The sequence below is a fragment of the Bradysia coprophila genome, unplaced genomic scaffold (genome assembly GCF_014529535.1).
Source record: "Bradysia coprophila strain Holo2 unplaced genomic scaffold, BU_Bcop_v1 contig_248, whole genome shotgun sequence".
NCBI lineage: Eukaryota > Metazoa > Arthropoda > Insecta > Diptera > Sciaridae > Bradysia > Bradysia coprophila.
The window spans coordinates 647,196-719,284 of record NW_023503509.1 but is presented as its reverse complement, the minus strand read 5'-3'; the positions used below and the strand labels follow the sequence as shown (position 1 = coordinate 719,284).

The window sequence follows — 72,089 nt, the reverse complement described above, 5'->3', positions numbered from 1 at the left end:
AGTACCAGTTATACATTATCAGAATTTTATGGTTTCGAATGAATCAAATTTCATTAACGATTTTCAATCAACAAACTTTCCTATCCCTTTTCGAATCCACTCAACAACCCTTCGTGTTTACCGAAAACTTAATTTTGACACCCTGCGATATATTCGATTGTTACATCTCAATCAAATTGTCTGATGATTAGAGGTTGTAGTCCAACAAAGGCAGCTGAAATCGAATAGCGAAATAATAATCTGTTTGTAAAGAATCATTTTCACCTTAGGGTCGAAACATATACACTAATCTAACAACAGCCCAACATGTAGCCATCACATTCATGATATATATGAAATTGTAACAAAATATTATCTGAAATTGGATTTTTTCTTCTTCTTCTTCTTCTTGTTCGTTTTTAAGATGAACATTGGACATGATATCAATAAGAAATCTAGCGTTAACCCCTTGGCCACAGGCCACCTCCTCAACACATAAAATGTAGAAATTATATGTGTGCGTGTGTGGATAATAGACTGTCTATTCATGTCAATCGATATCTTCATTTCGACTTATTAAGAACTGCATTGTATGCCGAATTGTTGAGTGAATTTTTGCTAGCTCATACTTTTCTTTGTATCACTATAACTCGTGTTGCTTGACTAAACCAGCCGTCGGAACAATAATAATTGGAGTCTGACAATAATCAAAATAAAATACCCCAAGTTGTTTGGTACACAATAGGTTAAGGTTAGCTCGATTAGTATGTGTTTATAACATAGGTGGAAGCACTGGTTTTCAGTATGTTTACCAACTTGTAAAAATAAAAAAAAAATCAAAACCAGCTACTGACCGGTGGCGACTCACTTGACGAACGAATAATTCGAGAAGCAATCCCTCATTCTATCGTTTGACGAAAATTAGAAAAAGAAATGAAAAATATTTTCGATGAACGCGTTCAATCAAGTGGATGTGTCTGCTAAAGAACTGCACATGACATGACTTATATTATACGGAACAATTGTAAAGTTTTATTATTATGGAAATAAACAAATATCCGTACCGGATAATAAAAAACTTTTCTCACGTTCGTATACTAAAATGGAATTACTTTCGGAATTTTCCTTAAAATTTTACTGTACACTGGGGGTGGTGGTATGGCGGCGCCGCGTCGACATGATGATAATCGTGACGTGGTGTTTACTTTTTCTTTACAGCTTTTTTTTATGATGCGAGTAACGTTTTTGTTATAAAAATGCATATGCATGACGTATGATACTTCCAATTTATTTCATTTCACGTTTATCTGTCTCAGGAAGCTTGAGGAATAATTTTATTTTTCAGTAAAACGTTGTGAAAATTTTCGAACAATCTTTGATGTTGATCCGGATGACGATGTTTTATATCAACTTTCAATGGTTCAATATTGGATGTGGTCCGGGAATAAATTTAAATTCTGTCGATGGTGGAGATGTGTGTGTGTGTGTTCGTCGGATTTTAGCTAAAACTAAAATAAAAGAAATTTCATCTTTGATTCTGAACTCTAATTCCGAACTTTAACTATATTTGGAAAAACATTTTCTTAAATTTTCCCACATTTTCCTAGATTAAAAAAAAATTGGAAAATCGGCAAAAATTAGGAAAATGCTAGAAGTTAAGAAAAATATTGGAAAATGTTTTTCCAAAATTCGTTTCCGGCTTTAACAAACGTGTCATACGTAAAACCCAAAGCTCCTTTCATCACAATTCTATAGTGGACCTGCGTAGGCTGAAAAAAGGGCTTAATCGTGCATCTTAGAAAATCGTTATAACGATGATTGTAGGTTGTTCCGTATCGATTCCTGATTCTAAATTGATGTGGGGCCAAGACGGCGGCTCAATGGTTCTCTGGTGAGCGGCTGTTATGCCCCTTTTTTCTATGATTCATTCCTAAGCGAGAATAGATATCAATCAACTTCCAAAGGATAAGTTATAGAGAAAAGTTTAAATTTTTTTTGGTGAAATTTATTTTTTGACATTTGAATCCAAAATGGCCAAAAAAATTGGTCAAAGTCAAAAAATATTTTTTTCTCAAAGGAAAATCTCTGAAACCGATAGAAAGTCTGTAAATTCGCAAACATTTTCTTCAGAAGGTTTATAGGGAAGAGCTACGTTTTCGTTTTTTATTTATTGAAATCGGGCAGCTCGTTCCGGAGATATGTCCGTAACAGTGAAGTCACCACATGCTCTTAATGTAAAAATGCATCGAAATTATTATTTATTTAGATTAAATCACACGTATTTCCATGACAATCGCAGGGCGGCATGTGATTTTTCTTAAGAAAATAGTAAAAAAGTGATCAATTTTGAAAAAGTGATCGAATAGTGAAAAAAAACCAACTCTAAATCGTCAATTCGAAGCACTTACTTTCACCTTCTAGTAAGAAAAAGAAACGTAAACTTTAGCCCTTGTTGGAAACGTGAGGACGATTAAAAATTTGAAAGAGGAACACGAAATTCGTGTGTAATTTATTGATTACTTAGAGACAACGTCGGTAATTTTACTCGTGACTACTCCTGCAAACTGTCATTGGCTTAAAACGAGTGTTTGGGGGATATAGCGAGTAAAGATTATTTTCCCCTTTCTTTTTTGAACATGATGTCTCGAACGATTGCTTTTTAAATTGTGATTTTTAGTAGGAAACATCATTTTACACTTTTAGTTTGCTCACCCTATGGACATTTGAAATCCGTAGACATTTTTTTGGTAGAATATAAGCTTGCGATGGCAAATATTATGAAAATTTGCGAGTAACCGTAGGTATAGCTGTATTCTAGGACCAGTAGAAAAAATCCTGCAGATGCTTCTGCAAAGGTTTTATTCTGCACGCACTCTAGAGGTCGCCATTCGTCATTCAAACAATAAAAGAATTGAAAAAATGTTAAGATGTGGTTTTGGTGGGACGTCAAGTTTCTAAAAGGTCCGATTTTCCAGATTATTTGAAACGAAAAAATCTTCTCTATGGGCCTAATCAGTTCCAAAGCGTGCTTTCCAAAAATAAGGCGAAATTTCGAGAATTATTGAATATAATCTGTCCAAAAAGCTCATTTTGACTGTTTTTCGATTTTAAATGCGTTTTTCGTTACTAACAATTACATTTTGAATTTATGTCGAAAAATCGCATCAGCTTGTGGTTTCCAGAAGACGATTTTCTCCATTCCAGCATTCCAGATGGGCCATGTTTTTCTACGAGGGGGAAACCACTATTTTGTGATTAACATGGTTAAACAGTTAATATGTTAATCAGAAACATAAGTTTTGTGAATCCAAACGGTTAATCGGTGATTAACATTGATTAACCTCTATTTTTCACGTTTATTTGTAGTTTTGCGACGGTCAAATACTGGTTAATCACCAATTCGTCATCATGTTAATCACATCAATAAAGAAGAGTGATTTTCCCCTCGGCTTTCTATTACTGCAGAGGGATTTTCCTACCTTTCAAAAAATCTCGAAAATCGGACCTCGGCGAAACTTGACATCTTAACATTCATATAACATCAAACACGACATCTTTGCAAATTTTTTGACGTCTTTTTTTTAAATAAATTTTAAGTTGGAATAAGAAATTGTTCCGATTATCTATAGTTTTGTCCGAAATAGTTGGAAATAGTGAGAAAAGTAAAAAAATCAAGAAAAAGTAAGTCACTTTCGCTTCTTTCAAAAACAGTCAGAATTAGTGAGAAAAGTAAGTCGCATGCTGCCCTGCAATCGACCTAAAGTTGTATTTTCTGTAAATTTTAGTAACTCAAGGCGTAACCGAGTTTCATATTTCCACTATGAGAGACTGTCTTTTACGAACGATAAACTTGTCTCGATATAATCATCAAATCTAAATCTTTTACTTTTTAATGTCTAACACAACATCTATTGTTTGATAGACTACACAATCTTTTACTTCATTTGCTTCGACATGGAATTTTCCATCAAATTTTGCTATAATAAAAGAGGAGTTCACGGAGTTGTCAGTAACAGATGACTTGCCGTCATTATCAAGAAGGCCTCTGCAAAAACCAAGTAATCGTATCCTTGAGTACAACTCACAAAATTTGTCTAAACATTGCCAAGCTACATACAATTCAAAATTATGTTTTCCTCCTGGACTGATGAAGAAAATCAAATCAATAAATATAACGGGCAGTATGTGATGGCAACCCTTTCTTCCCTAGGCAATAAAACCACTAAAAAGGACTTGGTGAAGCGTTTTGTCTCAATGACTAACCAACAGCATGAGGCTGTCGATCAAGAATTAAGTCGAATATTAAGCAATGGAGTGAATTGTGGATTTATCAAGAAAATCGGCAAGGAGTACATACTGCCAACTTATCGAAATGGATTCGAAATTGACTCGGGTGCTGGAAGCTGTGGAAAAGTAACTGAAGACCCGTAACGCGCATCATCCCCCAGTCCAATAACATCCACAGCGTCCAATAACTTCCCATCTAATAGCGTCCAGTTCAATATCGTCCAGTCCAATAATATCCACTGTCCATTTTCATCCAGTCCAATAATATCCACGTCAATTTCATCCAGTCCAATAATATCCAGCCATCTCAGGGATATTTTCCTTATACAAAAAGATTTTCCTTATACAAAATGCGTGGATGTTATTGGACTCGATGAAAATGGACATTGGATATTGTTGGACTGGATGAAATTGAACTGGATGATGTTGGACTAGATGATATTGAAATGGAAAATATTAGATTGGAAGTTAACGGACACGCTGTGGATGCTCTTGGACTGGGGGATTATTCATGGCACCCTAAGTTGCAGAATGTTTCGGAGTAAGCTGTTGGAGAGCATTATTGATGTGGTTATGGGTCAATGTAAAGAAGCGAACTTGGAGGAACTAAAACTGGATTTTACCAATCAGATCTTTCATTTATCAACGATACCAGTGGAGCACGTTGATGCATGCACTAAGAGCAAACTAACTGAATTCCTTGGTTCCGTGTTCGAACTCATACATCATCACGATGTTCGGGTACAACTTCTTCGTTATACTGTTACGTCTGTTGATAAGTGGATCATGGAACATAATCTTTGTACATTTCAAGCAACAAAACAGCAAGCCATTAGACGATTCATCAACGAGGTCATACAACTGGAACAAGGTGACTGTGAAAAGTTTCGAACAGTTTACGTGCACCATCTACTCAACAAGGTCATTGAAGCACTGAGTGGAGGAGCACAATTTGCATCTGAGCTACTTATGCGACTGAATCTGGAAGACAGGTGTGAACACCTGAGCAGTACGATCATGAACTTGATTCATAAGGCGTTTGTGAGTGGTAAATCTGGAAACTGTCCTATTCGAGCATATTTCAAATTTCTAACAGACCGAAGGGCTAAAGCAGGCAAAGCAGCGACCACACGAAAGCGAAAGAGAAAGTAAATTTAAAACTGTAAATCAACTATTGTTTTACAATTTAGTCTCGTCTCGTCAGCATCTCGAACTAATTGTTGTTTTTTCTGAAATAAACCTTGCCAGAAGTTTACTATGTCTGTCTCTAATCCCACCAATGTAAAAAATAACCATTACGATTGAGTTTGTGTAGCCGGAGTAATCCTTTATGCTCAATTACCGATTCATCGGAACCGTTGCTGTAAGCTAAACAGCCAACAAAGATTGGAAAACAATCACATGCTTTGACACTTTCTAACATCCACAAAAGATTAAAGCCATTCGATTATGAGTTGGGCGAGATAAATAAAAACCAGTTCGTTCCTTTGTATGGATATATACCTACGATTCAACCCTTTCAGTCTACCTTATTATTAATTTATCTCTGAGTGACATAATTGTGTGAACGAATACATCTACACATTGAACACAAATACAAGAGAATGGTACACATTATCCGAGCGCGTGAAAAGGGTTGAATGTGGTTAAAAGATTAAAGTGATGTGATTAATGTAAACCTTACCGCTAGGTATGTACACCATTTGTATATATATGTATGTACGTATAACTGCTTTGTGTCAATCAATCAAGCATTTACATTTTCCTGTGTGTGAATGGAAGATAGATAGCATCAGCAACATCGGCATTAGGAGATTAAATTGAAATTAATCTTTTTCCTTGAGCGTTTTTAAATACTCTTCTGGGTATTCCAGAAAAAATTCAAAGAAAAAGGCAGAGCTCCATTCTTCCCATTCCTCCGCAACATCAGCAACAAAAAAAACGACGGGATTTTCGCAATGTTGCATTCACTCAATTTTAAGAGGAAAAAAGGCCTTCATTAAAATCACAATTTTAAATAAAATGGAAAATAATTTTTTTTTCGGGTAAAAAGCGGTGGACTAATTCTTTTTGTGTGCGCCTTTTTTTATGCCAAAACGAAATATACCAACAGCAAACCTGCTATAGGAATGCTCTGTTAATATCCAAAAAAAAGAACATTCTAAGTAAGAGTCGGAATTCTTAATTACATTTTTAACACAATAACTTCTCGGCATGCAAAAGTATCTTGGCATAAAAAATTACATTCCCTTTCAGAAATTTCATGGTGAGTTGAGGCGCTCCATTGTGTCCGCTTTGTTTTGTTTCGCTACTACTTAAATATCTTTTGACTATGCAAGCATTCGATTACATTTTGTTGCACAATTTGCGATGAGTATTATACTGAGCGGGATTGTACTTTAAATTAGTGCAATGAGTAATTTGTACTTAATGGAAAACCTTTTGTATTTATTCATTTGTGAAAGGATGGACAAATGAGCACAGAAAGTCGAAAACAATGAATTTTCTCAGTCCAACATGATACACAGTTTTAATACTGTTCAACGTCGTCATACCGTTCCATTTTCAACTATAACTGTAACTATAACTGTAACTATAGCTACTATAAGCATTATCGAATCTTTTCGTTTTTTCAAATAAAATATTTGTAGGAAATACTAAATCTTCTACTTTATTAGTTTAGACACAAAATTTTCTATTGGTAGGTCAGATCCCAACAAAAATCTCTTCGAGAAAAGTGTGACGCAGTCTTTGAAGTACAATTTCTAAAATGAATGATATCGCTAGAGTTGACGCTTTCAGCTTCGTTAGGCAAAAATTAAATTTTATACCCAATTTTAGTTCAAACAAGCTGGCTTAGTTTTTCTCATCATCTGCCAAATAATTTTTACCAAAAAAAAATTTGACTGGAAACAACCAAAATTTTACCAAAACGCATTCATTTTAGAAATTGTACTTCAAAGACTGCGTCACCTCGAAGAGATTTTTGTTGGGATATCAGATCAGTCGTTTTAGAAGTTTTAGAACACTGGTTTTTATAACAGTTTATAACAGAAATTCGGAAATTTGGCGAAATTTGAAAATTTGATGAAATTTGAAAATTTGACGAAATTTGAAAATTTGACGAAATTCGAAAATTTGACGAAATTCGAAAATTTGACGAAATTTGAAAATTTGACGAAATTCGAAAATTTGACGAAATTCGAAAATTTGACTAAAATCGAAAATTTGATGATGAAAGTAATTCTCTATCTGCCACCATTCAAGAAATATCTCCAAAACCCCAATTGACCCCCCATTTCCAACTTTCGACATTTTTCACACAAGCCCCTCTGTTCTACTCGTAAAACTCTGAGACTTTGCCGAAGAAAGTAACTCTATATCTTTCATAACCCAAAAAAATATTAGTCCTTTCATCCTACGCTCGAGTAGCTCAAAATTTGGTCACTCTAATCACTCTAGCTCAAACGAATCTGCCCCGATTTTCTTAATTATTTTTTTTATTCGAATCGTGTTACGAATACCTTTCATTTGATGGGTCGAACGCCTCTGTAGGTTTCAATACAGCTAAGCTACAGCCGAAAACGCGTTCCCGACCCTCGAAAGCCACACTCAGAAACCACTTCGAGGCCAATAAAACAAAATTCTGTTTTTTCCTGGGGTAATGGCGTATCACAATTTCATTTTTATGCCCACCCTGAGGCTCCTGCAAAATTTCATGGAGATTGGCTGACTAGTTTCCGAGATCGTCCGTCGATAGGTAGATAGATAGATAGATAGAAACATACAGAGTAAGTTGAAAGATTTTGATTGTTTGGGAAAAGACAATTTTGTGTATTTTCTATGAAAAGTGGCAATTTCAAAACGATGTATCTCCGGTAATTTTAAAGCTACATAGTCGAGTGATAGCTCCTTTTGCTCGTATTTAAAGCGCGAATAAGATAGAATAGGATTTGTGATGATACAGGCCAAAGGAAAGAAACTTAAATGTTCGGCTAAAGTTGCCGCGACTCAAAAAATTTTCTTCGTTCTTTTTTTGGAAGTTAGACTGCGTCAAGTTCTCCGCTATCGCTCCGGACATGATCCTGTAATCGACACTGTATTTTAGATTCATGCCTCCATTATCTGGTAGAGGTCTGGTTTCATGTTTCCACTAGTGTGAAACAAAACAATTGAAGGCATAGATTAGTAGATTAGTACAGGTATTACAGGTCTTAGTTGTCCTCGTCCGAGCTTCATGTATGTATTTGCAGCCCGTTGCCAAATCGTAACGTAAAAGAAGCCTGAATTCATATTGTTCCTTATGTCATTATATTGTATTGATCGAATATTTTCCTTAATTTAATTATTTTCCTTATTGCATTATATTGTGTCATATTGTATTTGTATTGGACGAATGGTTTGCTTTAAATTGATTTTGATCTGGGCTTTGGGATTGTAGGTATTTCAGCAATCAGAATTTTATTTTAAGCATTTGAGGTCTAGACTTTGATTTCTTAGGCATTTCAGCTCTTAGATTAGATTTCATAGGCAGGCATTATAGTATTTGTGATCGTCCTGAGCTTTGTGTATGCATCCTCAGCCCGTTGCCAAATCGTAACGTAAAAAAAGCCAGGATTCAATTATGTTGAATTAACTTCTAATAGGGATTAGTACAGGGAGTGAAAACAGAAACAGAAAATTTATCATTTACTGATATGAATTTGATGACTTAACTTTCATGAGCCCTTAAAAACTAATTGAAAATCACTATTTCTGTAAAGGAACCTGATCCACCCAAGAGGTGGAGCCTAGTTATATTAGTCTGGTAAAGTTTGGAAAAAGAATGATTGTTTCATGTATAATCATCAATCGAAATATTTTTGTCTGTGTGATGGTCTTTTACATTTCAATAAATATGAGCATGATTTATCACTGCCCGATGTTTTATTATTCAGAATTACCCATCATTATCGACCCATCAAGAAAATAAGCAAAACTTGTTTCGGGAATAACTCTAAGATCATAAGCCAAGTTTTTGAATTGACGTTATCCGCTGTATCCTGAAAATCATTTCAACAAAATTCATTTCCCGATCAGTTTTCTATTTCCTAACATCTGTTCGCCATACAATTAAGGACAGTGAAACTGAATGAAGTTTTTTCAGCTGTTTTTCAGCTGATCCACACAAACTATCAAAACTATCTATTATGGCCCTATGTTAGTGAAGGGGCGTGACGCAAGACCGTTCACACTAAAAAAGGTGAAAAAAAATTACTCCGCAGGAGTAAGGAACAATATATACACAAACTTTTTGACTTTCCTCCTTTCATCCTACCACCCCCAAAGTATTTTATTCGCAATCTGGGCGTCCATGCGAGTTCAACGAGCTATCACACGCCACATATGGTTAAGAGTTTCACATTCTAGTAGACACATGTTTCGTGGTTTTCAAAAAAGACGCAGATTTGGGAGCTGTGGTCCCATAGCTGAATAGCTTTAAACGCTCATAGCTCCGAAATAATAAGCTTTTAGAAAAATGCATTCAAATTAGTTTCTTATAATTACGTCCTTGACATCAAAGTATATAAACATCCCGGCAAAAACTCTTTCAGAGCAAAGTTGGACGCAGTCTACAGTCCATATGTGTGATAACTTCTAAAACAAGTGATATCGCTAGAGGTGACGCTGTCAGCGTCGTTACGCAAAATTGAATTTCACAGCCAATTAATTGAAATTAGCTGATCTAGTTTTCCAAACCATTCGCCAATTTTTTTTTTCAGAAAAAATTTTAACCAACAGAATTTTGGCTGAAAAATTTTCAACAAAAAATTCTGCGTTAAAAAAAAAATTCTCCCGGCCAACAAAATTCTGGTTTTTCCTGGGGTAGTGGCGTATCACATTTTCATTTTTATGCCCACCCTGAGGTTCCTGCAAAATTTCATGGAGATTGGCTGACTAGTTTCCGAGATCGACCGTCGATAGATAGACAGATAGACAGATACAGAGTAAGTTGAAAGATTTTGATTGTTTGGAAAACGTTAATTTGGTGCATTTTCTATCAAAATGACCAACTTCAAAACGATGTATCTCCGGCAATTTTAAAGTTACATAGTCGAGTGATAGCTCGTTTTGCTCGTATTTGAAGCGCGAATAAGATAGAATAGGATTTGTGGTGATACATGCCAAAGGAAAGAAACTTAAATTCTCGCCTATATATAGTTGCCGCGTCTCAAAAAAATTTCTTCGTTCTTTTTTTGGAAGTTAGACTGCGTCAAGTCCTCCGCTATCGCTCCGGACATGATACTCAGCGGATATAGTTGCCGCGTCTCAAAAAATTTTCTTCGTTCTTTTTTTGGAAGTTAGACTGCGTCAAGTCCTCCGCTATCGCTCCGGACATGATACTCAGCGGATCACAAATTTTACGGAACCCAAGTTTCGGGTGAATATAAGATTTGTTATGTTGCTTGCGTGATGGTTGGCGTGTTAATGTTGGTAGAAATGTGTTGCTCTGCATACAATTTTTTGTGTTGAGTATAAATATGCAACCTAACAAAGTGAATTTAACTAGTGGCCAACATTGTAAAAATTCTATTCACCCGAAAGTAGGGTTCCGTGAGTTTTTGTGGATTTGCATTACCTTCAGTATGTTTATATACTTTGCTTGACATACCCTAAAAATTTCAGCCGAATCCACCGAGTAATTCAAAAGTTTCACCGTATAGTAATAGAAAGACAAAGTAACAAAGGTTGGTAAGATTCATCAATTTCAAAACGTATGAAAATCCATTTCTTCATACAAATTTCTACAAATTTCCAAGTTTTGAAATTTAATATCTCGGCCAAATTTTAACCTTATGAGGTTAAAGCTGAGTTGAACTCGTATGGGCGCCCACATTACGAATAAAATACTTTGGAGGTAGTAGGAGCAAAGAAGAAAAAGTCAAAAAGTTCGTGGATGTATGTTCCTCAGTCCTGCGGAAATTTTCTTTGTCAAATTTTTCAGTGTGAACGGACTTGCGTCACGGCCCTTCACTAACGTAGGGCAATTCTATATCTTGGCAAATGTGGCAGTTAAAAAGTTCGGTTCAAATGGAAATTTTTACCAAATTCTCAAAAAAATCTTCTTCTGATATCGCCAAAACCACTTACAGTGGAGGTGTGACGCAAGTTCTTTTACCCACTTACAAAAGAACTCATATCGGTAGTGTCCAGCTTCGACTCGAAAAAAGAAAAGCAAAAATTTTACCGAAATCATTCGAGAAAAAAATTACCAAAAAAATATCTTCAAGGCCGTTTGAAATGCCATCCACGTTAAGAAATGTCATCTACGTTTAAAAAAATCCCGTACAAATGAATGAATGAACGAAACATTTGACGAAACTTAAGTGAGTATGTACCTTTACAGTATATTGAAAGTACAGTATATTGAATGTGATCTACAGGAAAAAAAAAACGCCCTGAAACAAAGGAAAAACGGAAAATAGCCGAATCTGTTTCGTGCCACAAACTTCATGTCGTTGCAATACACGGCTTGGTGCTCAAAATATCGCTAGTGTAATCACTTACTTTTCGAGACGAGTGTTATAAATGCGTCGAAAATAAATTATAGCAAGAATTTTGCATACACGCGCAAAGTATGACGCTGTTAGCATCTGTTAGAAATCTGAACAAAATAAAATAAAAAAAAAATAAAATGGCTGCTTAAACGACGTATTTCAATGGCTCGGTTTTCTGGTACTTTTGCATCTTTTCCAATAGTACGATATTTGTTCAGTGTTTTGATTGCACAATCGAATAAATAAGTAGCTGCCACGGTAATATTTTGGAAAAATGTAATCCAACACACACACCTCACTCAACAATGGAGCACACTTTTCAGCACTGATATCAGAATTGAAAATGTCAGTGTCAGTGTGGTGAAAGTATCGCAAAGCTACCAAACCGAAAACTGTGCATGTCCGTCCAACGAACAACCGTGGAGGAAAGGCACCCAAGCACATTGCAACGGTGTCAAAGAAGCCAATGAGAAATTTCGTGGAAAAGCGCTAGACCGCACAAACGCAATCGTTTCGTTAGAGGAATATGTTACGAAATTGATTGACTTCACCAACTCCAACTCGAACATTATTGCGACGGCCTCCACAGCCATATTAAGTTCATTGAGTCGATGCAGTGAGCTTAACGGTTCGGGTTGGAAAATCATTTCCGAATTTGTAAAAGTTTTACCCGCAATAGTCGAATATTTCAACGATATAGTGAGACAATTATCTGATCATATTGGAGAACTCCTGGCATGTACCTTTACGGACGCTGTTAGCGAATTTGGGAACGTATTTTCATATTATATGAAAGAAATTTTGAAAATAAGTCGAACATTTGGATGTAAAAAGGAAGTTGATTACAAACCAGTTCTTCAAAAATTACAAAATCTTATGAACGTCAATGCACTCATTGGAGGAAATGTGAACAATAACTGTGCAGCTACCCAGGAACTGCTAGAAACAGTAGTGGTATTAAATTTGATCTTCTTCTATTTAGCGAATGCAGTCCAAGGAATAACTGGCTGTGCTCTTGAAGTGCTGCGTGATCAGCAGTGTTCCACACCACAAGGTTTCAAGTCCTGTTCGGTATCGTTGGATATGGATGATACAATTCTGCAAATTCTGCAGGCTCTCAAGGCCGTCATTTTCCCACTCGAAAGAAGCGTGAAAGAACTGCTGAATGTTGTCTCCAACACTGCCAAGATCTTAAATACGACTCTAGCACACGTCTTTGGACTGATTAATGGTGTTGGAAAAATAACCAACAATTTATTGAGAGTTTGATTAAACATGATTAAAATCTTTCCAACAATTTTCCATCAATTTTTTTTAAATCAATATCACCAACTGCTACTTACTTCTGCCGAAAGTGATATGTAAATATTTTAATTAATTTGTATTTTTTCTCCTCAGTGTTTTTTAATAGAATGTTCAGATAAATCTTAATTCAATACGAAAATAAAGTGCGTATTACATTGCTTATCAATGAGGTAGAGTTTGGTCTTTGTACAGCTGTACAGCTGTACGGAGTACTTTTTGTTGAGTGGAGTGGACACTTAACAAGTACTCATCAGTATTTACTGATATAAAGTGTTAAAAGAGAATGTCAAAAGGAGTGTTCACCCATCGAGCTCAGTTAAATAAACTGGTATGTTCCTAGTTAACTGGACTTTTACATATAATTTGTGACGTATCACCCATCGAAACCATTTAAGTAATTGGTAATTTTTTCTCTTTTACGCTCTTTTAACACTATATTTAATGAACTAACCAATACTCTAACTGGAAAAACATCTCTCTTTTGACGCTGCAAAACATCTCCCCATTTCTTTGTTTGTTGAGTCAATAAATGTAGTTATAGGTTGTTAGAAAGGGTATTGAACTAACTGACCTGAGTATGGTGGAAAATTAAGGTGTCGTTGCCAATTCACGCCGTAAATGTGCCTAAAACTTAAGTAAGTGTGACGATTTGATGAAAAAGTGAACCGAAGTGGCGTGAATGTGAGTTAAGTCACGGTTTTTGAAAGTCATCCTCTCCCCTTGTTCCCCTCGGAACGATTCATTAACTCGGGTGAGGAAATATCAATTCTCGAGTATCGAACAAAATTTAATCTTGCATTGACCAATAATTTATTGTAGGTGTAGGTAGCGATAGGATTTCCAGATGCACTCTTTTCTCGCAATGTATAAAAGTCTTCATCTCATCGTGTCTTTGCCGGTCGGTGTACCGAAGCTAAGCTATACTTTAGATTGATCGGATTGAGCCTTCAACTAAACTCGTTTAAAATTTGAACCTTAATTCAAAACATGGATAGTATAGATACTATAAATGTCGTTTCTCCACGATTATATAACTGCAGCGGTTCATTTTCAAAACGTCAAACAAGAAGGGGGTAAATGCACTGTATGAAAATGAACTCAAATGAACACTGACATAAATTGAATTAATTTTATTAGCAAAATATAATGCTACTAGATAATTCAGGTCCCTAGTCAAATCTAGCGCTCCTGTTTGGTCTATTTTACTCTTCCGTGATTATATGCATTGACTTCAAATCATTCCATCTTAGGACTATTGACGAGTTCTCTACAAGTTTATTGAATTAGTTATGCATGAACTTTCGAGTCTTATATTGATCAACCACAAAAAAATATGATTTTGAATTGTGAATAACTTCTGCACTATAACGAAAAAATGGTTTTAGGTTTGAAGAAAAACTTTGTGCAAACGCTGCGTTCAAATTCGAACGGAAGCCTTTTATTTCCGTACTGATGCAAATTTAAATTATTTTCCCAAGAGAAAAATAATTCAGCAAATAAATACAAAAAGTATTTTCATTTTTTTTTAAACTCTTAATATATTTGCAACGCTATTGAACAATTTTATTTTAATCCATACACTACACGATTGCACTTTGTGATGAAAGGATTTTTTCTGTTGAAATGAAATATGGAGAAAAAAGAACTGTTTGAATGTTTGAATTTCCTCTTTTAAATGGGCGTCATAGCGTAAATATTTCACTACACGTGGGGAAAAAAGCGTTAAGTATTCAAAATCATTTCTATAATGTTTCTATTTCAATACAGAAAATACTTTTCCCTCATTCATCCGGAACTGTTTGATATTTTCGCGTTGATATTCCGTTTCCATATTGTACCTATTCATAATTAAAATCAGTTGCACACACAGGTTTTACTGCGTTTTGAATTGATATTTTTGCAATGATTCATGACAAGATTTATTAAAGTGGTTCTACAATACAGTTCAATTGTCATCAAAGTTTTATCGGCGTTGATCACTCATAGATGAAGCAATTATCTTCATAAGTCTAGCCAAGATGCTGCTTCTAGGTCGTATTATCGAAAACAGAGTCTCGATAAACTCTAGCGGTAATTCACGCCAAAAGTGCGCCAATAATTTAAATACTTTCAATTGACAGTTGCACAAAACAACGCTGACGTTGTCAAACCTAGGCGTTAAAATCAAGTATATAAACATACTGAAGGTGATGCAAATCCACAAAAACTCACGGAACCATACTTTCGGGTGAATATTTACAATGTTGGCCACTAGTTAAATTCACTTTGTTAGGTTGCATCTTTATACTCAACACAAAAAATTGTATGCAGAACAACACGTTTCTACCAACATCAAAAAACCAAACGTCACACAAGCAATATCCCAACAAAAATCTCTTCGAGAAAAGTGTGACGCAGTCTTTGAAGTACAATTTCTAAAATGAATGATATCGCTAGACTGCGTCGCAAAGTGGCAGATGTTCAGGAACAGACCTGCAAGAAAATTTATCTGCCACATGCGACGCAGATTTTTTTGGTAAAATTTTTGTTGTTTCCAGTCAAATTTTTTTTGGTAAAAATTATTTGGCGGATCATGAGATAAAACTAAGCCAGCTTGTTTGAACAAATTAGGTGTAAAATTTAATTTTTGCGTAACGAAGCTGAAAGCGTCAACTCTAGCGATATCAGTCGTTTTAGAAGTGTAGTCAACAGAGCTTTTATAACAGTTTACAGCTCTAATTCAAAAATTTGACAAAATTCAAAAATTTGACAAAATTCGAAAATTTGACGAAATTCGAAAATTTGACGAAATTTGACGAAAACTGAAAATTTGACGAAATTCGAAAATTTGACGAAATTTGAAAATTGGACGAAATTCAAAAATTGGACGAAAATTGAAAATTTGACGAAATTTGAAAATTTGACCCACCCATTTCCAATTCTTGACATTTTTCACATGCCAATCTGTTCTACTCGTAAAACTTTGAGACTTTGCCGAAGAAAGAAATTCTCTATATCTCATAAGCCAAAAAATATTAGTCCTTTCATCCTCACTCTGACCACTCTAGATCAACCGAATCTGCACTAATGTTTCTAATTATTTGTTTGTTCGATTCGTGTGGCGAGTACCTTTCATTTGATGGGTCGCACGCCTTTGTAGGTTTCAATACAGTTAAGCTACAGCCTAAAACGCGTTCCCGACCCTCGAAAACCACACTCAGAAACCACTTCGAGGCCAATAAAACAATATTCTCATTTTTCCTGGGGTAATGGCGTATCACATTTTCATTTTTATGCCCACCCTGAGACCGTCGATAGATAGACAGATAGACAGAAACATACAGAGTAAGTTGAAAGATTTTGATTGTTTGGAAAAAGTCAATTTGGTGTATTTTGTATGAAAACGACAAATTTCAAAACGATGTATCTCCAACAATTTTAAACCTACATAGTCGAGTGATAGCTCGTTTTGCTCGTATTTGAAGCAAGAATATGATAGAATAGGTTTTGTGGGGATATAGTCTAAAGGGCAGAAACTGAAATGTTCGGCTATACATAGTTGCCGCGTCTCAAAAAAATTTCTTCGTTCTTTTTTTGGAAGTTAGACTGCGTCAAGTCCGTAGCTATCGCTCCGGACATGATAACAAGTCTTATAGGCTAGGAATTTTGCGCCACGTCATTCACAATAATTGACAAAATGACACATTTTGTATAAGGAAAATGTTGGGTGTTATTGTGAATGACACGGCGCGAAATTCCTCAACACCGTCTTTTGTATATCATTATCATATTCATTCATCCGAAACTTGGGTTCCGTAAAATTTGTGATCTGCTGAGCATTTGCGTTACCTTCAGTATGTTTATATAATTTAATGAAAATGACTTGCTATGAGGTATGTTTTGAAATAGAAGGTGCACTTACGGCGTGAATAGGTCTATTGAAAATAATCTCAATTGAGTGTGGTCTGTGATGAATTGAGACTATAGATCATCTTCAATTTACAGTACTTTCAGACATAGCCTCACTTAAGTTTCGTTAAATGTTTCGTTCATTTATTGACGATCTTCCCGGCCCGAGCTACATATAAACAAGCAATTGGTTCTTTGGACTCCGACCAATTGCTCACAATCGCCAGTTCGAGCCTGCTCAATGCTCGCATGGTAAAGCCCCAAAGTTAGAAAATTTTAATTCGAAATCTTTTACTTCATGAATGCTCGTCATAATTTTGAAATCGAAAGACGAAACAACAACATCAAACAGTTTAGAGTACCCAACAAAGTCGTTAGGGATTACGGTCGGGATAGTAAATGGTGTCTGTTCTATCGTATTTTATTTCAAATTGGACGGCGTGAACGTCCTATATTTTCCTTGAAGTCTGAAAATTTCAATTGAATACAAATTGAAAATTGACTGCATAAACGAATCGAACCTTTTCATGGAACGCACTCCACTGGATGCTATTCAAGTTTCCATTGATACATTATTTATCAAAAATTCAAATTTGTATCTACCAAAAAAATCTAAATTTTAAATTCGAGCAAAATATACACCAACAGACACAACAAACCATAAATATAAGTTCCAGATTCAAGTACAGTCATGATAAATTTCCTTTATCTTTATCGTCTTATTCGAAACAACGGATACGATGTATAAAGAAAAGGATACAGAAAAATAAATTGAAAGAGAAAAAAAGTTGTTTTCCTCAAAGAAAAGTGCCATACATTTATGGTATTCTCCAGTGACTATGGGTTAACGTTGTCATGTAGAAAACTTACCCACAGAAACTTTCCAATTGTAATTCAGTGTAACTGGTATATCCTTTTGGTGGTTTCGTAGGCTTTCATAAATTTTCCCCGATTTTAATAAAACATTCAACACTCGTTTTACATTCACTACTTTCTAATCTATAGTGTTCAATTAGGCTTGGTAGTAAATTATTTTTTTGTTTATTTAAATGCACACCGCCGGAAAAGTCTCTTCACATCAGCATAAATTGTAAAATTATGGCGTAAACTACTTATCTCACTTATTGCTACAATTATATAGTTGTAAAAAGGCTCAATTAAACAATAAAACACCGGTAAAACAATTCAGATTTTATATTAACGAACCATTGCACAGGCGATTTTTTAGAAGTCAATAAAATTTACGGCTCTGAAGACATGCTATACCGAATAGAGAGTAAAATAAAGGGAAAGCATTTCCCTTGTATGAATGTGTAAAATGAATGTCGACGAGAGAGAGATAGAGAAGAAAAATGAGAGACATGCGAAAGTAAAATTTGTATTTTCATGGTGAGAAAGCCAGAAATGTATGGGGTGCTTTATTTTGTAACATGGCGGTAAAATGTCAAAGAGAAACATTTTCGATTTGGATGGTTATTATCGTTTGAAATGGCGTTGAACGGGTGTTGTGTTGACAAAGATACGAAAAGACTGCATTTTAGCGTAAGTCGGGTTTCTCTGTGTGTTACAAACGGCAAACGCGGTACAATCATTACATTTGCTAAATCTTTTGCGTAAAATATTGTCTTTCTTAATACAATAAATCTTTTACTTCATTTGTTTTGACATATCTACATTTAGCTATAAAAGAGAGCACTATACAGAATTTACCATTCGGCTTTGTTGTTGCTGCGAACAACAGATGACAAGGCGGTTTGTAACAATTTTAAGTTTGTTCCAACCTTAACCTGTACCCATAAATAATTTAGATCATCTTCAAAGCCGTTTGAAATGTCATCCACGATAAGAAATGCCATCCATCCACGTTAAAAAAAATGTCATTTGAACGAATAATAAACAAAACATTTTTCGTCAATCTTACCATTTTTTGCAGCAACTTTTTGAGCGCGTACAGCAATTATTCGATAACATTCACTAGGGAATTTTTGAATAGTTTTAACAATGCTGCCCATAGAGTTGTTCCATCGTGCGGTAAAAACGATTTTTGATAAGCCGAAAACGAACGAGAGCATCCACAGAGCTATAACCTTAACGCTTTTACGAACAATTTGTCAACAATAATTCTTTTTGACGATGGCTCTATGGACAGTTCAAATAACAGACCTAGAGTACGTACAGTAATGTCAAGTGACGTTCACTCTGAAAATTTTGACGGGTCTACTCATATTTACATGGGTTGACTTGTCAAAATTCACTGGTTAAACTTAACGAAAAATTGCTGTACGAGCTCTACATTGCAGCCATTGGTAGAGGAAAGAGATGGATAGTGAACTTTGACAGTTGTCCCTTAACGAAAAACAATTGCTGTACGCGCCATTAGAATTGTAGCTTCGGAGCTCGTACAGTAATTCTTCGTTACGTTTAACCAGTATAACCAGTATAACCAATAATGTGGGTAGAATTGTCAAAATTTGCACAGTGAACTTCACCAAACATTAGTGTACGCACTTAGAGATTCGCAAATGAGATAAGTTAAATTTTTATAAATTTTTCAATTATCTCGCCAATTATTCATTCTCAAATGCTAAGGAAATTCTAGACACCAAATCGCAGACATAAAACCATTTACACATTTACAATGTCATTTCGAATGAAACAACCGAAAATGGTGTGCATTTGCTCAGCGTGAGATCGATATTGTCTCGCACAGAGTATGGGTAAATAGTTGGGTGGTAAGGTTGTTTATGAAAATGAGGGGTTGGCGTTTATACCGGCTTTTCACACAGAGCGTGCGCTGTCGGAATTCTTGTTAGACGTGCTCTGTTGTATATATAAACATTATAGTGCTCATAGCACATACATATATATCTGTGTCTATTGATACGAATGTTATACATACAATTCATGTTGTGTGTGCTGATATGAATGAGACTTCACTTTCATCCCATATGTACGAACGCCTAAAACGGAAACAAAATGTATAGAATCAAAATTACATATTAATATTTTGCACTCCGTAATCGTTTTTCAATGTTTATGAATTGATGCTGGAAATTTTTTTTGGGAATTTTTCAAATGAAATAACAATATTGTCGACAGTAATTCTACTCTACAACAAATTGTTGACAAATTGAATAGATTTTTCAATTTACAACTGAAACTGATGTTAGTTTTCATTTTTTTAGGCATTTCCTTCGATTTTTATTCACATTATATACCCCCATGCCATGTCCATATATACGATAGTATAAATTCCAATGTATAATGTTCGGCCTTTTTTTTCTCGTACAAACAGCTGATGGTAACACCATAAATACTTCGGTGTCTATTTTTGTGTGCGTGTGTAATATATTTCATAAAAGCTTTTTCCCAAGCATAGGCATCCACAAAAATATTATATGGGATACAGTTGGGGATATCAGAAACGATATATGAATTTCAGAATTTCTGTTATTTTTTTTATAATGTGGTAAGGTGTGTGTGGTAGATGGGTAAAAGAAACCCCCAGTTAAATTAATAATGCTTGTGTATTATACACGCTAGATGTACTGCTGCTACATATAGTGCCGAAGTGTATATATGTCTATTTATATACAATATACACCAGCAGGCAGACATGCATATAGAAGAATACAAAACACAATTTATTTACCATATCATATCAGTTTGGTTGTATATAATTTTACACTTGGGGTATACTGGGGATACTTATCTTTTTATGGGAAAATAAACCAAATTAACGTTGTTACTTAACCGCACGTAGATGTAATTCATCATTATGCCAGTGAAATTTTGAGATTTTTTTTTGTTTAATTTCTTGTCTAATTTTGCATGATTGTTAGCTGCTTGTATGCGTTATGGTATTTGTATATGTATGTACTGACATTTCAGTGCCGAGTGATTTATTACTTTTTAAAATAATTATTTCGGTAATTTCCGAAATGATGCTATTGTTGATTAGGGCGATCAGTTGTCGTATATACGCTTGGGTGTAATATGTCCACAAAAAGTGTTTATTTAAATCTAATCATCTGTTGACGACAGAGACGACACAAGTATAAACATAAACGATGAGCACCGGTCTGTGTTTTATTATAAACTTATGTTAAAACGATTGAAGTTAATGATTTTGTGTCCATCGATAGGCGACACATTTAACAAAAGAAGTAGCAGATTGAATGATAGTTTTATGATCTATTTACACGATGGAAGACAGTACTTTTCGTACCGACCGAAGTCGCCCTCCTCGGCTTGAATGAACAATTTAGGACGTACGATTTTTCCAATAAGCCATGATGTAATGTGGAACAAAATTACGTAAAATATGGGGTCCCAACATGAAATATGAAATGCTCGGAAGTATGTGTTTGTTCTCTTAATTAAGTGGGCAAATTGAACTATCAATGTGTATCTTACACAAACTCAGTGTCGAACTGGTTCAAAAAATCCGTTCGGGAAAAATCCAAATCCATCTTTTCGGGCGACTGTTTTGAATAAGGCCCATTGGCTCTTAATCTATATAAAAACGTAGATGCTATTTGCATGAGGTACAAACATAGTCACTATTATTGTAGATATAGCTTGTATGTAGCGAGAGGAGCGAGCGAAAAAAAGAATTATAAAAGAAAATGTCTTCACTGGGTCAGCTTCGGTGCTTGAGAGTGCTATACTTAAACTTATCACGTGTCACGTCATAGAGATTTCAATTTTACAAATAAATCATTTCGAGTGTATGAACATCTTAAAAAGCCTATTCGAGTCTTCGGCAAAAGGCCCTTCGGGAATCCACCGAATTCCCAGTATGGCACTGTATACAAACTGATGTTGGGGTCACATTTTACCAGTCCATTGGGTTCACATTTTATCGTACAAAATACTAGTCTACCAGTAAAATAGTGACGTCATTCATGTGTGCACGTAACACGTATCAATAGAAAATACAATTTGGAGCTTGAGGTCTTTTTTTTAAACAAATCGTTATGTGTTTCCAGATCAGCTGGTACATTCAGCTGTAGCAAAAAACAGGTCTTATGTACGAACTTTGCACTGTAGGTCACTTTCCTTCATCTTTGCAAATGAAACCACCCACGTATTTGAAGTGGCACATCTCGTCATTCGAATATAATCGGGAATGGATGTTGATTTTCGTTTTACCAAAACCCTACAATAACGTGTGAACATGAAAGGATGCCATTATATGGGTATACTCGATAGAAAAGGAAGGAATAATATTCAATTAAACAATCAATAGATATTTGTACGTGAGCGTGCATCTATTTCCAATATTAGCTGCTCAAATCTAAAGGATTCGAATTATTTTACTTAAATATTATATAGAATGCTGCAAGTCATTTTCATCGTCTCTTCACCCGTAGAACTTTATGAAGATTTTTATTGTTTGCTTATCCCTGGAGCTGGAATAACATTGACTAAGAAAATCGTTGTTTTGTTGTGGATATTCCATATTTTTCTAATAGCAAAAATAAGAAACGAGAAAAAATATTTTTTTTTCCTTTTTGTTTTCTTTAGTCCTGAAGAAATATTTGTTTTAGACACAACGATGATTTGTTGTGTTTACATTAATATTAATGGAGATCTTATTACGATTTTTCTTATCAAATATGCGTCGAAAACTTCTTCACTCAACTATGTGATGTTACTTACACACGCCATTTCGTCTTTAACCCAAATACGTTGGAGAAGTTTTTCTTCGACATAATATTTCCAACATACTTACGTATGTCAAGACAACTCATATCTTATCCTCAACATATAATTCAATAATAACTTGTAGAACTCGAGTGTCACCTGCATAAATTTGCTGCAAAAAAAAATCAACTTGACTCGTGAATGTAAAACTGAAATTTATCCCAAAGTTGAATGGCTAAATGTTCCCATTGAAAATGACTCCGGAAAAATCCTAAATTTTACGACGACTCTTTCAAAGCTCATTTTCAAAGCTGTTTCTGATTTTCAAAAATTACGTAATTCAATTCACACGAACGAGTTTCACATAATTTTTGGTTTGTTTGATATGCAATTTTTGTATTCAGCACGTTCAATGTGCGTTTTGATTATTCATTGGAGCATGATAATTGATAAATTTACACGTGAATCTCGATGTTGGAATATTGTTGTGTGTTGTATTTCAGTTTTGTACTCATGTGCTGGCTGGAATTTTAATTTTGATTACTGTTTTAGGCATGTCGTACACTGATGTTCACTGACTTCTCATGTTTTAAAATCGTAAATAAGTTTTGTCAACACTAGGCATTCATTAGTTCTTGCTTCTTGACGAGTGAGAGCTTAAATTAAATATTTTTATTACATTTCGTTGCGATAAAATCAAATTTTTTGATGAAACAGTGGGTATGAATTCGAACTTTTCGTGAGTTTTGTTAAATCGAAGCTACATTGAATTCCCAACAACTTCGTGCTGTAAATCTGTAGCTTTCTGTTCGATTATATAACACCGCTAGTGAAAATGAGATTAGTTAAAATATAAACTCGTAACGCGACCTCAAAAATTTTAAAGACAGGTGAATTTTCGAAACCATTTTTTATTGCGAACCTTAGACCAGACCAGACCATAAGCCTTATATATAAATAATATTTATTTTAAAATATACATTACTCAGGTGACCCTTTTTAAATCAGTGAATGTTTTCAATTGTTAAATTAGTATTTTGGTTATACTAGGGCTCACTAGACTCTTCCTGCATTTTAGTGTAAGTCTGAAAGTCCAAAGTTTTTTATCTGAATTTTCCATTTTCCGGACAGTTTTGTTTGTTTTTCTTCGAAAAAGTAGATTTTTTCACTGTGGCTTTTGAAATTTAATTTTTAGATAAACATTTTGTAAATAGAGGTTGTTCTACTTTCGATTCAATACAACTTTCCTGAACATTGAAATTTTCTTTCTTAGGAGGTCATGTTTATAGGAGCGCTTTCCCCCACCACGACTCATCAATTTTACTAAAATTCAATATGGCCGCCGGCAGCCATTTTATTAGGAGACCGGAAATAGTATTAACGCTTCACATTCGTTAATATCTTTCAAACAAAACAAAAATCATTAAATTCGGTCAAAATTTACTCAAGATATTGACAAAATACTCCACGTTAACTGTACGGCCGAGTAGCCGGATATAAGCTCACTGAGACCTAGCTCATGTTCCGATGAACCGAAATTCAAAAGTCAAAACCTTTTTTTTCCATGATACGGTCAATACCTATCTATTAAAGCGAAAGTAGTCGAAATCCGTTCAAATTTGGCCGACCTGCAATCAAAAATTGCTTGACGCACTCTACCCGGTTAACATCAAGGGTTCAACTCACGAGTCGGTCATCCGATTTCCATAAACTTTTTTTTGTCGATCGGTATTGTAAATACCTTTCATTTGATGTATCACTTATAAGTGTAGATTTTAATGTCCGGAGATATATTCGAAAAAGCCTAAACCATGATGATGATGATGATGATTCAGACTAGCATTAAAACTTCATTACTTACATATCAAAATTCTTTCGACGCCCGCAGCATGTAAAATCCATTAGAAAACTCTGGATCAAACTTGAAAAGTCTCATTTTCGTGTGTTTATTGACATCGGCTTCGCCTCGGATCAACGAAATTCACACGAAAACTCAACATTTTTATCCATTGTCATGTAAATAACTATTGAAAATAAGTGTTTTCTGAGCAACCTTCAACCCGTTACCATGCTTATATCCACAGCACAGCAGGGCTGTGTTATAACCCAACCACTGAAAGTCAAACAAAGACAGACTTCATAATGTTTATTGTCTGACTCACAGCACCAATATAAATTCACTGTTACCATTTAGCCATTTACGATACAAAAAGCGTTGAAATATTGAAGTAATGTGATAAAATGAATATTCTTTAATAAGATGGGTGTTGGGTGCAGAAAGAAACTTCGAAACATTTTTAACAAAAGAAATATTATTATTTGCTCCAAAAATGAATGTAAAACGCTTAAGTTCATTTTGCCATCAAAATGTATGTACACATTTTTGCCCCAGCCCATCGAACGTTTCAAAAAAACAAGGCATCAGAACAGTCGGAGCATTTGCTGCGACTTAGCCCCGTACGACCCGTAATCCTATTTCGTCCGTAACCATAATACGTCCGTAGCCGTAATACGCCCGGAAACCTAATACGACTGTTACCAAAATGCAAGTCAAGTTGGGCATGGTCAAATTTACTGAAAGTGTTCATTTTTAAAATTGCGCATAGCGCAATTACGAAAGCCCGTACGAAGTACCTCTCAAATAAAACCAACAATTTACGACATTATTTTAGAAACCCAAAATTGTTTGCTAACTTTCTATTGGGTATTCAATTATCTCTCAAATGAATCAAAAACTAGCAAAATCGGATGAGATTTACTCGATTTATGTGCAAAAAACACTTAGGGCCGAGTGGCGGCCTTAGTCCAAGGGCCCAAATTTGAAACTTTTTTGCCACGTTATTTTCGGTATTCAATTACCTTCCACAAAAAACTAAATCTAGCAAAATCGGATCAGATTTACTCGATTTATGTGCAAAAAACACTTAGAGCCGAGTAGCGGCCTTAGTCCAAGGGCCCAAATTTGAAACTTTTTTCGACACGTTCTTTTCGGTATTCAATTATCTCTCAAATGAAACAAAATTTAGCAAAATCGGATGAGATTTACTCGATTTATGTGCAAAAAACACTTAGGGCCGAGTAGCGGCCTTAGTCCAAGGGCCCAAATTTGAAACTTTTTTCGACACGTTCTTTTCGGTATTCAGTTACCTTCCATAAAAAACTAAATCTAGCAAAACCGGATGAGATTTACTCGATTTATGTGCAAAAAACACTTAGGGCCGAGTAGCGGCCTTAGTCCAAGGGCCCAAATTTGAAACTTTTTTCGACACGTTCTTTTCGGTATTCAGTTACCTTCCATAAAAAACTAAATCTAGCAAAATTGGATGATATTTACTCGATTTATGTGCAAAAAACACTTAGGGCCGAGTAGCGGCCTTAGTCCAAGGGCCCAAATTTGAAACTTTTTTCGACACGTTCTTTTCGGTATTCAGTTACCTTCCATAAAAACTAAATCTAGCAAAATCGGATGAGATTTACTCGATTTATGTGCAAAAAACACTTAGGGCCGAGTAACGACCTTTGAGCCCTCCCAACAAGCTCGCGTTGCATCTTACCCAAAAACAATGTTTAGCAACTTTGTTCTAGTCGTCAATACCTTTCATTTGATATATCACAAGCAGCTATTGCGTGCGTATTTCGGTAGATATCGTCGAAAGACTGATAAACACTTATAGGGCCCTAGCTCTGGAAGGGCCGACCCTACCATGCCCATTTTCGAACTTGACCTTACTTTTGTCGATACCAATCGGGGAAAAAAAGAATTTTGAAAAAAGGTTGTGATTTGCTCTAGCTAGAGGGGTCACGGACGGACGGACGGACGGACGGACGGACATTTTTTTTATTGCGGATTCGTCATCTATGAACACAACCAAATGCTTTGCCCTTACTGTCTGCTTCCAATTCGACGTGTTACAAACGGCATATTAATCTTATAAGCCCCCAGTACTTCGTACGGGGCTAAAAATGGAAAATAAATTTTCTATAGAAACTCTATAAAAGTGTCCGATGCAGAGTCTATACTTTTCCTTCTCTCTTTCGACAAAAAATATGAAATTTTTATTTTGTCATTGTTAAACAATAATGGGTTCGCACAGTGAACACAAAAGCAGGAAATTTTACACAAAAATCCCATGCTGAATGGGTGTGAGTTTGTGTTCTGCTGATACTACATTGTCAATTGAATCGTAATATTGAATGTAAAACGATTCCTATGAACAAACATTGTTTGATATGGATGCAGTTGTATGTATATGGTAATGGTAAGTAATATTGTATTGGGAGAAACTATTTGTATGATTTTCGGTTTTATGAATCGAACATTATTTTCTATAGAGTAAAATCAGAGATGAAATTCTGTGTAAGTGCAAACCCTAAATCTGAGTGATTAAAGTGGAAATTTTATTATTCGGAATGATGGTGATGTCAAGTGTGCTTTATATTAAAATGGAATCTTTAAGTGAATGTTTGATTGACATCACAATTATAAATATATGGGGACATATATCAAGCATTTGCAGTAGCAGTTCCATGATGGGTGTTAAATTTCATTTTCTATTTTATAAATTTAACAAAACGCAAACGGAGATAAATTAAATTTATTCTCTCTCTAATAGCACTCTTCGTCAATTCATGATGAAAAATTAGTCACACTAAACGCAATTGTGAACCTACGTAACGAGTTCAACACTTCAAAAACAGTCAACTCGAAAATATTTAGAATACCCGAACTGAACGCGTTATAAATTCTGAATGATTTTTTTTTATTTTTTCATGATTTTAATTAAATCTGACAATCATAAATGTCAATTTCAGCATGAATGGCATAAACGGTATGAACGAAATTTAATAAAATTACATCAAATTTATGTCAAAAAGCGAAACTTTTTATCGGAAACTTTCGAGCTGAAAATCCTTTTGTTCGTCAAACAAAATGATTTTGCCGGATATCACATTTCCTATGTTGTATATAACTGCAATCATACCGTTATATCCAGATTCTTGGATTGGTGTAGTATTATGATGGCGGGTAATTTCCTATCTGTCGAATGGATTTTTCTTTCTTTCTTCCATGATGTAAGTACTTTGAATGCGAAGGAAAATTATAAGTGCATGTGGTACTTGTAAGAGTGTGGTTTACTTGAAAGTTCGTTTTGAGGGTATGAAAACTTGGATTAATTACAGTTCGGTTCGTTGTTAGATAAATTTTTAATTTCGGAAATGGAGATGAAGCTTTGTCTTCTTGACCTTTCACAGAACGGAAAACGGTCTATAAAAAGCTTTCGAATCTGTTAATCGATTTTATTTTTATAATTTCTGTTACTTCAGGACGACGTTAGCAAGATAGTTCACGGTAGGGTTGAACAAAACTTAAATAGAGTCGAGATACCACCTCTGATTTTTTTTTCATGTTCTTATTGACTCGAGTACTATAAGGAACCACATTCAGTTCGCGGATCCATCCAGCCGTTTCGGAGAACCGGCACTCATGGCCGTGCGGGACCGACGAGTCAATTTAAATACAGATTGTTATCGCAACGGATAGAGGGACTAATTCTAAGCTAATTTGTGTTAAAATGGCTTCCATCGGACAACCTGACCACGTAGCCAAGCCAGCTAAAGTCGAAATTTCGACATTTTTAAATCGTGATATGTCCAAGATGAAGAGAGTCTGAAACTCTTTGGATGGCGGTAGTGGTAGAGGATTCCATGCTCTATTAAACACCGAGAATGGATTTTACAAAATTTACCTGAATTGTACAATATTTGAAAAATTTAATCACCATCCTCGGTGAAACTCGGACTCCTCTGTAATACACAGGTCTTGCAACAAAACAATAACGTCTAATCAGCCTGCAGTCTAAGCTTTACAACGATACCACAATTGCCTCACAACAAGTATCTGTTACGACATTTTGTTTGCAGCAAGGTCACTCTACGACGAAATTTTCGATTTATTATTTATCTTTAAGTGCCCGTTCCTTTAGGATGAGTGGAATTGTTATCCATTCTTCATAAATAAGTGCATTAAGTTAGTTGAAGCGATTCTTACATCAATTACGTGTATCAGGAGTCGGTTAAAGCTCTTTTCATTCTGACAAGTGTGGCGTTTGCAGCACGAGCCGCACGAACCACACAAGTCAAAATAAAAAATTTCAAACTACACACACGGAATTTTGAAAACCGACAGGTTCTGTGCGTTTCTGCCGCGGGCTGCAAACTTCGCACTCGGTTGAATTTTTTTAATTTCGTCCCTTGTGATCCAAATAACCATTTTGTTTGCAAACCATTTAGTTTTTTGTAAAATTTAAAGTTTCAGAAATCTACCTCCACAGCTTTGTTATAAGTAACAGCGTTAGAAAGTAGAATACATGACCCACCGTTCTACATCTTTTCTGCTTGATGATAATTACATGTCGATGATCGAAGGTAATTGGCTTATGTCCTTGTGGATCTTAGATTTTCCATAATCCATTCGAGATTTCTTTGCATTTATTTGTTATCTCCGCACCGATTTAATTTAAATAATTAGTCAGATCGCATTCTTGTCTCTTTTTAGTTATGGTTATTTCAGCTGGCATCTCCGAAAAATAAATTGAAATAATTAAACAATTAAACACTCAAAAATGTTTTTTTAATGTTAAACGAAATGATCATTCCATTTCCACTTGCTTTTAAAACAAATTTGCAAGACTATAAATCTGTCAGCGTTTTTTATACTTGAAAATGTAATAACGTTCTGTTTTCGCGATGTTTTACGTGCTATTATTGTGTTTGCAATGCGTGGGATTGTTTATGATAGCACAATTAATGGAATAGTTCAAGCAAATTACCTCAGATGAGTAAGAGAACATGAGCTACGTTCAAAATGTTTGAGATAATTATTCTATATACATTTCGTAAGTGATACAGGCAGATCGGAGATCTCTATTAGATCATTGTCAGTGTCGTTTGAGATGTCAAATGAGCTGTCATTTTCACAAAGCTAACCACAATGTTACAAAAATTTATATGGAGCATTTATCTGAAATAAATGATGGAATTTGTTTATGTACTGTCCGTTTGACAAGAGGATCGCCACAGTTCAGCAGGGGGTTTTGAACATTTGTTTTTTACACGTTGGCACACGTGCTCTTGTCAGATTCAAGATTCTTTTTACGAAGGTTACGCTGATTATACTTTGTGAAAAAGGCCAATACCTTGCAAATATGTCACATCTTGGACAGAATTTGACACTGCAATATCTGCAACATGAAAAAACTAAATGTTCGAAACCCCCTGAAACCCCGTGCTTCCACCTACGTAATATACACAAACTAGGTGAGCCAATCTTAATTTATTAAGGCCAGTGGTAGAGGTGCTGTTGCCGCATATGCTGGCCTTTAAAACATTTCGAAATTTTTCATGTATGTGGTGCAGTAGCTATTTTAGGGGGAAAAAATTCCATCTTTTGGAGAGTAACAAACGTATTGTCGGTGATATGCAACAAAAACTATGCTGGTCACCCGAGTGTAGACCATTTCTTCATGATTTCTGGTGTGAAAGCATAATTACTTCGAGGTTTCTTATTGTTGCAAATGAGTCAGGAGGGTTTCCTGATTCAATTACTATATACCCTCCAAAAATCGCCGATGGCTTGTTTTACAAAATTTCCAAAAAAATTCCAAAAACTGCGAACATTTAAAAACCGAATCTTTCCAAAATTTCGAACAGTTTTGGCAACTCGTGACCTCAGCCTTGCGCTTTAGCTGACTTTCAATTATTTTGTTTTATTCTTGACACTACACGTCAAAAATCAAACAAAATCATTGATAACCGACTAAAACACAATGCTGAGCTCAAAAGTTTCCAAAACCGTTCGAAATGATCGAAAAATTCGGTTTTTGAATGTTAGCAGTTTTTGGAATTTTGGTAAAAATTTCCAAAAATAGGCCCTGGACAATACCAAGGTAAATATATGGGCTATATTTACCTTGGTCAATACCCTCTCTAGCAACTAAACTTCATTATTCATTTTCGAACGCCGAAATGGTTAATCAAGACGTAATATTTTCAACACAAAAAATGAAATCGCTGCTCATACTTCATTTAATTTATTTTTTAAACTGTAAAATTTTCTATGACAGAATACACTGTAAAGTTTTACCACCTTAATTTTCCTATTTTGATTGCCAGAGAGGGTATTGCCCTGGTTCGAAGTCTTGGCAAATTGACTCTTAAGCTATCTTCGCGAGTTTTAGCCCGAACGAAGTGAGTAGTTGTTGTAACTTTAATCAATTGAATTTATTTATATCAGAAATTTACATCGTTTTTGTGCAGAAAATTTGAAATCGAACATTAGGTGACACTAAAATTAACATCGAAACATTGGGTCACACTTGTCCATGCTCTCACTAAAACATCTCATTTAAACACATTGAATTTCACGTCTTGCCTTTAGTCCGTGTGGTAATACGCACTGTGATATGCACGACCTATGCAGCTCCAACACCTTCAAGTTTGCACATTTGCACTTTGTCCGAATAATTTCGAAGAATCGATCGTCAGCCACAAAACCGATGCCAAGTTTTATCCTCTGTAGATCAATATTGGTCGCTATTTGTTCGATAACGTCGCTAGTTAGAAAAGACTTATCGTATATTCTCTCTATGGTTAATTCGACCAACTGCGAATGGACCTTGGTAAATTCATTCCAATCGATTTCGTCATGCAAGCATCGAATGCGTAGCTTTTTGAGATGGGGCAATTTCACACAAACGATTAAATGTGAGTCAATAGAAAGCGATTCGAGTTTACTTAAATTTTGTGCCATTATGCCCTCACAAATGTAACTCTCAACACGCCCTCCTATTTCTATTTCTTTTAAATTTTCCGCTTGTGATTTAATAAATCTCAGAAAATCGTCCGTTGAACTCGTAATGAAGCAAGGATTCGATGGGTACTCGTAAAGGCTCTATACCTTTGGTACTCGTCAAAAATCCAATGAGAGGTGAGTTTGTTTATATGAAATCGCTATGTCCTCCGCTACATACAAAGTTTGACATTCGACCATACCTTGTGTTGACGTTCATTGCAAAAATCGAGATACATTGAATTCATCCTCCATACAAATTGTTCAAAGATTTCGCGATATCACTCTTAAAATATCGTTCAGTGTTCCCGCTTTTCGAATGGACGAAACGTTAACGACAGAAAAATTTGTCGTTCACTAACCTCCCCCACCTAGAGCAGGTAAATCGTAAATGGTCTTAAGTCACTTGTAAAATATGTCTTTACAAAACAGTTGACAACGATTAATTCTGCAAAAATGTCGCAAAGCCGACCCGTCCGATTCAAGTCATTGTGGAAAAAAGAATCCAACGACAAAAACGCATTGTATGTCGATATCACCACAGATCCAGACCGTTTTCCATTAGAAACATTTTACCGAAAAAACCAGGAGACTAGATCTGCCGAGAAAGACGATAATCTGTCGTTGCAGTATCGAAAAAATGGAAATTACGATTTCGCTTGCAATAATTGGCATTCGGCTATCAAATGGTACAATAAGAGCTTGTGTTTTGCTGAAAACGGTTCGCCAAACATTGGCCTAGCGATTGGTAATCGGTCGCACTGTTTTCGCAAATTGAATATGTTCCAGAAATGTCTCGTCGATATTGATTTGGCATTGAAGTGCAACTATCCTGAAGAATCGATGCATATATTGGAGGCACGTCGAGAGGAATGTCTAAAATACATAAACGATGGGCAAGAATTTGTACCACACGTCCCTGTTTTGTCGTTTGAACCGAAGGACCGGTTTCCAAGCATGGCAAATATCCTGAATATCGAGAAAAATCGGAAATTCGGTCGACACATTAAAGCGAACGCGGATATTGCCGTTGGCGAAACTGTTCTGGTTGAAGAGGCTTACGCACATAAAGTTATCATTGACCAGTACGTGCGATGTAATGTTTGCCGCCGTTTGGATACAAATTTAGTTGCGTGTAAAGACTGTACGGACGACCTGTTTTGCTACCAAGAATGCGAAGGGAACCGTTTCCATAAAATCGAATGTAACATGAAAACAATGGGTACAGTCGAACAAATCAGCATGTTCCACCTGCAAATCATAAGGACAGTTTTGGTGGCATTGGCCACATTTCCAAATATCGAGCAATTTGTGGCCTTCGTTGAGGAGACTATTGCCGATGATACCTTGGACATTCCCGAATCAGAACCGGTCGACGATCGGTCCAAATATCGAATGTTTTTGAAACTGTGGACCAATTCAACTATCGAAAACGATATGTTCAACTGGCGAGTCTTTTTTCTCCACAAGACTTTGATGAGGCATTCGGAATTCAAAAAAGCATTCGCCCCATTAAAATATCAACGATTTCTGATGCATCTAATTGGCCACCACAGTGCGGTTATTCATTACAACGCCCGATCGTCGATCCAAGCATTGACAACTTCATATACGACGGAACTTCTGCCACTGATCGCTGCATACTTTAACCATTCCTGTGCACCGAATGTATGTACCGTGATCTGTGACAATGTCGTCTCTGCAATTGCCATTCGTCCGATTAAGAAAGGTGAACAATTGTTCATATCGTACTTTGGCCGAAGTCTTCACCGAAGCACTGCAGCTCGTCGACAACATTTCGATGCTTATTTTGATTTTGTGTGCGAATGCGAAAGATGCCGATCATTAGAGCCATTTGTGAGCAGCTATGATCTGGGACTGATCAAATGGGTTCTGTCTAACTACCACAAGTGTAAGTTTGACTTCAACGACGAGAAAGCAATTGCATTGTTTCGAGACAAATGTGCTGAATATGCAAGGAAACATGGTCGTAAGCTGTGGACAGATGAAGTTACCCATGTGATGGACTGTTTTGTTCATATGATCGAGCACCAGTTCAAATATAGACTGACTTTGTAAGGTGTTTCCCTTTGGTGTTTCACGTTTAGTTTTGTATCTTAATGTACAGTTCGTTGCTTCAATATGTGAGAAATAAATGGTTCCTTCATTCGAAGAGAAAAAACGAAACAAATTTTTTCGTTGACTGGTTCATGGATAGGTTGGGCAAGACAGCTTCTAGTCAGACTTCTGAGTTTACTTTCCTTTCGATTTAAATCTAAAAATTTGCGATTCGGTGATGGATTTTTACAGACAATTTCGATGAAAAATCGCGAGTCTTCAGAAGCACTTGATGGGATCATGTGACTAAGTAAAAGCGAAATCTTTTCGTAAAAAATGTTTTATTTGAGAGTAATATAATCTTTTAGTCTTTCCATTCCAACCACTTATTTCCGAACATTTCAATACTTTTCGAGTTTGATGACCGTCCATTGCAGGTAGAGTCCAAATTATCGGCTTGATTATCAGTTCCATTGTGTCTGAAATAGGTAAATCTATTAGTTTGGTTAGTTACTGCAAAGTATCAGCAGAGAGGGGCAGATGTTTGGAGATTTCGAAGAAAATCTTTTGAGGATTTTCAAATGATTTTCTGGGGATTTTCTTTGCCTTTTTTGAGGGGTTTATACTTTAAGGATATTCTTCTTGAGTCTGCAGGATTATCTTGGATTGCCAAGGAATTTTTTAATTCTCTGGAGAATTCTTTTAGGATGGTCTGATGAATGGATTTTCAGTTTCTGAATATTGTTTCGTCTGATGGCCACTAGGAATTTTTTAGTTTCCGAATTTTTCAAGGATTTTCCTTCTGTTTTTAATAATCCTTAAAATTCACACAAAAATTCCTTAATTTGTGAATTTACAAATTAGGAAATTTTTTAAGCGAAGTGACTATTTGCACCCAACTCCAACGGAAATCACGCTTTTGTTATGAAAATTATAAGAGAAACGTTACCATTTCACTGGAAAAACAAGTTGGTTTTGAAGCTTGGCTTTAAACAAACGAAAATACTTCTTTGAAGCTCAGAAAATTGATTTTTCCTTTAATAAATGGAAACGCTAATACTCGTTAATACTGGAAACGTTATTATTTACGTACCGAAAAAGCTCAATTCCAGAGGATTTTTACAAATATTGACAGAAAAGCTAACAGAGCGGTTCCAAGGGATTTTCCTATTTTACAGAACGTAATGAAAAGGCTCAATTCCTCCGGCCTGAATTCACAATTCACTTCAGGTTATGTCCCTCATTGGACATATAGAAGTAAAATTAGGACCTTGTTGGTTTTGTCCACTGTGTGCGATGGAATCGAATTCTTGGAAAAAAATAAAATTCTTGGATTTTCGATACGTCGTATCGATTGGGTTAAACATAGAGTGGGTTCGAATTCGAGCACCCAACCCGTCAAAATATAGGAAATGATTTACATTCGAAAAGTATTGGCGTGCGTGAGAGTAGCAGGTCAAACTTTGAAAATAAATTTTCATTCTTCACTTTGGACCAATCATTTTGACACCAATTCGGTTTCTCTGGCAGTCCTGCTTTCGAGTCTAGTTTGGAAATGGTTTTATCAACCCCATCTTACCATGACACTTCGCTCCGTATGCTTCGCTTTACTGACTTCTCCAGCAATTCTTTCAAAATTTCAATTTCCAAACTTTGTTTGTCGGTCAACTTCTTCAGTCGAGCAATTTCTTTCGCCTGCTCTTCAATCTTTGATTGTAACTTTTCATTTTCTACATTGTTGGAGCTCATGCTGTCAATATCACCGCCGATGCCACCAAGATGATGCTCTTTTCCACTCGGTTCCGATGATAGATCTACGAATTCAACATCCGAAGCCATTTGACTCTTTCTCTTATGTAATTGTTTCGTTGGAGGACTGTTTGGGGGAAACATTGTCGTTGGTCAAACGATTGTAGATTATTTCAACTGAGTACCAATTATATGAGATGATGTCCTGGCCGTTCTGGTCTACATACTCGATGACATCTTGTTCGTCTTCCGAGCTGGAGTCGACAGTGTAGGTTTGGCTACTTTCATCGTCGTCTAAATTAATGGCATCGGAAGTATCGCTAAGAACGTGGTGCTCAGCGTCTTGATATAATCTAAAAATTTGGTTTCAGTTAGATGGTCAGAATTTACTCACTTGACCCCTTACCGCTTACCTCATACACTCTTCCGAATTCGTTGAGTTATTCATGCCAACGTTAGTGGAAGTTACTACCGATCCAGTTCTATTAGATGTTGTAACGCTGGAGCCATCACTTCTTTCGGTCGTATCAGCATACAATCCTTTGTCAACTAATTTCGAGCTAGTTAATCGAAGACTGTGTCCGGTATAGTTTTCCGGGTGGTCCAATTTAAGAAACTCCGCAATTTTCCGAGCCATTTTAGCAATGGTAACTTTTCCCATCGCTGCAGCAATACACTTTCCTTCTCGATAATGAAGAAAGAATCTGTCCGTCGTGATCTTAGGTGTTTTCAATCTCAATTGAAAGTATTTTCGCACAATGTCGGCGAATTCTCCACTGATCGAGTACACTTTCGACATATTGGCCATTCCGTCCGGAATTCTCAGAATAATCTCCGTACCATAATCGTTCACCATGTTCAACCTAATATTTTCTAGATCTGTAAACTGACAGTCAGCATATATTCCGATCACAGCCACGGCCTGCGTTAAAACACGTTTTTAATTGCTAATCGATTGATATAACCGTGAAAGAAGCCATACCTTCATTGCCAAATACTTAGTATCTGGAGCTTCAGTCAAAAATTGATTAATCTCTTCATCGGAGAAACCCTTGGACGAACCACTTGTTTTACAGTTTGTTATAACAACGCCTTTTTGTCTCAGAAACACGTACAATAATAAGAATTTCCCAATATTCACTTTGTGTTTGGATCGCATTTCGATTTTTAATGTGGAAAAGAGGGTCGACAGCGCTTCCGGAGTTAAACTTTCTGCAGCTTCCCGGAAAAATTCCATGAAAACGTCTTCGGTGAACGAATTTTTGTTCCGCGATTTTCGCCAGCTCATAAATTCGTCGTAACCATTCAGATTCGATTTACCTAATGGAACCAGTGGTGGTACCTCTGCACTGGTACTCAAAGTGCGTCCCTGAGTACTTGTCATAATTTCAAAAAAATCACAAATTTGCGGTGAATATTCCACCAATCAATCGGTTATTGTCCGATATTGTTATGAACTATTCTATGTTAATAACGAGGAACACTTTGAGTTATCCGGTTCCATTTTATTCCATTGTGTTGCTATTATCTTCACGAAATAAATCTTAAGAGCAGCAATTTGTAATTACTGAGAATATTAACAATTCTTTTGAATCTCGTTAATCCATTTTTGTAAACAAATAAACAAATTTACAGAACTGACACAACTGAATTTTCTTCAATTTTAGCGATATTGTAGTGTAGGCGCGTTTGTATCCATACAGCCATATTGACTGAGAGTTCGATAGAGTCAAATTCGTTCTAATTCTGATAATATAATTTCCGTTTACATAACGAGGGTTGATACGGGACGGTGACCCGCAAAATCGACCCGTCCAATATCGTACACATTGTACAATTTAGTCCCAGTCCAATTTCGTTCTGTATATTTTCGTCCAGACCAATATCGTTAACTGCTACAGTCCAATATCTTTTTGTCCAATATCGTTCTGTCCAATATCGTCAACCGTCCAATATTGTTCTATCCAATATCTTTCTCTCCAATATCTTTCTGCACAACATCGTCAACCGTCCAATTTCATTCTGTCCATTATCTTTCTTTACAATATCTTTCTGTCCAATATCGTTCGCGGTCCAATTTCATTTTGTCCAATATCGTTCTGTCTAATATCGTACAGTCCAAAATCGTCAACCGTCCAATTTCATTCTGTCCAATATCGTTCTGTCCAATATCTTCCAGTCCAATATCATTCTGTCCAATTTCATTCTGTCCAATATCATTCTGTCCAATATCATTCTGTCCAATATCTTTCTGTCCAATATCTTTCTGTCCAATGTAATCGCTGTGTTCACTATTCATGCCGTAAGTGTGCCAAAAATTTGAATTTTAAGTGAACAATTCGACGAAAAAGTGAACCGAAAAATACATTTCACCGCTTCATTGTATGAAAATGACGCTACGTTAGAAAGACCTCCGCAATTTCCATTTTGAATTTCGACCGCACTTACGGCGTGAATTGAACAGAATGATATTGGACAGAAAGATATTGGACAAAATGAAATTGGACAGATATGCCGCACTGTAGTAAGGGGCCGTGACGCAAGTCCAGTCGTGAATTACAAAAGAACTGGAAAATTTTAACTCCAAAAATGTCATCCAAAAAATTTCATCACAGATGACAGATGTTGGGGAGACCATAAAATTGGATAGAACTTTTTTGGATGACATTTTTGGAGTTAAAATTTTCCATTCCACGAAATTGTGTTGGGCCTAGGTGATACAAAGAGCATATGAATAATAAATGACCGTTCTTAATTGATTCACCACTTGCATTTGCATTTGCAACTGATTTACAATTTTTAAATTGGTTAATCACTGGTTGATAAGGTGACGGGAAAAATCTCCGAGTGTTTTATTGTTGCAGCGGCGATAATATCGTTTTATGGACGATAATATCGTTTCATGGACGATAATATCGTTTCATGGACGATAATATCGTTGCTAGGACGATATTATTGTTTCATAAAACGATATTATCGTCTGGAAAACGATATTATTGTCGTCTGATACGATAATATCGTATCAAAAACAATAATATCGTTTCACGGGTGATATTATCACTGCAGAAACGATAATATCGTTGCATAAAACGATATTATCGTCGCAAAAACAATAATATCGTTTCAATCGACGATAATATCGTTTCATGGGCGATAATATCGTTGCGCGGACGATATTATTGCCGATTAGTCTAGTCGATCAAACGTTCTAAAACTTAGGTGTTAATTTTTTTTCTCGTATTGTCTAATAATTAGTCTGTGTAATTCATTGCACATAAAAAGCGTTTTAACACGCAGAGGGATCCGGCCCATTGCTTCGCAGCGAAGCGGAGGGCCGCAATGCGAGCCGGGCGCCGGAACGGTGTTGGTAACTTAGGTGTTAATTTTTTTTCTCTCGCATTGTCTAATAATTAGTCTGTGTAATTCATTGCACATAAAAAGCGTTTTAACACGCCGAGCGATCCGGCCCATTGCCCCAGAGCGAAGCGGAGGGCCGCAATGCGAGCCGGGCGCCGGAACGGTGTTGGTAACTTAGGTCTTAATTTTTTTTCTCTCGCATCGTCTAATAATTAGTCTGTGTAATTCATTGCACATAAAAAGCGTTTTAACACGCCGAGCGATCCGGCCCATTGCCCCGGATTTATTTAAATTTACAGAAGCAAATTATAGACGGCAACTGAATTCACCCTTCAATTAGAAAGGTGTTTGGTTTGCAATAGAAAGATAAAAGATGGATTCTGGAGATATTATAACTAGAAATGGAAATAACAAATGAATGGAATTTTCAATAATTTTTAGTGAATAATTTAACTGGACTACTGGACTACGTATAACGATAATATCGTTTCATGGGCGATAATATCGTTGCAGGGACGATAATATTGTTACAGAAAACGATATTATTGTCTTCTAATATGATATTATCGTCGCCCGGACGATAATATTGTTTCACGGGTGATAATATAATATCAGAAATGATAATATTGTTTCTTGCACGATAATATCGCTTGCACACAAATAGCCAAAAGTATGTACAGACTTACTAACCTTAAGTCCAATATCTTCCTGTCCAATGTCTTTCTGTCCAATATCATTCTCTCCAATATCTTACTGTCCAATATCTTTCAGTCCAATATCTTTTCGTTCAATATCATTCAGTCCAATATTATTCAGTCCAACAAAATGCGACTTGACGATGTTGGACTGAAAGAAATTGGACAGAACGAACTTGGACAGAAAGATATTCGATAGAACGATATTGGACTGAATGAAATTGGACCGTGAACGATATTGGACAAAAGATATTGGAAAGAAAGATAATGGACAGAATGAAATTGGATCGTGAACAATATTGGATAGAACGATGTTGGACAGAAAGATATTGGACAGAATGAAATTGGACGGTTGACGATATTGGACAGAAAGATATTGGACATAAAGATAATGGACAGAATGAAATTAGACCGTGAACAATATTGGACAGAACGATATTGGAAAGAACGATATTGGAAGAAATGATATTGGATTGGACGATTTTGTAACAGATGAAATTGTACGGGTCGATTTTTCATAGTGCCATACGAGACGAATCCAATGGCATCAATACACGAATATTATAATTTTTCTAAACTTTTGTGTTTAGAACTTTTATATATCATCCAGATTCCTTCGGAGTAGCTGCTCCACGTGATAAAGATAATCTGTGCTTTTTCATTGCATCCAGCACTCTTAGAATAGCTCCACCAGGTCGAAAAATAGAGACACACATTACTTTCTCTGAAGACACTGGTACCTCGGCTTCAACAACTTTAATAGCGAATGAATTTATACTACAAAGCCGACTCGTTACCTACAAATATATTGACGTATAAAGTCCACTAAAAATAAAGGAATGAAGCATAGCACTGAACCAAGCACGGTTGGTATAATGCTACTGCGTCGCATTTTTATAGATGAGAAGAGGTGCCGTTAAATTATTCTACTGCTATGTTTGGTATCGCGATTCCTTCTTGCTACCGCTGCTCCACTGGACGTCACAAGGTATTCTTATAGATCATCTTCAAGGACGTTTGAAATGCCACCCACGATGAGGGAAGCCATCCAATGAACGTCAACGCAAGGTATGGTCGAATGTCAAACTTTGTATGTAGCGGAGAACACAGCGATTTCATAAAAACAAACTCACCTCTCATGAGAGGTGAGTTTGTTTATATGAAATCGCTATGTCTTCCGGTTTGTATGAACAGACCATACCTGGTTTATACTTTCATTGAAGCCATCCACGTTAAAAAAAAATCATACAATTGAACGAATTAACGAAACTTTTAATATTGTCGTGATTCTTCAGAAAGTCTACGATTTTTGTCGCAGTTTCTTCACCTTTCAGCTATCTATAGCGCTTTAACGGAATATCTATTAAATTAATCAACTACCGACACACCAATATTCCGAAATCACTGGAACTGGTACCACTCTAATATATGTTGTATATAAATCTAACAACGATCTAACATTTACTGTAATGCTTTGCGCAGGAATCAACCTTCCGGCACAAGTGAAGTCTTTTCATGGAAGCACCACTAAATTAATTGGATCAAAGCATATCAACCGGCCCAACACGACGACTTCAAAGCTTAAAAATATTTACCTGGAAAATTAGTCAAAATTTAGACCAAAAGCAGAGATGGTACCTTTTATTGTCGCAAGTTTGAATGAACTGCCTTACCTCAACTGAATTTCGTATTGTCTCCAATTTTCACGTAGATACCAACATGAAAACACTTAAGTTACCTTCGAACCGAAAAACAGGTTCTTGTTCTAAACATTGTTTTGTATTGCTCTTACGCACCTGATGTTATGTTCTCTCTGCACGGTGGAATGTTAACCTATTGTATTGTTATTAAACTGAAAAGAGATTTTTAACACATATATACCCAGTCAGACAGTGATGGCTGCTGCGACGCTTAAGTCCATAACAACTTATTTTTTGTATTTCTAAGGCGTTCGGTGCTATTTTAGTTATTTATCAATTATTTGTTGAACAATTTGTGTAATCGAAAAGACATCCGATAAACTGCGGTTACAATTTTGTGCAATAAAACGGTTTTGTGATTGAACCGCTTATTAATCATACAACAAATTTCAAATTCTTAGCGACATTCCTAAGATCATCATGCAATATTGTTGTTAAGACGTGAGAGCATGAACATACCCACACATTCTTTCACAATAATAATATTCTTGACACGAGAAATTTTACTCTCTCACTGTTTATGTTATTAAGTGTGATGCATAAGGAAGACAAACCATATAAACAATAATTGCAGTAGAAATAAAAATACGGAAAAAAGTTTTACAAAAATTGGAAAATGGGTTCAAGGGTTCCATTGACAACGTTATGCGAAAAAACTGCACCCGGTGTGCCTCAGCTATTGGATGATTTGCATAAATTGCTGGATGATCAGGAGAGCTGTGACATTGTATTTCTTCTTGGACGAGATGAAGAACGTGTGTATGCGCACAAGATATTATTGATGGCAAGGTAAACAGGTTTTGTTTTGATTTGAGTGGACAAGTTCGGAGACGATGTCAAAGATATCGTCATATAACGTTTAAATCTACTTCATTTGTTTAACCTGTCACAGACGGCAAGCATAAACAGTTTTACTGTCTGATCTATTACTTCATTTGATCGAAGATTTTTAGATTTATTTTTAGAAATCTTTTACTTCATTTGTTTTGAGCATGGTTTTTGCAATATAAAATCTCATTAGTCAGAGCTTATCGTTTATTCTTGCTGTCGTTATCGATAACAAATGACAGCCGTCTGTAACAGGTTGAAGTATCGCTTCAGAGTTAGATACCTCTTTAGATTTACCAAAACCTTCACCCTGTGGGCTATGAAAATACTGCTTGACTCTACCATTCCCGGATCATAAGATTGAATTCTCCAAGGATGAATATTCTTAACTTTCTATGTCAGGTGTACCACGAAGACCAGTTAATTATAACTTGCCTTGCGGTAGGGAAATGCTCAAATGTAATAGGTTTTTGTAAACTAATTAACTTCACTTGCATTTCATGGACCAGAGGGAAGTTTACCGGAATACAGAGCGCAAGGAATGAAGTACTGACAAAATTTGCGCGCCTCTAATGACCAACAGAGGTCTTCTATTCTATCTCAAAAATATTTGAAATTGGAATCGATCAATTAAGCAAAATAATGATGTGGCGTAGCAGAAAAATTATGTTTTTACCACTTGTCCTTAATTGATGTATGTACGTACAACCCGCAATTTCAATAAAATTGAAGGGGTAAATCAATTTGATGTCCTTACACGCTCATCCCGCTTTAATTAAAGTACTTAACGATTAGTCGCTTGCAGTGAATATTGAAACCTTACAACATTTCCGCATTGAATGTGTTCTGATAAAGCATAAAATAATAACACGACCGAATTGCAAACTTTTATCAATTTAAAATCAAAATCCATGCAAACATTTATCCAATCCACTTCACCTTCTGTTACTTTTCGAATAGTCATGGAATGGATGTTTGCATAGGATATTCGTTGATGGAATTTTGAAATTGGATTTGTATCCTCAAACACTCAAGTGGATTTGATGGATGAAGTAATACAGAAGATTCGTCAATTCAGCTTGTGTGTGTATATAGCAATAAACATTCGAATGAATTCGAAAGTTAAAAAGCAGATAACTGGAATTCAACTGTACTTTAGAGTGGTTGCTTTGCATTTACAAAGTAAAACATTTTCCATTAAAAAATGCTTTGCAGGATGAAGAAAATTTAGATCTGTTATAGGCCGAGTGAGAAATCTCAATAAAACCCTTACCCGAATCAGCCGTAAGAATCCGCTATTACATACTTTACACATAACTTGAATACCAATATTGAACTGAAAAATTTAACAGAATTGTATCCATTTGTCTTACAGATGCAAAAGCTTCCAAACAGCTAAACGTGGAGAATTTCGAATACCCAGTGCGACGGTAACTCCAACTACCATAACTCCAACGCCGATCCGTATGCCGAATGTAATGCCTGACGTTTTCCGCCAATTCATAAGTTATGTTTACACCGGAAAGGTATTTTGTGTGCAATTCATTCATCATAAATTTATTTCGAAGTGACTGTTTCCACCCGGGTGCCATTATTCAAAAAAATTCATCTAAGTTTGCGTGGCTGGTGAAAGGTGATCAAAAACCGAAAACTTGCTTTTTTCTTACAAAAATTTCTTCAGTTACACGAGCTGTACAGGGTCGTGTGTGGTGTCATTAGAAAGGTAATCACATGTACTATTGAGCCGAATAGGGACTTATTGGGTTTTAAATTCATCGACACTGAGATATGTGCAGTGAAGTTTTCAACGAAGACTTACACTGTTCTTACTAAAATTTCTCGAGGCACATAAAACGTACATGGTCGTGTGGGGTGAAAGGTAATTTAATGTGCTTTTGGGCCAAATAGGGTCTTATGAAGTTTGGATGCATCTATGATGAAATATGTACGCCTAAACATTTCAACTTCTATTTCATCGTAGATGCATCCAAACCACATAAGACCCTATTTGGCCCAGAAGCACATTTAATTACCTGTCAAATGACACCCTACACGACCATGTACGTTTTGTGTACCTCGAGAAATTTCAGTGAGAACAGTGTAAGTCTTCGGTTGAAAACTTCAACTGCACATATTTCAGTGTCGATGAATTTTAAGAGCGCTCAACCCTTGGCAAATTTTTAGCCTACATTTGTGCGCAAAAATATTCGTTTTTTGATGATTTCTCTGAACCAAAATATTTTTTTGAAAAAGTACAACCATTAAAGCATGGAAAAATGTGTTACTTCTAAGAGAAAATTTGGTTTGTGAGTCAAAACTTTACCTACTGGGAGAAAGCATTGCAAAATGTGTAATTTACACATTTTGCAAATGTTTCTCCAAGTGGTATAAGTTATCAACCACAAACCAATTTTTCCATTAAAAGTAACACATTTTTGCATGCTTTAATGGTTTTACTTTTTCAAAAAAAAGATTTTAGTTCAGAGAAATCATCAAAAAACGAATATTTTTGCTCACAAATGTAGGCTAAAAATTTGCCAAGGGGTGAGCGCTCTTAAACACAATAAGTCCCTACACGTCTCAATAGTACGTGTTCATACCTTTCTAATGACACCACACAAGCCCCTGTACGGCTCGTGTAAATTGAGAAATTTTTGAAAGAAAAATGCAAGTTTTCGGTTTTTGATCACCTTTTACCAGCCACACAAATTTCGAAGATTTTTTTTGAAAGTGGTTTTGGCTTCTAGGGTCGAATACCTTTCTAGGCACATATTTAAAAGTCTACTGGAGAATGCGTCCGATTTCGGTAGGCTGTTTTCCCTCCTCGGTTTTCTTGATATTTCGTGAATTTCTGAAAATTTCTCGAATTTCTTGAAATTTTTCGATTTATTTGATCGAAATTTCTTTAAATTTCTCGATTTTTTATTTGAAATTGACGGGATGAATATTTGTAATGTAAATTGCTATCAACGTGATTGTATTTAGAAGGTAAAAAACTACAAAAATGACACTCAAAAGGAAGCGATAACATTTTTTTCGTAACTAGTGCTACGCGACTTAATCACGCATGCTAAAATGCTTTTTGAATTCAATTCCAGCACCGGCTCAAGCTTGAAACCTCTCACTCGCTAAAAAAGCATTTTAGCATGCATTAGGAAAATAACTATAACTGGTTTACACTTGTCGGCTTCTTCGAAAACTACTTGAGAAAACTTTTGTTGTTTGCGAGTCTCATTGATAATTCCACGATGAGTGCCAACGTGACGATCCTTCACACAGTCAAATGCAACATAAAGTGTCCTGTTTCAACTTCCTCGGAACTTTTGGCAGTTCATACAATCCAAAGACGAAAACAACTAAAAATCAACGGCAAATACCAGCGAGATGGTATTTTGTCAAAGTGCAACAGCTCACGATGAAATCGTACAAGGGAGCCGCTACTCCTAAAATTACATAATCTTAACGTGAAAACTCTTCGTTAACCAATTCCCTGAATGAAACCAGTCTTAAATTTGTATTTTGATGATTTGGAAGTTATGTACCGAGCCGAAGGCAGGGAACATAGTCCAAATCAGCGAAATAAACATTTAGGACAGTCATGCATACGCTATTTTCCACGATAATAGTTCGAGATTATAAAACTGTTGCAGTAACAGTTGGAGCTGATGATCAGCTGAGAAATTCTTCCAGTATTGCCAACACTGATGATGAACGAATTCTCACAAAAAATTAAAGAAATGTAATTACAGTTAGAGGTAGTGAAATTTCAGCACGATGTGTTGGCGAACTCGCTCCGCTCGTATCGGCAAACTCACATCTAGTGCACAAAACAAGGCTATTTACTAACTAGTTAGCAAAATAGCTATTTCTTTCCACAATAAATTATAGATGTTGCACAACAGGAAAATTTATTTTTCTCATGGAGATACCTTATATTGAAGACTATTTACACTCGGGAGCAAATAGTGTATTAAAATAAGCAGTGAGTCCATGGAATGTCAGAATTTTTTGTGGATCATGGATCATCGGAAGTTGCTGTATCGTTAAAATGATAATTGAAGTAGTAGATTTCGTATCAAGATTCTTGATTCAAGAGGCTTTGAAAATCAAAAGAAGTTAAGTAAGAGGAGTGAGTAAACGATTCGATAAACTATTCTGAATCATTTAATTGTCGCCTGTTCTCATAATGCTGTAATTTCTCTCCTTACAATACGCCCAAGTTCATTGCTCAGTGTAAATACATAATGGATACACACAACAAACGATATTTCCAACAACATTAACAGTTTCTCCTCGTTCACCTGTTTCGTCTACATTCATATTCATGTAAATTCATATTTACTGTTCAAGGTATACACAGCACAGTCGGTTCTCAAGAAAATGCAAAACTAATTTGCCCCCTTGAAAAATTTTCTTGCTAAGAGAAAAGTTAAAGTAAGAGGACACTTGAGGAAAAGTTTGTTTTCTTTATTATTATTTGAATTTGAAATTATAATTTAAATGTGCTGGCTCTGTTGTTGAAAACATTATTTGAAGTCTCTCTGGGTGCTTTTTTACTATTAAAGTGCTACAATACAATGCCGAACTGGAAGCAATTTTCAATTGAATTAATTCTCAAATTAGTTTTCGGTGGAACTTTTTTGCATTACAGGAAATTATTTTGCGTTTAGCTTGGGTGCACCGTTAGTGTATATTTTTATACGTTAATTGTGTAGTCGTTGCCTTTACATTTACAGTTTTGTTTTAATATTCAGATTATACAGCAAGATTCCCGAGTGTTTGAAATGATGACCCTGGCTCAAGACATGGGGATGGAAAAATTAAAGATTGAATGCGAGGATCATGTTATCTCAACAATGAAAGGTAAACTGTTGAAAATAGCAGTCTTACAATCGAAAACGATGCTTATAAAATTTTAGAGAATAAACTTCTAACTTGTTTTTCCTCATTTGCAGTTGATAATGCCTGTACGTTTTTAACCGCTGTTATGGATATCCAAGAGAAAACTTCAGGTGAGTGAATTTAAGTAGGCATATTGACTCAATATTATTGAGAGAACAATTAGTCAGTGCGGGTGATAAAGTCCAATAATCGTAGAATTTGAATGGAAAAAATTCTCTTTGACACACCTTCCTTAAATGTTGATTTTTGGCATATAAATCATTCTGGAAGGAGTGTTTTACTTTACTTTACCTACTTTGTAACTTTTTGGACGCTATCACCCACACTAAATAGGTTTCTTATCTAAATCGAAAGTATTTTACATGTGTTTAAACAATACTCTCTCTAGCAATCAAACTACTTTGATTAAGGTGGTGAAAGTGTCAAGTTGCCTTTGGAATTTACATGTAAATTACAGCGTAGTCAGTCAAAATATAGAATAGTATTTGTGGAATACAAAGGAATAAGGTGTGAATTTGACACATAGAGCTGAGAGTTCGTTTGCTAGATAGAGTATTGGTTTAAACAACGCACTTCAAGTGGTACTCTAAATTGGGTACTGAAACTCATCTTCAAGAAAGTTTGAAATGCCATCAACGAAAAAAAATCATAAAAATTGATGAATGAACGAAACATTCAACGAAACTTAAGTAAGGTCTGAAAATACCGTAACTTGAAGATGATTTATAACGGTTACTGGTATAACCGGTAAATTTACACATTTAAAACCCAAAATTGAATACATTGTTCGTTAAAAATGTTTGAAAAATGGGTACATGAAAATTGTTGACATAAAATGTATGAGTCATCTGTCAAATTTTTTAACGCATGATGTGAATCTCATATAAACGCTCATTCTTCATTTTTTTTTAATAATTCAATTTAAGGGATGACATCTAAACAATTTTTTTAAATTCTTCAAAACAAAATACGGGTCCAACATTTTAGCCTTTCGGACCAGATAAACTCCATGCCAGATGAATTTGAGACTATTTCTGTGAAATGGAAAAGGCCTAGTCCCTACCCATAATGAGTCAATTTTGCATAAACACTGAAAGAAAATGATAATGTCATCAAAATGAAAATTGAAATCTAGCATTTTAAAGCAACGAATTTTACCAAGGTAGATATAATGTTGACCTTAAGTTTTAGTTTGATAGGTGTTATGTTCCACTCGAGCAAAAAAAAATCGACGAAAAAGTATATGAAAGTATATGACTATTTCCTTGTAAACTGTGACGTATTTGGAATGGATACCCTTTTTTCGATTTTTTCCCATACAAAACCAGTATATGGAAGTATATGAAAATTCAGTATACCGTCATGCACTTTCATATACTTATTTAGCATATCACCGTATATTTTTATAAGCTCATGATGCTGTGGTGACATTTGTGAGAAAGTTGAAATTTTCCACAGAACTTGCTTCCCATGAAATGTGACATTTTCGGTTTTGATTACCCATCTTCGTTTAGTCACAATCTTCATTGACTTTAAAGGATGAGAAACTCATTGAAACAAAATTTTTCTTATCAGTTGCACATTTTTCTGCTAATATCCGTTCCTAATACCTAACGAGACAAAGCCCTACACACATTCCTAACAAGAGAACTAGTATCATAAAGGTAATATTATGGTACTGTGTCAATACAAAGGAACTCACTATAATCCGAAGATTATTAGTACTGATCTCGTTGATTTTTCAGAGCTTTGTGCAGCAATAAATTAATGAAATTTCATTTTTCTTAGAATTCGCTGCAATTGCACATGTCCTGCATTTAGATACTCATATACATAGCAAGTTTTACGAATTTATACAATTCACGCATAACTCTACCTTCTACCAGAAGATAATTTATTTTTTGAATTTGATAAATAAAAAAATGAAAGATCGATCCCAAAACGGTCTGAACAGAAATTCTACTTATAAAACATACTGAAACCCGCAACGTAACCAAAAAGCCGCAGAACCACAACGTATTATTTAAAAATATTTTCGCGCAAAAACTATCGTACGCCATCTGTGACTTCCACATTCAAGTCATGTGGAACATGTGTTCATTCAGCTACACACCGCTAGATGACTCGTTTTACGCTACCAAACAATCATTACAAACCTCACGGGTATGAACTGCCAAAAAAGCATTGTGTGTCTATGTTACACTAAATACTCCATCGTAAAGCCGGCGCGTCCTCAAACGTTTTGTTAAATAATTTTCCAATTGAAACGTTCAACAAACTCCGACCAAAATGTCGTTCAAGGGCAATCCGAAAGTACAAAAGGTGATGGTGCAGCCCATCAATTTGATTTTCCGATACTTACAAAATCGTTCCCGCGTTCAAGTCTGGCTGTACGAGAACATTTCGCTTCGCATAGAAGGACATATCGTTGGCTTTGATGAATACATGAACTTGGTGTTAGACGATGCCGAAGAATATCACACAAAAACAAAGAATCGACGTCAATTGGGCCGAATAATGCTGAAAGGGGACAACATCACGCTCATACAAAATGTGAATCCGACCGCTAATTGATGGGTGATGTTGAAAGTTTGGTTATGATGAGTGGTGTAAACAATCGTATCATTTAAGTGTGAGAATGATCGCAAATAAAAATATTAAATTCTAATTTCACGCAGACAACGTTTTATTTGTTGTACGAGCTCCGCTGTTTCCGCCACTACAAAATCAGTGCAAGTGGCTTACGCTGTACGAACGTCCAGAGATTGTCATTTGCTTTGAAGAAACTACAAACCTCAGCTATAACAGTGTCAATACCTTTCACAGTTCACAGACTGGTTGAAGATTCAGTTTCAAAATCAATTGACTAAATATGTGGTTTGACGATGATCAATATTCAGGTTTAGAAATACTGAAATCAATTTAGTTTGTAGTTTGTTGGTACCTGAATTAGGTTCCAAACAAAACATTTTTATTTTGATGCCGATTTTTGCTTTATCGAAATTTTGTTTAATTAATTAATCGGAGTGACTATTCGACACAAGTGTCTAATAGCCACATAACACAGCGCATACAATTTGACACCAGTGTAGTGTCGAATAGCCACACAACACAGCGCATACAATTTGACACCGGTGTCGAATAGCCAAACAACAGTGTCAAATAGCCACATAACGCGGTGCATCCTATTCGACACCAGCGGCTAATCGACACCGGATGCAAATAGCATGTCAAATAGCAAGCACTAAAGTTGCTTGGCTATTCGCATCTGGTGTTGAACTTGAAAAGAAGTGGAGCCGTACAACGCACTGTCGCTTGACAGTGCTTTGACTTGTACGAAACGAGCCATTCATAACAATCCGTTCACTGTCACGTTGTGTCACACTTATCCCTTTGGCGTGGTTTTATTTGAACACTTCAGAGTCAGCCAACAAAATTCGACACATTTAACTTAACGTTCATCGCGTCTCTCCACAATGTGTTTCACACCAATACCACATAAATTTCGTCTAGCAAACCAAAATCTGCATCTTGAGCATTTTAGTTTTTCGCTGGAGGTCACTTGCGAAAGACAGAAATCTAGGTTTTCCTTTATCAAATGAAATTCTTGCGTGATCAACGTCAAACCACAATAACTCCCAAATCAGAATCTTGTCTAATTTCAATTTTCCGAGACTTCAGCTCACTAAAATGAAGAACAAATTAATGATAGATCGGTGCAATTACATAATTAGCTTAAACCACAGCTCTGCTCTGTAGCAGTGCTGTGCTTCAACTCTACGACATTCCAGCTGCCACAGTTTGGAGAATCCAATGTGCAGATTGCGGTCCGAAATGGATGCGGAATTTAAGGAAGTCTTAAAGTATTAAATAGTTTTGAATTGATCTGAATCCAGAGCGCGTACGAAAAAGTCTTTCACAAGGTTAACTAATCCCACAGTCCTGAGTGGTGGATCCTCTGGATGTGTAGTCTTTTTCCTTATTAGTTACGAAAAACAGTCGTCTCGCATTGAAAACGTATTTATTTAGTCGAAAAAGGTGTAGCAGATGTAATAATATTGCAGATCAATCATAACATAACGGCTCTAGCTCCTCTTGGATGCAAGATAAAAGAGAGTTGTCTAAAAAGTTGGCTCAAAAGTAGAAAAAATTGTTGGTGTTGCGGAAAAGCGTGGAAAATTGCTGTGAAAATGGAAAATTCGGGTCATTAGAAGATACGTATTAAATTAATAATTGGTCCAAGGTCACCACTCTACTATTCTTTGAAATATTTTTATTCTATGGACCGGACCTGCATATAAAGAAAACATTCTAAAAACAAAATTCCTACCTATAGAGTTCTAAATCAAACAACCCGTCCGTTTACCACTTTCCCATCAGCGTTTTGAATTCGAACCAGCTCCGCTCCAACTGGCTTATGATCCGTCGTTAATTTGCGTATGGATCGATTCCCATTTTTCGTTGCTATCACTGCAGCCAGCGGAGTCTCCGCAGTGACCAATCGTAAGAAGACCATCTCGGATTATCACGATTGTCGCAATGGTTACAGCAGTGCTCGGATAGTTATCCACCGATGGCCATTGCTCTTACATCGACCACATTTCGAAATAGGTCTGAAAACTCGCTCGGATCGCTTTGTGTAAATCTTCGTTGAATGATGGGTGGCGGCTGATGGTAGCGATTAAATTTTTCGAAGTCTATGCCTCCGTGCCACCATGACAGTCGAAAACACAGACTGCATCGAAATTAGGCCCACTGATTTCGGAAAGATAATCTTCCTGATATGGTCGGCTTCCGACGTGTTGATTTTTTTTTATTAAGAAACGCATAGTCTAGTCGATAACGCAAAACGTTTACAAGAGTCTACTGCTTAAATCTCATCCAAAAAAAACTCCCAAATGTATCCTAGTAAGACGAGAAATTTGTATTTTTGCTATAGTTTCCTGTCTCTTCTTATTAGAATACTTTTAGAAGTGTTTTTGGGTGAAATCTAAGCAGAAAACTCTTGTAAACGTTTGTACTGAAAATTGCGTTATCGACTACAATAGCATGTTTGATGACTTTCTCGAATCACTGATGTAATGACTATAGTCCATTGGAGAATTAAATGTAGAATTAAAATTGTCTTGGAGGCTAAGAAGGTATTGAAATCAGGCGATTTATTGTCTTCCTTACCAATTCGGTTCAACCTCTGTAGACTGTCATCAAATAGTTTCCATTTTTCGCTTATCGTCAACATTGTATTTATCCGGCGCACTGGAGCACTGTGTGCCTGTCATTTTAGGTGAAAAGTGTTTATCATGTTAGTGATTGCTAGGAGTATAATAACGGTAATTAGAATTCTTCAAGGTCAAGATCAACATGGTTCTTTCAACAAACAAAAACATTAGAAGACAACATAAAATTAGGTGAACAATGTAGTAATCAATAGTTTTCACACTTGCCATTCTTTTCAGCAAAGAATGTTATAAGTACTAACAAGGTGCTCTATTTCCGATTCTTCTTTTTCTTCTATACGTCAGCAAAAATAGACGTAGGAAACGAGAACAGACTGCAGTTTACATCAGTCTATTAGGCTGAGGGAGTGAGCACAAGGTAAATATATGGGCGGAGGGGGCGGATGTAATGCCGCAATTTTGTTATTTTAAAGACAGGGAGAGATGGCGCTTATAGCAAACTTTCGTGCCACTGCACATCTGATTCGGTTGTATATGGCATTACCTCCTCACTATATTTACCTTGAGTGAGTACACCGAAATAAACAATAGCATGCATACCAACTGGTGAACGTCCAGCTATTGCAAATTCTGCACGCAAGTGAAATTTCCCGATCATCATGTATTCACGTTACCAAAGTCTGCGTTGGTTGTACATTATTGGCTGTGACGAGTAATGTTAAGCTCACGTTTACTATAGAGTTGTGGAATATCGGGGACTGAGTGGTTCAGTGACAAGTTTTTTTTGTTTTAAAAAAACTGCCTTAAAAAATACATTACCTGTCACCGCTGTTTAATTTTCTGTTAGTGTGTCAAGGAGATTATTAACCCTTTGAAAATTATGAAATTTTGACTCAAAGCTGATGTTGCTCTGAGATTTAGTGACAGAGTGCAATAATTTATTTCGCTCAGTTGATCTTAAAATTTGTCGCTTTTTCCATCACCAATGTCAGATTCTCAAAAACGATCATGTTGCGTTGAAGAGTACTTGTCTGCGCTAATCTATCCATGAAATGAACCAATAGGGGTAGTTGAAAGTTCACTTAAATTTATTCAGGCGCACGATTAAGGCCTTGCTTCTGGCATTACTATAAAAGTAGCTATTCAGAGACACTATGTGAACGAATGAACACACTTTTGCGATGAATCAAAGCATTTTTAAAGTTTTAACCAGACTCATTCTTTTTGCTGCAGGTGCGAAGTGTGCATCCTTCATGGACCGATGTATAACATTCATTGGCGAAAATGCATCCGAATGTGTAAAAACAAACGCTTTCCTCAACTTAACTAAAGACGGCCTAATCAAATTGATATCGTCGGATTATGTAATGCCAATTTCAAATTTCCATAAATTCCTCTTTCAATTGATTCTAAAATTGTTGTAGTTTTGCTTGGAGGAGGAGGATGTGTGGCGATGTGTTTTAAACTGGGCAAAACATCAGGTAATATTGAATTGATTGGATTCCTGATTTTTATCGAAGTCTCATGTCATAGGCTGGAGTAACACAACCAACTGCACACTGGACCGAAGAAGAGCGAGCCCATGTATGCCAATATCTGGCTGGTGTAATGGGTCATGTTAGACTTCTGTTAATTGGTAATTACACCAACGCCTATAATAAAGAATATCAAACTCAACATCAACACTGTTACAGATAGCCAAGTTTTCGCTGAAGAAGTGGAACCGACTGGAGCTGTTCCCATGGAACTATCGCTTGAACGGTATCGACATGCTGCTTTGAAATCGAGCAAACAAACCGGCCTTGCCCAACATCCGCCGTTGCCTGGTGGACCGTTGTCCGAGAATGATAAACGTCTTCAGCCGAGGTTACTGTTGAATATGTTCCCTGGGTCGTGCATTTTGAAGAATGACAAATTACAATTGCAAGGTGTCTTGAATGGATGGTAAGAACTTGTTCGATTGAAAGAAAATAAAAATCTTTTTTATGAGCTCTCCACTTCATCTGGCATTCAGGTTCGGTATACCAAAGCAGAGCTGGAGATTGGTTTTTAGAGCCTCGACAAATGGCTATTCGGCAGCAGCTTTCCACCGGAACTGTGACGGTATCGCACCAATATTTGTTGTGGCATTGGTACGTTGTACATGTCGCAAGAGCAGTGCCATTTTCACAAACAATTTTGAATAATTCATTAGGGATCTAGAGGAGAGATCAGCGGTGGATTCAGCGACGTTGCCTGGTCGAAAACCAGTCGTAAAGGTGGCTACATCCATTCTGATCGTGCCTTTCTATTCGCATTGAATAATGGAAACGATCCACCGGTCAAATACGATATCATCAAAAAACCCTATGCCATTTGCTATCATCCAGAGTAAGGCCAATGCTTCAATTAAATTCGGTCGTCATTGCCGCCATTGAATTTACTTTCGCAATTTTTATAGATGTGGCCCAATATTCGGAGCTGGTGCTGATCTGCTAATATCGAACGGTTGCAATACCAACACCGAATCGTATTCCAATTTACCGCATTCTTATGACGGACCGAATGCACTCGATACCAGTCTGTTCGGCGATTATAATTTTTCGATTACCGATTATGAGGTCTACACGCCATCATCCACACCGAACCAATCGAATAAAGTGAAACACGAAAGGTATTAGGTGGATGAGATGATGAGAGTGCAACCGTTGTCATTTCTGATAATTAGGTGCAAAAATAAACTTGTCCGAGTCGTTGTGGATCATCAAATTTGTTTTATTGTTATGACGCCCGGCTGAAACCAGTGCAACTAGTTTCCTTTCCACTCCTTCCGTCTATAGTACGAGAATGTGTAACTGGACAAATCTGGGTACTAAAGTGAGAAACGTTCTGTCTGTTTGAACAATAAAAACCAGCACATTGAATCTGGTGGTCTTATTCTTTGATTGGTTTGTTAGGGTTATTCAGGTTGGTTAGGTTTACTTTCAGAAGTCAGTTAAAATTTCGATTTTAGTCAGAGCATTCCGCAAAGAGCCGACATTAACTTGTGAATGCTACTTATGCATAGAGTAGCGGTTTCATCCATGACATATAGGTGTGTAAAAAGATAGTGCATTGCATATAGGAAGACGACAAAATTGCATTCATATTATACGTATGAAAATTGTCGGCTAAAAATTTACGGTCATGTGCTGTTTTTACCTTAATAAAATACCAGGCAATGGTTATTCATTCGTGTATAATATATTTATCTGTATGTGCACAAGTTCGAGGTCACTTATAATGACCTCTTGATATTCTATGAGAACAGAAACCATATATGAAGAAGAGTAACTATGTGTTTTCATTCTTCTCTTTATTTGTAAAGTTCGAACGTATCTAACCCACGAACACTTGCTTGAAAATATATCGAATTCAACTTCTTTTTTCGTTGTTGTTGTTCAAAGTTGTTGTTCGGGCGAGTGTATTACTTGCGAACCAGTGTTCATTGCGGTTAATTTATTTTTGTGTGGGATGTGTGATTGCTTTTCCTTCTAATCTCGTTCGACTGGCAGTCCTTTAAAACATTTTCGACTAAGATTATTAATCAGCTGTACAATACCATTCTCTCAACGGTAAAAAATAGTAAAATAAAGATGAGCCGAACTTTCTCTTGGAGAAAAATTAGGGTTTGTGATCAATTTAAAGCTCGGAACAGCTTCCATTGAAGACTGATGAGCCACTACCAATAGCAGTGTAATCAGCGGTGATCAAAAACCTGAATCTGATTAGAACTGAACCTGAATTGAAAATTGAGTAGCCGTTCGTCACAGTCACAGTCATTTTGTAAGGTAGGCACGGGTGTAGCGTTGGATTTTGGCATCATTTCTAATAAACGAAGATGTTCGATCCGTAAATAAAGAGTTGAGGGGGTTGGTGGTATCAGACCCGACAAGAAAATGAGTCTAGAAGTTTTGTGATCATGTGCACAAGTGGCAAATAGGTCGATGAGAATTGTAGGATATGCCGCTAAACCAACCGAAAAGTTCAACTTTTCTCCTTTAGACTCTCTAAGCCAAGCTACCGTCCAGACGGACCAACATTAGAGAACGTCAGATTGTTCGAACAGAAATGCAATGTCCAACACAAACGGAAACACAAACGGTTTTTCTTTGGCAAAGCTATATTGTCTTAAAGAAAAATCTTTTGTGTTTCCGTCTGTGTTTGACATTCCGTTTCTGTTCGAATAATCTAACGTTCCCTATTATAATTACCGAATAACCATCTGTACAATTTATTGCATGCAAACTTATGAAAAAACTTCACATGCAAAATTAGGAAGTAGTAGATTTTTCATGAATAACTTATTTTCTCCACTCAGAATCGCTTGATAAAAACAACAGCACTGCTTCTAGGATGCACATAGAAAATATTTAGAGAATGCATTTATTTTGTAAAGATAGATGACTCGTTATATGAGTTAAAACATACAATACAAACAATACTGAGCGACAGCTTTTATCACTGAAGCCCCCATATTTGACTCTTGTCAATTCAGTGTTTATGCTAGGAGCAGTGCTGTGGAAGAACGCATTTTATTGACTTTTTGTCTTATTTATGATCATATTTATTTACGTATCAAGGGTCAAGTCAACGCACTTCAAGCAAAAGTGCTTCGAGCGACAGCTGCCAAATAGAGTACTATTTTGTATGAAAAAATTTTGTTTGATGCACTGTTCAGTTTTGTACTTTATTTAGAGTAGCACTCATGCTTGAAGTGATTTCGTCAAGTGATTTTTTAACAGTGGTACAACCAGAGCCGAAGGCAACGAATGTAAAAAATAGTAAAATTTCTTCCTGTTGGAATTTTCTATTTTCTTTCTTCAGATAATCCAGTGTATAAACTCACATCGAAGGCTTTACTTGTGAAATGCATCTTATTTTACTTGCTTCTCTTAACCTGTTACAGACGGCAAGCGTATGATCAGTATTATTATCGGGTCTATTACTTCCATCGATCAAAGTATTTGTAATCTGTTGAATGCAAATCTTGTACTTCAATTTTTTTAAACATTTATTTTACTATATAAAGGACAATATTACTTAGAGCTTGTTATTATTTTTGTCGTCGTTATCAATAACAGATGAATAGCCGTATGTGACAGGTCAGACGATTTCCATATATTTGCAAACCTTTATCCTGAATCTATTAAGCTGATCTCAATATCCATGTTTCAATCTTAGGCCGCTAGAGGCAACGAAAATCGATCCACAACATCGTTTCCAGCTCGTAAATATCATAATACTTTCTTCGCGAAATACAGAACCTACAATAAATATAACTGCCCTATCTGTACAATCTTTGATGACAGGCGAACATTGACAACGCACGCTGTATAAAACACTAAACGCAAGAATTATCATTCCATCGGTCGCGCATACATATAATTCGTATTTTCATTATATTATATACTGAATGGACTGGACATCATGGGCATTATGTGTATGTATATTTATGATGTGTGGTACAAATTTGTTACTGATAATATTGAATTATAAACATATTTTGCCATTACTAATGTGTATGATTTACGATTTCTTGGTCGTCCTATAAATCATAATGTACTGATCGCATATAAAACGCTGATTGCATATGTTATTTGAGTGTGCACTCATCATCAATTTTAAGTTCATATACGAAACATAAAGGAAAATTCAATTTATTTTGTTGTATTAATCGCATGGTTTTCCCGTACAAATTTCATACCACGTTTCGTAGATCATAGAATGTGTACATAATTCACCCTCATTTCGTAATAAATTGCTCTCAATCGATCACGACAAAATAAAAGAATTCTTTTTTTTGTCTGTGCAATACCTTGAAAATGAAAAAAAAAATCAAGAGGGATTCGTACGTTTTTATTTGCAACTGTACTGCATAGTTCCTTTGGTCTGGGTATAAATACATTGACCCGTAATGTTGACAAAACTATCGCTGATACAGTTAAAAGCCAGGTTCTGAGAGAACCGGGTTTGTCACATACGAAGATAGCTGACGTTCAAATTTGAACTTTCAGTGAACATTTTCCAGATAAAGTTTTATTACACAGAAATTTCACTTCCAAGTCCGTGGTGGCGCAACTAAAAAATTTAGGTGTTACTTGTGTTGTGATCAACTCAGCGGGTCAAGTCTTTCAGAACCTAGGTTGAATATATTATATGTTGCCAGCACTGCCAGCAGCCTAAGCACTCACTTGTTGATTTGTCATTAGATTAATCTATTTTTGGGTAAGAAGCTTAAATGCCTTCCACTGAAAACAGATGTGCCATTGCCAATAGTTGTGTAATTGACAAGAAAGTTTAGATGGAATGAACAAGTAACGATAAGGTGACAAAATGTCTAAAGCCAAAATACCTACATCCAAAATTTAGAAAGTCACAATAACTAAGGCGAAAATGAATATTGGACGAAATAACAATATGTGGCAATGTGGGAAATTTGACAAAAACTTTGCAAGATGTCAACTTCTGTTATTGCATTCAAGTGGTGATTCTCCCCCTTTACCCCCTTCAGCGGGGGCTGCCTCCCCTCGACCCCGCTTTTTTATTTTTCCATGTTCTTCACGGCCTGCGGCGCTAACTATTTTATAAAACTCCTAATATTATTCGCATTTGCGATGTTGTACTTGTATTGTATACTTGAATACAATCGAATATTATTCAGGATATAGTCGATATACTCCATATACTAGGATATAATTGATGTACTCGATATACTCAGATATAATCGATGAACTCGATATACTCGGATATAGGCGATGTACTCGATATACTCGGATGTAGTCGATGTACTCAATATGCTCAAGTACAATCGAATATACTAGATATGCTCGGATATAGTCGATGTACTCGATATAGTCGGATATAGGCGATGTACTCGATATACTCGGATATAATTGATGTACTCGATATACTCGGATATAGGCGATATACTTGGATTTAATCGATGAACTCGATATACTCGGTTATATGCGATTTACTAGATATGCTCTGATATAGTCGATGTACTCCGATATAGTCTATGTATTTGATATACTCGAACAGAGACTATATACTTGAATATACTCAAATACAACCGGATATAGTCGATTTACTCCATATACTCGGATATAATCGATGTACTCGATATACTCGGATATAGACGATATACTCGAATATAATCTATGAACTTGATATACTCCAATACAATCGAATATACTAGAATGTAGTCGATGTATTCGATATACTCAATACAATACAATTATATACGTTAGAATTTAATGTGTTATTAGTGTTTGTGTTCATAGATATTTAACCTGATAGATATTTCGATAGTGTAGACCCTCTTGTACTTAGATAATTCGTCGTTAGAGTTTCTGTTCGTTAGATATTTTTGCGTAGACATTTTGACCGTTTCCCGTCCATCTATGCATACGAGTATGCACTGACAAAGAAAGAGTTCAAAATCTTACCTGTTGCAGGTAACTTTGTCAACATGTAATGTATGTTATCTGTTACAGCTGTATTTTTTTGTATAATACTAGCTACAACTGTGGAAACGTATTGTGTAGGTTCCGTGGTGACAAAGTTACCTGCAACAGGTAAGATTTTCAAATTGTGAAATTTTTTTTTACACTGGAATCGATCCCGGATCATTTTGCTGCTAGCACGTAGCCATCCGGTAAGTACAATTTAGTAAGTAGCCAAAAATTTTGAAAATTTCTGGTTACTTAATGGAAATTGAGCATGAACATGTTGTCGATAAAAATGTTCTTACGGGTACTGATCGATCCGTTCAATTTACCATTCCTTTCCTCCATTCTATTTATGTGGCTTATGCTTTTCGCGTAGCACATACACATATATATCCATTGAAATCATTCCGGCGAAAGAAAAAAGATCAAGAAACAATTTCCAATTCACAAACCGTTAAATTTTTAATAATTTTTTATCGATGGGAAATATTTTTTCACATTCACATATGACTGATGTACGGCATCGATATGATAACAGAATTCATGGCGATGGTGTTAGATATGAAATAATTTTCGTGCCTTTTTCATGTTTGGCAAATTATTATTTTAGTTTTCTGTTTTATGATATATAATTTTCGTTATTCGACGTGAAGTGTTTTTCTTTTCTTTCATTACTCTCGATCTCGCTCTCTCTGTTTCTCTCATTCCATTCTTTCATAATAATTCTGGACTATGGGTTTTCACTTAGACGGTGAAATGTATTATTTGTGAATTGATATCCGCTTGTTGGTCAGTAAGTTAGTATTGCACGATGTGTGCAATACCGTATTATGGAAAACGATTTTACACAATGTGTGTATATGTATAATGTACTGGATGGTGTGTCGTGAGGGTAATTTGAGGATTATTTTCTAATTTAGTTGAATTGATATTATATTGACGATCAGGTCATATGGTAACGTACTACTATCTTCACGATATTTATAATTGAATATTCTCTGCGGCTAGTTTTAAATTGATAGAAATTCAGATTCGATTCCGAAAAGATCTCATCTTCTGTTCCAATAATTTACCTAATATGTCTATTCGATAGCTTTCCGGGTCAGGGAGAACTAATTAACTGACTGAATTTCGTTCATTATCTGTACATTTTCAAATCAATTTCTCGCGGTTGATAGGTACACATAACTGCTCCTAGATGCAGTGCTGTGATAGGTATCGAGAAATTTTACCATACTCTGAACACCTTGAACTCATCGTCTTCATCTGAAAGAAATTTCGTATTCAATTTTCATTGCCCAGCAACGTTCGCTTCTATTTCCAATCCAATATTTCAAATCCAATTCATATTGCACACTTAATACAAAATTGTATGTTATTTGGTTGAAATCGATCACATAGTGCTTTTTATCGATCATCCGACCACCTGCGATTTTGCGGGAATGAATTCACATTATAAAGTCTCGGGTGTATCGTTTCTACAGTGTACAGTGTGTTGCATTAGACAAAAGCTTGTGCATATAATGTAAGAGATCAACAACATGTGTAGAACTTTAGAAAAGCAGTTTGGCATTGATTGCAGTTTGTTTTTTAATTTGTTTAATGTTTCAGCCCTTTGATCTTTGGCTGTGATTTATTGCACCATTCATGATCTTGATCTTTGCGATGAAATCTATAAAACTATTCGCTAAGCATGTATGAATGCTTAGGCATGTAGCTAGGAGTTGTGCTAAGTGAAACTCGATTTATTGAGTACACCTCACTTGTTAATCTATATAGAGACTTTTGAGACAATATTTCATTACATTATTATTACCGAGCGGTATCCGATACAATAGACAAAATACTTGGTGCCATAGCCATTAAAAATTGAAGTCTAAATATACGAAAAGTCCTTACTTTCAATGTTGAGAATTCGTGCACTGAGAGAGCATTGAATTCGTTCAAAAATACCTGACAGCCCGCAGATTAAAATGATTCTTGAAATGAGTCTTCAAAACGAGCTTTAAGATCAAAAAGTCAGAACTAGATGAAACAAGAAATTTTTTTGGGTAATATTGGGACTAACGTAAGGCCAATTTATCTATATAGGGACATTATAGGTAGACAAAGAGACTAGGAAGTATAAAATATCTCGCCTGAACTGTCATCAGACAAAACGTCATTTTATGTCAAGACATTTTGAGTGGAGAAATTTATGCTTTTCACACCGCACATATCAAATAGTTATTTTTTCAGCGAGGGAAAAAAAAGTTGGAAATTTCATTTTGATGGTGTTGTTTGTGGCCGCAGTGTAGCGAGGGTCAAAAGTCAACGAGAAAATGAAATTTCCAAATTTTTTCCACCTGAGGTGAGCTCTCTCGTCTGTGTAATGAAAAAGCTTTCAGTCGATTCGTTTCAACATAAATTTTTCTGTATAGCAGTCATACCTCAATGCTTTGTTGTCGTCGATACCACCGATAACATACGATACATAACCTTAACAACTAAGAACGCCATCTTTTTTGGACAAAAACGATAATGTCCAACAATAGAAGATATTTGAAGACTCTGCAGGGCAGGACTGACTTTCTGATGGCCGATCTCTAAAGCGATGGGCAAAATATTTTTGCCGGCTATGCATGTGAAACAGCAAATAGCCCACTATGGCCAGTCTGTGTCTGTGGCTCTGATCCAGAAAAGAATTGGAAACCTGAGTCTTAATATTATTGGCCTTGGACTGATGTCACAACATTATGTTGATCTCATTTTTCGTTTAATTCTTCCACAACCTCCATCATGGAAGCGCTTCACAAAAATTATATACGGTCAGCGATTCAGAAATAATAATTAAATCTGTTCTGTTCCATCTATTGTTAAACATATGTTTAGCGGGTATCGGGTAATCTGGCACACGAAGCAAATTATGACATTCCTAAAGTCCATTTTTAACAATCTCGCACCCGTAAATTTAATGCTATAAATGTTTGTTAGATCTGCCATCAACCTAATTAATTATCCCTTCTACGAAATTTTAGTGAAGTGAAATTGTGTGCGAGTTCACCTTTTACACAGTTTTAAATTGCGTTGTTTTTGCACCGTGTGCCAAATTAACCCACGCCTTTTAGCGTTTGATGCGAAATCTATTACTTCGTAAGCTTTAAACGTGCATTTTCTAAATACACCTAGCCAGAAGCGATCACTTTTTTGGTAGTCATTGTCATTCACTTACTATAACTGATATCTGGTTGTCATTGAACACTGAAAGTTGACAGATAAGTCAAATCATAAATTGGAACACCGATGCGCTATTCGCTGAACGATGAATAGAGCGCAATCTTCGCTTCTCTATCTTAGACCAAAGGCAGTTTTTAAATTATTCACTGACACTTGTTTCAATTAAATGCAAATTTATCGGAAAATACTTTGACTTGGCCAACATCAATACACAATATGTTTCTATCGACGCAAAATATGAACATTACAAAATGCCATGCGATCCTACAATTAATTTCAATACACATCCAACACCTCTCGCTTCAATTAAGTATAATTAATTTTCGTAATCTGTTCTTGTATATTTATTTACAATGCAACCAAATAAATCTCAACACGCCTAAAGTGCCTGGTTGTGTGTATAAATTTTATAAAGTGGCAAATGTACGAATATTACGGAGGACTTTAAGCAATATTCATACATGTGAACAGTTCAAAAAAAAGTAAAAACTCTGAAGAAGTATGGTTAATATAATTCAGTACAAATTGATTTGTCTTTGATTTCTTTCTGTACAGTTCCATACATATTATGTGCCGTGTAATAACATCGATATATGTGGATGAAATGGATATGTTGCGTGCTTTTAGTAATATTTAATTTCCACGGTGTTGATGGTATAAAATAACTCGAAATTAATTCATTTGTCTTGCGATTGAGTTCCGTGTCGATTTCTTGTGCATTCCATTCGACACTAACGAGAAGCGGTTATTTGATCTGTAACGGTAATGGTCTGAGGTTTTAAGATCGATGCAAAAATGTCCTTGTTGTTCATCTTATTTTCAGTAGCACTAAGGTCAGTTTCAACGAAAAAATGGATGATCTAAAATTGGAATGGCAAAAATTTAATGCAGAGAAATAATGATCAATGATCAATGAGTGGACTAACAGGAGAACTGTGGCTAGTGTTCCCTTATAATAGCAAAATGATCGTTAAAAAGAATGAAACAATCTCCTACACAGAGTTGGATTTTCATATGTATTTTACGACCCTAGGGCACTCCCAGGAAAGTACTCGAGAAAGTTTTATTCGCAGAAATATCGATATCCAGGGAACGGAAACATTATTCTTCTAAAACTAACGAATCAAGTCCTTCATTCAATACAACATTTGTTCAACTGTCACCATTTACGGTTTTCTACTTACTTCCTCTTCCAATAACATATTAAGGTTAATCAAATAATCTGGTATGCACATAGCACCTACAACAACGTCAACTATTCCCACCCAGTTGCGAATAGCGTCTACCGTATTCATAAAAAATACTTAGAATTTTCTTCAAGAAATAAATCGCTACAATAATTTATTAACCTGACCGTCCCAGTCCCCGAGACAGAGGTATTTTTATTGGGATTATGAATATTCAAGCGATCGCGTTATGAGCTCATATTTATTATGTGACATTTTCGAACAAAAAAAAAATGATATCCGAAAGTTCATCTAGTTAGGAAGTATTGCACGTTTTTGTTGAGATACCACTATCAACAATGTAACGGAAGAAGAATCATCGATAAACGAATAATTTTGGAATTGATTTTCATATTTAGAATGTTAGGAACAGTGTAAGGAGACTACATTTTTCCTTGCTTTTATTTTCACAAAGGGACCTTGAAAACACTATGTCGACTATGCAGATTACAGGTCAATTCAGGTCATTACATGTCAAAGGTTAAACAGGTCAGGTCAGGTCAAGTTAAATTTGAAACAGGTCAGGTAAAATTTTAGTCAAGTCACGTAAATTTTAGGTCATGTTTTTGATTTTCAGGTCATAGGTCGACCTAAACCCGACCTATTCCGATCCTTACCAAAGGAATGCACGTAAAATGAAGCAAAAATATTCTTTTTGTAATGGATCATTTTCGTAGGGTGAAAACTGACACATAATGGTCAACTTTCGCATGTGACGGGCAATAAAATTTTTATTGCATTTTAGATATGATACACCGTTCTAATCACAATTTGGTTTGTTTGATGCTCCCATCTGTTATCGGTAGATACTAACAAGACAGAGTAAAGTATGCCAGGCAGGAGTGCTGATTTGACTAGGGACCTGAATAATCTAGTTGCCCTATATTTTTTGCGAATAAACTTTTTCAATTTATGTCAGTGTTCATTTGAGTTCATTTTCATACAATGTATTAGGTCTCTTATTTGACGTTTCTAAAATAAACCGTTACTGCCTGGTTTATTTTACTCTACCGTGATACTAATTATGATCTCCTCTCCTACAAATAAAGGAAAATATTTTGAATGAGTCTGTGTTCGTAGGTCAAACGGAGTAATAGATTTGATAATGCCATGACAGCTCCGTATATATTCCATGTTAAAATTGGTATCTAAAATGACCGGTGGCTGTACAATTTCTGTTTGATAAAAATGGCAAAACTGGCTGTGATAGTGACATTATTTTTTACGTAATTTTTTCTTGGAGGAACGCTTTAGATACAAATTTTATACTGTCCCAATTGTATGATATGGCCGAAGTCGTCGTACACTTCAAGGTCTTATAAATATTAGAAGATTGCGTCAAACACTGGTGTAGTTCTGTTGCAAATTTTAGTACAATTTCAGTTACAATAACAAAATGCAGCGAAAAGTACCACATTCTTTGCGATGAAATGTGAAAAAATGGCGATTGACGTAACCTTCTTATACCTTGATATCCTCCTAATATGTATATGTTAACTGTTCTATGGGGAAATCCTGTTAGGAAACTGAAGCTTTAATGCTGAATTCATGGATATTTTACCAGAGTGTAGTTTTATCACCTGAAAATAGAGCGCCAAGAATGAAGTACTGAAAAAAATTGTTGTGCCTTCACTGGCCAACCGAGGTTTTCTATTGACATAATTTTGTGTAGTGCCGGTGCTAGAGAGTTGCTTTGATTATGATATTGCCACTTGTTTGGGGAGGGTGATGAGAAACGAGTTACCGATTTTCACAAACGGAAATTGAAAACGATGTTACCCCGTTTTGTAATTTCGATCCGAGAAAAAACAATCGTTAAATCGATGTACATACAAAAGCTGGACCATCGTGTATACTATATCGTTAAGTCGATGTTAAAAAATTAATAATGAAGAAAAAAAAACTTTCGTATAAGAATGCTAATTTGCATATGTTTTAATGAATTTTGAAAACATGAATTTATGTATTGTGAAGAAATTTGTTGATTTGAATCGTTTGATATTATTATTTCTTCCTAATAAATATTAAACCGAATATTTATTTTTAATTGGCTTCATTTATTTTAGCTGATTATGTTTTCTGTTTCTGGTTGGAATGTGATACTGTGTTGAACTGAATTTGGAAATATTATTAAGTTGATTAATTTAATGATTTTACCCTAAATGGATTCGATCGTCTTTTCTCGGTATATCAACGGACTGTAAAGATGGTTGTCTCTGGGCAGATTATGTCAGATAATATTTATGTGACAGGTCCCACTCTTGACTTTGTTGTGGTATAATATAACGTTAATTTGATGGTTTTCATTTTTTATATTCACGAGATTCTATTAATATATTTTTTAATTAATAATATTAATTGTAATTAATGACGTTTAATGCGTTGTTTTGAAGGAAAATGAAATATTTTTCTGATTTCTTTCGTTTATAAAATAGAACTGGTACAGACGGCACACCATTTTTTCTTCTTCTTGAAATGAGATCCCATTCGATTCGATTTATTTTTCTGTATTTTATTTTTAATAATTAATTTTTAATAGGTTTTCTATTCAAGCAAAAAACCATTTCATTCAATAACATGATTTTTATTTAAGAAATAATCGTAAATCTCGACTAATACGAGTATCATCACCATATGGGGTCATTTATTGCTCTCTTGCCATCAAATATTTTCCACAATTTTTTTTTCTTACTCTTCTTCTTGTTAAAATAAATGCAAATTTTTTCATCTCATTTAAAAAAAACTTTGATTATCGAAATATTTGCATTAAAATTTATATTTGCCGGACAAAAATTTTTTTATTCTTCTCTTTGGTCAATTTATTTATTGTGATCTTAAAGAGATAACTGAAATTGTCACACAAATTTCCATAATAAATGGATTTCTGGACCGGTTAGACGAAAATTAATTTAAATGGTCGAGAATATATACTTGGATTTTTTTATTTTTGAAACGAATGCACCCTGTATTACACAGGAAACAGTTGGAACCGAAGACGTCATTTCAAAACAGTCTGTTACGTTCAGAAAGGGGAAATTAAAAATTCGGAACATATAAATCAACAAACAGAATTATTTTCGAGCTACTGCATGGGTGGGGTACATTCCATTCGAGTGACTTACAGAAAAAAATGTGACCGACCGCAGGACCGCAGCTAGCTAGGACAGCAACTCTTCAGGAAATTGCTACGAATTGCACGATATGAGAGTATCGTGAACTGGACTAATTTAAGAGTGATATCGCCAAAACTTGAAGCAACCATTAGAATAACGTATCCGTGGGTGCTACATTGAAACGATTGAAAAAAACGCGACCTTTTGCCAAATCTCCATATATTTTAACTTTTGGCAACATCTGCTTGACACTTTACAATCTTTCAGATTGATTGGAAATTTGAATATGACTTATGGATTGTGTCGCACAGGTCTTAAGAGTCAATTTACCAAAACTTCGAACAGTTTATATGGAATCGGGATTCAAGCCGACGGCGATCCAAACGAGCTATGGCTCAAATGAATCGTCGTTCAATTCTGATAATATCGTGGAACAACTTTTTTTCCGAAAATTTTTTGTTGGGCTGACATGGCCCTTAGAAAATTTTTCTCCGAAGTGGTCGTGAAAATCGTTTTTTTAATTCCAACATGCGAGATGTGAATAATGTCAAATTGTGTACGTTTATGAAGGTCGATGAGCTGAATATTATTGACCAACGAACGCCGATGTTTGACCCACCCAGCCGCCACAACAAGTGAAAAACCTCGAAAAAACCGAAATTTTTGAAGGGCTCTGGGCGGTTGGGAAAGTTAGTAGCAGGAAGCTCTAACCCGGAGTTTTGTAGCTTACTTCTCGCCCTATCCATTGACACCCCAATCGACCATACTCACCGTCCCAGATAGAAATGGAGTTGATTTTTCACAATGTATCTCAACCCATCAAATTTTGGAAACTCTTCGAACTTTAAGGTTCCCCAAATAACGTTTTTTCGAGCTTTTATTGTTTATACAATCGCTAAACCGAACTGGTGTGCATACGTTATTTTGCACCAGCTGGTCTCATTTGGAATTGTATGAAAAAAGGCTGCAAAGCGCAACCAGTAAAAAACGACCTTTTCAAAAACAAATATTTACAATAAATAAAAATCATCAACTCTATTACGTCCCAAAGTCCCCAAAATGCAACTAGCGTTTCTCCGTTGAATTGCAATAGAAACCTTTTGTAATAGGTAATCCATGGAGCGTGGTTCGCCAGAAGCTTTTCGCATTAATGAACCCAATTTCTTAATAAATGTACTTGTTTCGGGACCCATGCTACCTAATGATTCAAAAGCAATGGGTGTAAATAAATAATTTTCTTTTAAACGTATGTAATGATTATGCTTGAATCTTTCAGCATTATCTGCAATTGATCCAGATTTTTTGGACGATTGATTTATATAAGATGGAGCTAGTGTGTCTCTAATGGTTACATCCCACAAAATTGGTTTACCGCGACTCCATGGAATTAGAGTCACACCGTCCGGTCTTTTACCGTCACCTCTAGAAATGCCCGGAGGTTGTAACAGATTCGGAAAACCTGCAGAGGAAAATCCATGAGAAATAGTACATTTTCTACCTTGGTGTATATTTCGAGAATAACTTCGTATGTACAATTGTATATAACGAGCGCCAGCGAGTGTATATACAATTGTACATAAGAAGTGATTCGAGAAATATACACCAAGGTAGAACAATGTTTTATCTCCTGCAAGCTGATATTTCATACATTAGCGAAATAACCACAAAAATTTGGATTTAAAATTATTTAATTAAGCATGTTGTTTTAAAACGCATTCACAACAAAAAAAAACATCATACAGAGAATCCTTTATTTACTTACTCACACACATATACTATCCACCTCAACATTTCGTTCAAATCACATCATTCCGACTACTCTGATTATTTGATCGATGTAGAAGTGACTAACGAACCACTACCGACACCAATTGCATCACGTTATGTGAATTGTTGGCGTAGTGGTCAGCATGTTTGGTTGATATGCTGCTGGTCCCGTGTTCGCTTCCGCCGTTCGGCATTTTTTTTTTTTTTTCAAATATGTAGATGGAAAGTAAATTTACCCTAGGTGGGTTATGTGTGAATTATCCAATCGTATAGGCTGTGGTTATGTATGTGTTTGTGCTTATATGCAGAAACGCGTAATGTATGAAATATCAGCTTGCAGGAGATAAAGATTTTATTAACTTCATCATGTCCTGGAATCCATCCTCCGCTTTTTTTGCAAGATAAACCATGTAATCCATCCTTCGTAACCTTCTTTCCACAAATACATTTATGTTCTTCGCATAATTGGCTACCCCAACGAAGACCAACAGCAATTCTTGCAGAATTGTTATCTAATAGTAAGCCTAACTGACTCGAAGGAACCACTTGCAGCCACTTTGAGGACTCTTTAGTTGATGACGCAAGCAGTCGAGCACGAGCAGTCGGCTCACTAGAATCAAACATTTCCGAAAATCTACTTTTGATCCTTGGGATATCCCAATTCTTTTGCTCTTTCCTAAGGATATCGTTGTCTGGAATATAATCTTGAGGGATTGCCTCAATCATACGAAAAATGTCGTCATCAATTATTTTTAAATTAAATTTCTGAAGTAATTCATTTGACAAATCTGATGATGAATAAACAGATGACAAATAGGCTGGTACTGCCAAATCTTCTACTTTTCTAATACCCATGACCCCAAAAGACAACGGGAGAGACGCTTGATCCCACGAAAACCCTTCCACCCTCGTATTAGTAATAGCTTCAAGCGTAGAACGGAATATCTCGTCTACAGCTTTCAGCTTATCCGACAATAAAAAAGCCTTACAAGTCCGCAACAGATAATTAAACCTACAACTACTCAACGATTTCCTAAAAGTACACAAAGCAGAATGAACATCCATCAACTTCAAACGATCGCACATCAAACTAATTGATTCTATCTTTGAAGAAAACATCCTTTCTAAACCTAATTCAAAGATTGGCGAGCCTAAAATCTCAAGTGAAGACTCATCAACCTTTTTAACCCCTGGTAACAGAGCCGAAATATCAGCATACATGCTAGCCTCCTCATCAGCAGAAGCATTCACAAAAAATACTTCACATTTATCAGCGTTCAAAGGTAAGCCTGATGTTTCACAAAAGGACAATACCTTCCTAATGTCCTGTAGAACAGCTGACCGAACATCACCTATAGTACCATCGTCTAGGTACCACCCATTTAACCTAGACCCGAGAGAATGAGTCATTCTCATAATACCAATACAAAAACCAGGAGGAGCTAAAGGATCACCCTGCTGATACCCTCTTTTAGAAAAAAGTGGTTCATCAGTAAAATAAAGATTCGAAGGAAGCCTATACGCCTGATGCAACAAAGGCAAGAACTCCGGACAAATGTCCTTCACTTCACCTAGCATGAACTTCCTAAACAGCATATTAAACGCATTCCTAAAGTCAAACTTAACCAGCACCATTGGTTCAGCATGATCAGCCATACAAAACTTACGCACAGCATGAACCAACGCTTCAGCACCACCCTCAATGCCGAAACCCCACTGAACCGGCTTCAACTTTTCAACTAACTTTTCCCTAATATTACTACAAGCAATTTTCGATGCTAAGCGTCTCCAAACAACCCAACTGCTATTGGCCTCACATCACTCTCTCCCTTCAAAAGAGCAGTCAAAGAAGCACCAAAAAGGATCTTCGCAACTTCACTCTGCACTTTACCACCCTTAATAACATCCACAAATGCAGCAATCGCTCTCAACAATCGATTTGCTGAATCACCACAAGTAAAAGATATAAGATCTTTTAAGTGTCTAGGACGTAACCCACCAATCCCTCCAGAAGAACTCATAGGAAAACTCCTAATGGCCCTAATAACATCCTCAACTTCAGTCAACGGCAAACTACTCTCAAGCTTTATCTCCTCAAAAACCTCACCATTATCATCCGAGTGCTTTGCTCTCAATTTAGTAACAGTCTCAAAATTTTGAGGCGCTACTACTTCGTCTGAGCACAAAACCCTAACCGCACCCCTAATATCGCCTTCACTAACCTTCCTCGTAGCAGTCTTAATCGCTACACTATTCCTGTCAACTGACTTCTCTACATTAAAAGGAACACCCTTCTCACGCAAAACCTCAGACAAGGCACCGTTTATATCAGTGCAACCCCTGAAAAAACTCAAGTTAGACCTAATCACATTAACTCCATCCTTTCCTTTCGACTTATTACTCAACACAACATAGGGAAAAGCAAGTACCCTCATCCAAGAGCCTAAATCATCTTTCTCTATCAAAAGCTCGATTTCCCTAGTAAGCTCCTGACAAACAACCGTCCTTACAGACTTTTGAATAATCCTAGTCAAAGGAACCGTAAGTCGGCATCTATTAAGAAGCCAACCAAAATCGTTCAAAATGTATGAATCACCCTCTAAAACCGGAAATACATTCCTACTCTCACTACTATCATTCCTATTCCCAAAAGCCACACCACCAACACTTCTAAAATCATTTCTATGCTTCCTCATATGAACACTAAGCCCATGGCTATTCTTCGCAATGAAACCGCAGCTCTCACAAAGAACCCTACCAAATGAAGACTTTTCCTCTGTCAAGACACAACTAGACTCCGGAAAGCTATCAGGAAATTTCTCCTTGCACTTCCTGCGCAATCGCTCTCTAACAGGACGCTTCGCCTTGCACCCATCCTTAATTGCCTTCATCAAATCCTGACACCCAGAACCATTGCAGTACCAATCACACCCCTCACCTATTATCCTGTCATATTCAACATCCGAAATGAAATTACATTTTCTATGAAAAAAATTAATACAACCTTTACAAAATATCCAATTTTCGATATTTTCGTTATCATTTTCATTGCCCAGGCATAAACAAACGAAATCCGAAAGTGCAGGCGTACCTCCAGAAGCCTGTCCCATAATAGTTGTTGATTTAAACGAACCAAAAAGTCTCAACGATATCTCAATTTCCAGTGACCAGTATAGATTCCGAAAGAAAATCGAATAACTAATCGATTTCAGGTCTTCTTGATACTTTTTGTCGTTTTTTATACAATTATAGGCAATTAATTCAATTATTTTGAAAATAATTTATTGGAGCAAAATTTTTTCTTGTCTTTTCACTTGCTCGGCCTACTTTTACCA

The 72,089-nt window shown here is 35.9% G+C and overlaps 4 protein-coding genes and 1 long non-coding RNA gene across 5 annotated transcripts; 3 read left to right on the top strand and 2 right to left on the bottom strand.

Annotated features, from left to right (window-relative positions):
- Positions 1 to 31,798: 31,798 nt before the first annotated feature.
- On the top strand, positions 31,799 to 33,675 carry LOC119078228 (SET and MYND domain-containing protein DDB_G0273589-like). The gene has a single exon (XM_037185687.1). It carries the CDS (start codon positions 31,951 to 31,953, stop codon positions 33,571 to 33,573), a length of 1,623 nt encoding a protein of 540 aa, XP_037041582.1. The 5' UTR covers positions 31,799 to 31,950; the 3' UTR covers positions 33,574 to 33,675.
- A 212-nt stretch (positions 33,676 to 33,887) lies between these two features.
- LOC119078227 lies at positions 33,888 to 36,943 on the bottom strand. The gene is made up of 5 exons (XM_037185686.1): positions 36,284 to 36,943; positions 35,715 to 36,223; positions 35,487 to 35,654; positions 35,132 to 35,428; positions 33,888 to 34,031 (listed from the first exon to the last, which is right to left on the bottom strand). Coding segments are annotated over exons 1-5 (1,377 nt in total). The 5' UTR covers positions 36,686 to 36,943; the 3' UTR covers positions 33,888 to 34,030.
- A 4,169-nt stretch (positions 36,944 to 41,112) lies between these two features.
- On the top strand, positions 41,113 to 54,703 carry LOC119078224. Its single transcript, XM_037185684.1, has 11 exons — positions 41,113 to 41,842; positions 43,257 to 43,407; positions 46,636 to 46,744; positions 46,837 to 46,893; positions 53,194 to 53,324; positions 53,385 to 53,441; positions 53,494 to 53,596; positions 53,655 to 53,904; positions 53,975 to 54,092; positions 54,155 to 54,330; positions 54,401 to 54,703. Exons 1-11 carry the CDS (start codon positions 41,670 to 41,672, stop codon positions 54,618 to 54,620), a joined length of 1,545 nt encoding a protein of 514 aa, XP_037041579.1. The 5' UTR covers positions 41,113 to 41,669; the 3' UTR covers positions 54,621 to 54,703.
- Positions 47,382 to 55,731, bottom strand: LOC119078226. The gene is made up of 3 exons (XR_005087959.1): positions 55,697 to 55,731; positions 52,775 to 52,779; positions 47,382 to 47,392 (listed from the first exon to the last, which is right to left on the bottom strand). It is a non-coding gene; the product is annotated as an uncharacterized LOC119078226 (long non-coding RNA).
- Positions 48,953 to 49,460, top strand: LOC119078225 (probable small nuclear ribonucleoprotein E). Its single transcript, XM_037185685.1, has one exon. The coding sequence runs from the start codon at positions 49,073 to 49,075 to the stop codon at positions 49,355 to 49,357; it is 285 nt and encodes a 94-aa protein (XP_037041580.1). The 5' UTR covers positions 48,953 to 49,072; the 3' UTR covers positions 49,358 to 49,460.
- Positions 55,732 to 72,089: the final 16,358 nt, after the last annotated feature.

Bases quoted from the DNA above. Each gene is read 5' to 3' on its own strand.
- LOC119078228 (XM_037185687.1), top strand. From the start codon at position 31,951: ATGTCGCAAAGCCGACCCGTCCGATTCAAGTCATTGTGGAAAAAAGAA.
- LOC119078227 (XM_037185686.1), bottom strand. From the start codon at position 36,685: ATGACAAGTACTCAGGGACGCACTTTGAGTACCAGTGCAGAGGTACCA. The intron at 36,224-36,283 runs GTATGGCTTCTT...GTTTTAACGCAG, and splicing joins CTAAGTATTTGGCAATGAAG to GCCGTGGCTGTGATCGGAAT. The intron at 35,655-35,714 runs GTAAGCGGTAAG...CCAAATTTTTAG, and splicing joins AATTCGGAAGAGTGTATGAG to ATTATATCAAGACGCTGAGC.
- LOC119078224 (XM_037185684.1), top strand. From the start codon at position 41,670: ATGGGTTCAAGGGTTCCATTGACAACGTTATGCGAAAAAACTGCACCC. The intron at 53,905-53,974 runs GTAAGAACTTGT...TCTGGCATTCAG, and splicing joins CAAGGTGTCTTGAATGGATG to GTTCGGTATACCAAAGCAGA. The intron at 54,093-54,154 runs GTACGTTGTACA...ATAATTCATTAG, and splicing joins CAATATTTGTTGTGGCATTG to GGATCTAGAGGAGAGATCAG.
- LOC119078225 (XM_037185685.1), top strand. From the start codon at position 49,073: ATGTCGTTCAAGGGCAATCCGAAAGTACAAAAGGTGATGGTGCAGCCC.